This window comes from Hevea brasiliensis, chromosome 17, assembly GCF_030052815.1.
Source record: "Hevea brasiliensis isolate MT/VB/25A 57/8 chromosome 17, ASM3005281v1, whole genome shotgun sequence".
Taxonomy (NCBI): domain Eukaryota; kingdom Viridiplantae; phylum Streptophyta; class Magnoliopsida; order Malpighiales; family Euphorbiaceae; genus Hevea; species Hevea brasiliensis.
The window spans coordinates 15,157,569-15,226,688 of NC_079509.1; the positions used below are offsets into that span (position 1 = coordinate 15,157,569).

Genomic DNA, 69,120 nt, shown 5'->3' on the forward strand with positions numbered 1-69,120 from the left:
TTTCACATCTCCATGCTCAGGAAATACATTCCTGATCCTCCTCATGTACTACGGCAGGATGTAATAGAGCTAAAAGAGAACTTGACCTTTGAGGAGCAACCTGTAGCCATAGTGGACTACCAAGTGAGACAGCTAAGATCAAAACAGATCCCTATGGTTAAGGTTTTGTAGAGGAGTCAGTCAGTGGAAGAGTGCACCTGGGAGTCGGAACGGGACATGCGTAGCAAGTACCCTTATCTGTTCAATGTGTGATCATGTACTTTATTCTGCCTTGTGTAAAATTCGAGGATGAATTTTCTGTAAGGGGGGAAGAATGTAACACCCCTGATTTTTTATATATTATTATTGGGCTTCGTGTAGGTATCTTCAATTCGCGGAAATTCGACAGTTGTCCGGATCTGTGAATTTCCGTCCAGACAGACCAGCTACCGGAAAAGTCTCCGAATTTGAATCGAGGTTTTGACTACCCCACCATTGTCAGACGTCCTGAGCGCGTTCCCGAAGTCGGAATCGGCAAAGGTAAACCCGAACCTTGTTTTTTCGTAATTTTCTAGTGCTTAAATAGGATTAAAAATCCATAAAATATTCGTGGTAGCTTAGAAAATTACGATTCTTTTTGCAATAGCTTAGTAATATTGCTAAGGACCACGGGGCAAAGTTTTATAATTTTTAGAGCTTGTTTGGGCAGTTTTTGCAAAAATGATCAATAATAAGGACTAAATTGAAATTTTGCGTATTGTGATGGATGATTGATTTGATGGGCCCAGGAGGGGCTGTGTGATATGATTGAACTGTTGATGTATGGATTGTGAGTATAGAAGTGCGTTTTTAGCCCTTTTGCAGGTTAGGTAGGTCCTAGGTATAGGGGAGACTCTGCCGGATTTTCGGCACGACTTAGGACGTATTGGTCTTTTTCTTTGTTTGTATTGAGTCAAATTTATTAAATGATTGTAATAAAATTGTCAGGTGAGCCGGGACAGCCTTCTTCCTCCGCCCAGCCGCCACAGTGATTGTCGTCAAGTCTGTGAGTAGAATATTAATTTTAATTGTAATTTCGATATTATTATATGTTCAAGCATGCCCATGCATCACTTATATGCATATATTTATGTAATTAAACTCTAGGCACGATTTATGTTACATTCATAACTGTTGATGTGCCATGGATGTTGTTGTGGTAATTTGGAGCAGTGTGCGTGCGTTGGCGTGCGTGTGATGTGGTGTGGACTATGGATAGGACGGGGTAGTCACGGCTTGAGTAATTGGGACCCGATCCTTCGAGGGTAGTCACGGCTTGAGTAATTCACTGGGACCCTCGATTTGGTTATTAAGTGGAAGTCCGAGCTTGAGTAATTACCGCACCAAAGTTGGATTTAAGAGAGTCAGATAGGGATCAGCTCCCATATGTTATGATTGATACTACAGGGTGTGTGAGTGCTCCAAATTACCTTTTTAATGCTATGATGTGAATTTATTGCTGATGTTGCACTTCATTCCACAGGTTGCATTAGTTTTAGATAGTTATAGAGATTATGGTTAAAATTGATATTTTACTCTCTGAGTCGAACGCTCACTCCTGTTCAAAAATTTTTACAGGCCACAGGAGGATATTTTGTTCTGGGTTAACCTGCTTTTCTACCTCGCAGGTTGTTTATCAATATTGTGTAATTTTAATTACTCCTAGAATTTCCGCATGTGTTAGCAGTAATTATTTGAATTTGGTCTGTAATATTATTATCATGATGGACCTGTAAACTTAATATCCTATGTCTGTTTTGATGGATTGGATGAGGGAGCTGAGCTCCCGTTTATTATTATGTTGATGAGTATGTGGAGGGTGAGCTGAGCTCCCCAATTGACTATATATTGTGTTTACAGGTCGGGTGAGTCGATAACTCCCCGTTGGGAAGTCCATTTTATGGCCGGACTCTGTCCGTTTGTTTTCTTGATATTGGGCCCAAATGGGCCTTAGAGTTGGGTTAATGAGTAGTTAAGGCTTACTACGGGCCTCGGGGGCTTTAGGCTGGCCCAGGTCCTAGTGCCGGTCCGGCCCATAGGTTGGGTCGTGACATCACCGTACAGAGGGAGATCAAAAGTGACTGTCTTCAGTATATAGTCATTGATTGCATGGTGCCTGGCTAACCAATCCATGCCCAAGATGATATCATAATCTCTGAAGGGCATTTCAATCAAATCTGATAAAAAAGTGTGTCCTTGGATCACCAAAGGACAATCTCTATAGATTCTGTTGACCTAGACCTCTTATCCTAATGGACTAGTTACTAGCACCTCAAACCCCATTTTAACACACGGAACAGCAAGGGAGCTGACTATGTTAGCACTAACATATGAGTGGGTAGAACCCGGATCAAACAAGACAAATACTTCTTGATCAGAGATAGAAAAAGTACCAGCTATAACATCAGAAGTCTCAACCTCTTCCCATTGTCTCGTAGTGTAGACTCTGGCCAGAGCACTCCCTTGTTCTGACTGGTTAACAGTACCCTGACTGCTAGAAGCATTGCCTCTATCTCTGCTTCTTCTTCTGCTAACTGGTTGTGAACCTCTGGTAGCAGAACTCTGAATGGATCCTTCTGCAGTAGTAGGAGCTAGCCCAAATCTACGGGCGTTAGTGTAGTCCTTGGAAAGATGGCCCGTGCCCCCACAGTTAAAACAAGCTCTTGTAGCCCAACAGCAAACACCACCGTGGGTCTTACCTCATGTCTACCTGGGCCGGGGAGGATAAGAACCCCTGGTCGACTGCTGACCAGACCGAGGAGGTCTCTGTCCAAAAGATCTGCCCCTTCCAAACCTTCTTCCTCTGCTTGGTCCCCCAAAGTTTTTCTTTTTTCTAGTAGTACCACTGGGACCCTGATCCACTGTCTTGCCACTTTTATCTTTCTCTGATTTTTCGGTCTTCTCTTAGTTCTCTTTCACTGGTGTCGCTTCTGACTCAATTCTTTCTACTTTAAGTGCTTGTGAAATGAGTTTAGAGAAGTTATTAGATTTAAATTCGACCACTTGTACTCTTAGACTAGGCTTCAGGCCGGTTTCAAACCTCTTGCACCTTTCTCTGCTGATAGATAGGAGACTCCCTGCATAGTGGCTTAAGCGGGAGAACTCCCTTTCATACTCTGCCATAGACTAATTCCCTTGCTTCAGACTTAAGAACTCTTGCAGCTTCTGGTCCACATAGGTATCGGGGACATACTTTTGTCTGAACTCTCTAATGAAGTAATCCCATGTCAGTACTGGAGGTTTCACCAAGCTGTGGGGGATGGTCTTCCACCAATCATATGCATCCCCTTGAAGTAACGACACTGAATACTCAAATTTCAGTTCATCCGGGTGGTGCAATTCCTTGAATACTCTGTCCATTCTCTCTAGCCACTACTCTGCCTCTAGAGGGTCTGTTGTACCCTTGAATTTTACAGCCCCATATTTTAATAACTTATCATATTGTGTGGCTGGACCCTGAGGTTGCACCACCAGTGTCTGAAGTGGAGCTTGAGCAGGCATACTTCTAGCCATCTATTGGAACATTGCAGCCATCTGCTGGGCGAATTGTGCAGGAAACTGCGGCATTTGTAGGGCTAGTGCCACTGAACCACTTACATTTTGAAGAGCTGGGGCTTCCTCTTGTGCCTCAGCCTCTACAGATTGCTCAACTGAGCGGTCCCCTTCTTCCATTTCAAATCATGATTAGGATATCTCCTAAATAAATAACACAAAGAGATTTCCCTCCGTTAGTTCATATTTATAATATAATGCACTGTATGTAACAAATAAGGATATTGAGCAGTTGTACATATCAAAGACATAGACAATTCACAAGTAAAAACAGACGTTAAAAATTTGCTCTGATACCACTAAAACATGTCATACCTTACCCCTCTGTAAGGCATAACATGATCCCGTAGTATACCTAATGAAATACTGACTCCGTCTATCGATAACCCATTAAATACACTATAAGGGATTTTAAAACAATTTTCTTTCTTTTTGAAAGTGGAGAGCTTTTCTAGCAGGTATTAAAACCATTTACTTAAATTTTAAAGATTTGATAAAATTTTTGTCTATTTTTATTTTTCCATAAATTTTGAAAAAATTTCGACAGAGTGCCAGCTATATTTGAGAAAACCGAAAATTTTACCAGTGGAAAACACTTCTAATATAACACTTCATCAATTCACAACTACCATTATAACTCAAATCAGCAAAATTTTCTCCAAACTCCACAATTCAATCAATATTTCACAACTTAAAATTTCAATTAAATTATTTCCAAAAATAGTAATAATGAATTTCATACACATTGCATTAAAGAAAAATTAATTTATATTTATCAGTCTAAAATTTACATCAGAAAATCCAAAATAATATTATTACAAAATCTGTACAACTACTCATGACCACTTTACAAATCTACATATGGTCAATTACATCAAAATAAATATGTACAATCAGGGTATAAAATTATACCCGAGAAAAAGTCCAGAAGTAGCTCTGAAATCCTCAGTAGCTCACTCCGCTGCTCTACTAGTCTCTCTATCTGCGATAGCAATAAACAGCCATTGCTGAGTACTATGACTCAGTGGTACACAACATACTAAAATAAAATCTTATGCATAAATCAAATCACGTTTATTCCAATATGGTACTCAAAATGAAAACAAATACAAAACACAATTTATAATTTTAGTCAAAACAGTCTCATTTCAGAAGTCCCAAAACAAATTTCATAAAAACAAATAGTTATATCATGCCATCAGTACAATATTCATCTCAATAGCCGAAGGCTTATGAGGAATCTCAAGGCTAGCTAGCTCAAACTATGGGCACCCATTCAAATTGTTCCTCTACTGGCATACACCTCAATACTTTAGCCAGAGAGGGAATTCAAAATTCAAAACTAATTCCTTTCACTAGGCATGCTAGTGAGGCATTCAGATATATGGTCATGACACTGTGATTTCAAAACTATCTTAACAATTTCCTAAACATTTCTTTGCAATTCAAACACATAAAATTTATTTTTCTAACAGTGTAGGTCAAAAGCACATTGTTCCATTCAATAACATTTTCAATACAAATAAGTTACAATTTAGTATCACAATTCATTCAAAATAATTTGCAAAAAAAAATTTACAGAAATTCTATGTTGTGCACAAACCTTGTGCGAGTCTCCTCTAGGCCTTGACTCGATGTCTCAGGTTCTTTTCTGGTATTCTTTTCAACTGAAACACACAATTTTATAGTGTTTCAGTATCATAATTTATAATAAATTTAATAATAAATTCACAATTACTTATGTCTAGCTCTAATATGCTTAATTTAACACTCTTTAAATTTTACATTTTGGGTTTACTATTCATGACACTATTCAAGTTAAATTATTGACTTTCTTATGCTTAATAGGTATGGGAATTTCAATTTCACCCACATACCACATTTTGGTTACTTAATTTGTTGATTTTGATTGCCCCTTCAATTTTTAGGTCTCTTAGGCACAATTTCAAATTTTCAGTTTTGATGTCCTATTTTGCACTGTTCCATTGGTCATGTTTCTGTGGGAATTTGGCTAAGTGTTCTTCATAGAAGTTGTTCCTTATTGTCTTAGATTTATTCTCCTTTTTGAATCACTCCATTCGGAGTTTTGTAGCCCAAGATTTGGCCATTTGAACATGGCTGGCCGGATTGGTTTAACCCAGATTTTCTGGGCACCTAATTAGTTCTGGCAGTTTTGGATCTCTAACTTTGGGTGGCAAAATGACTTGGTTATGGGCAGAATTTGAGTTGGTGTTCTTCATGAAAGTTATAGTGCTATGTCATACCATTCTAATGCCATAAAAATTAGGTCATTTGTACCTGTATAGCCCAAGTTATGGCCAAATGAACAAATACTGTTCATTTAGTCATTTTGGTACAGTAGCAGTGCACTATACCCGGGTTTGACCTAATTGTTCACTATGTTAATGTCATTTTCTAGGCATAGTTCCTGAATGAGAAATATGCCATTATCTGTCTATTTTCATTCCCAATTGGTCTCACACCATTTGAGTTGGTAAATTTTCAGTTTTAGTCCCTAAAAGAGACCTAGGTCAAGCTGCCAGAATAGTGTCCCTAACCAATCCGAATTGTAATTTCATTCTATCAATTCATACACATAACAAATGGTCCCAATTGACCATTTCTAACCTCAATTAGGGTCAATTGCACCAATTGACCATTTTCCCAAATTTTTCAAGAGGCTTAAGAACCCTAATTACACAATTGTGCAATCTAATACAATTAAAGTTTATAATCAACTTCTATACACCCAACTCAACTTAGCTAATACTTCAATTCAATCAAAATCATGAAATTTCAATACCCCTTAAATGCTGGCCGGATTTCCTATCTAGTCCCCCATAATTGTTTTTGTTTATATTTTCTCTAATTGCTAAGTTAATGTAACCACAAACACATAAATTAAACTTTAAATTTTAATTTAAACACTAACATCAAACTTTGATGTTTCCTTCTTCAATTTCCTCTCTTTTCTTCCTTTCTTTCTTGCTCAATCTCCTTCTCAAGTGAGGATAGTAAGGTTTTATGAAGTAATTATGGGAGAAATTAGGGTTAAGTGAGGGAACAAAAACTTGAAGCAAGGTTTAATGGAGGTTTGGCAATGGAGGTGGCAAAGGGGAGGGGCAACCGAAACTCAAGGAAAAAGAAGAAGTGAAATTCTTTTAAATTTTTTATGTATTTTAGGTATAATTTTATGTAATTGACTTGGTCAAAAATTTTCATAAATAAAAAAAATGAATTATGATGTCATGGTGAGGTAAGGTGATGATATATCTAACAAAGGAAATTTTCTTACTTTTTCTTTTTCTTTAATTTTTTAATAGTTCTTTAATTTAATTTTCGATTCTAAAATTTTCATTTCTCCGATTTTATTAAACAGTTAGGTCAGGAGTCACTTCTAGGGGTGAATTGACTAAATTGCCCCATCGCCGGTTCTATCCAGTTTGCAAGTAATTCAATATTTCTTTCGAATCTCTGATCTAATTATTTGACCTGCTTAACAATTTTTTTCTGTGATTTCCTCTTTTCCACTACGTTCGTAGTAGTCCTAAGGACCACAGTGTCACATTTTTCGGTTCAAAATTCGGGTTAAGACTAACCTCGCAGTCACTTCTCGGGAAGGTCACCGGTCGCTGTGACTCTCGGGTCATTTAACCTTTTATGTTGTTTTTCTTATTTATACTTAACTATCTAGTAATCACTAATTATTTGCATTTAGGGATTATCTAGGTGTCTTAGATGTGGTTCTAATTCCCTTAATTGTCACCGCAATAGTAAAATATACCAGGCTATGCATATAGGGGGTGTTACAAAGTATGGGTTTATGTTTGGGTTGAAAGATAATTGGGCTTACTATGGGCTTCAGGTACCTCATGTTAACCCAAGTCCTAGTGCCGATCCGGCCTATGAGTTCGGGTCGTTACAATTATGGTATCAGAGTTTAGTCTTTAGATTCATGGAAAAGTGTACACCTAGAGTTGTCACATGCGGAGTATAGGATTTTGTTTTGTCTTCTTCTGTAATTTCTCGCTTCTAGATTCTGCGCTATTCCTTGGATAGTATAAGAGTGCTTCAATTTAGCGCCTCGATTTTGTGAAGTACATGGTGATATGAAATAGATTTAGCAGATGTGTTGAGGTCTATTATGGAAATACGTACTCTAAGAAATATTATGTTTCTATCAGTATGGGTCCAAGTGGTGTGCCTATCTAGTGCAAGGCACGAGGACCTAAAGGTGATTTTTGATAGTATAGCTGCACTAAATGGAAGTGAGGATATCATTGCGGGCAGTCATCAGTGAATAGCCAGTCAAAGTAAGTTCATGGTATCAGTGGAGTCAGAATAGATAAATCATGAAATATGTAAATATGTATGGAGAAAGTGCATAAGGGAAGGATAAAATAATTGGTTTAGATGTAACAGAGAAGTAAATTAATGCCAGTGAAAGTGCTAATCAGAGTGGTTAAAAGACCAATTCTGAGTAGTACAAAGATGAATATGACCTAGTAGAAACACTGAAAGGTACAGTTATCTGTGCAGCTGTCAGGTTAAAAAGAAGAATGGAGCTAAGGAATAAGGTAATCAAGGCTCTATTTGCAGTAACATAAAAGAGATAAACTAAAGAGCAAATCGAATAGCCAAGAATAGGACAAGATTAGGAAGATCAAAGTGAGATATAAAGTACATAAAGTGCTATCCTAAGCAAGGTAAATAGGATGAATTGAAAAGCAATATTATAAAGCCTAAAACGAGATTATATGAGTGAGGATAGTTACCAAGATATGAAATCTAGAAATGCAGGACTTAGAGCAGGTCATAATTTGGGCAATATCAGGAGCCAAAACATGGAGTTCGTAGTTGCAAGATAGGGATCAAACTCTGTCTATTCCTATTCCTAGAATGGAGTAGGTAGCAATGGGATAAAATCCATTTAAATTTCTAACAGTATGAGGAAAGTTAGTTGAGGAATGCAACCAGAGTAAGTAAAAGTTATAGGATGTGCAATGGTTTCTTGAATTGTCTTATCAGACGAAGGAGTAAATTAATAAGTAGTAAGTTAAATCAAAGTAAACCTAATGGTTCAAATAGGCATAACGAGTAAAAGGGATGGTGGAAAATGGCATATAGGCTTAGGTCACAAGTAGAGATGGTGAGATAGCAATTATAAGGTCTCTGATTAAGGGTTAGATGAACATTTTTAGTAGGACCAATAGGGTCCTTTCATAAGAAAACGTGAATGAAAATAAGTGACAGAATGACAATAAGAGATAGAGCGGGAAAAGTATGTATGAAACAGTCACAAGTCATTGAGAAGCACAAGGATGAGAGTTATGGCAATAAGCATGATTGGAATCCATTTTAAAAGAGTCTATTAGTAAGAGACATCTTCTTAATACAGTAAAATATAGGGATGCAAAAAAGTTAAGGTAGGCATAAAAAGGTAAAAATGGAGTACAAGTGGAGATAGAAAATCTTAAGATGATATGTTAGGCAAATCAGTGATACAACAGAAGGATTGTTATAATTGATATCTTATAGAAAGAGATGATAAAATTTCAGGGAGAAGACCATGAGATATGAATAGTGTGCTGATGTTAGTAGGAGAAGATTTCTCTTTCTCTTCAAGTTTATATTGTACTTTTGGCTCTGAAAGTCTACATAAGCAAGGGAAAAAATGTTAAGATGACCTAGTATTTAAGAACCTGATAGGCAACATTCTATACACATTCTTTTTAAAAGAAAATGACGGTAAGTGTGTACCTGATGTTATGTATTAAAGGATGATCAGAGTTAGTAACAGGAGTTAAAATGAGTTAGTTACTGCTTGCAACCCTTCTGAACTATAAGCTAGAGGAAGTGCTAGCTGTGGATAAGTTTTAGTGGATGAAATTGTTGCTGATGGATAAATTTAAGGCTGAAGTTTGGAAAGCTGTGAGCAGTACATGTGGTTATATTAGGGAGAATGAACTCGTGAAGTATCTTAATTGGAATTAAGGCATAGCACACATTTCCTACAGCTATGTTAGTTCAGATGGAACTTATAGTTTCTGGGGCTACTATCTAACCAGGATGAGAAATTTCCTACTAAGGGTAGTAGGGAATGGTAATGTTCTAATGGTCAAGCTGGGAAGGAGGTACAAGAAGAATTTTCTATGGTCAATTACAAGTATTACATAATATGAAAGAAGTGTTAGTAGGAGCCAATTGTATGGTTAGAATTCTAGAAGTAATGGAACTGGTAATCAAGATAGGAATAAGAAATAAAAGGAAGGTTAAAATTGATGATGGGATGGATATCCTTGAAGGAAAAAGTATAAGAATGAGAGAGGAAAAAGGTTAAAGAATAAGTATAGTAGGTTGGAATGATATCAACAATAGCAGAAACAGGAAAAAGGAAGTGGATAAGATCTAAATGATAGGAGAAAAGCTTAGTAGAGTTGGTTACAATGATGAGAATAAGAAGGAATAAGTATGCTGGGGACATACTAAGAGATGTTTAAAACAAGTTATGGTGAGATGAAAAAACTAAACGAATAATGGAGCCTCAATTTAAGTACCAATGTGTCCAAAAGCATGTCAGATGGTAAGAAGTTTCAAGTAGAAGTCAAGGAACTCTCTTTTCAGGGAATGAGTAGGCTATGATAAGTAGTGTTGACTGGGTGGAACTCTACACAACTAATTATCTAAGATAGGTAGGAATTGTTACAAGGAACTCTTTGTTGATACAAAGTAAGTTAGAAGCTTGCAATATCATCGAATTAGGAAGGTAAAAATGTTTTTAGTATGGGAGGATCTAGCTAAAGCTTCAATGGTCAACAGAATTAGCAATGATCTTGGGTAAGGTGCATGCAAAAGTAGTTGTTTCAAAAGGGTGTTTCATGGGACATTGTAAAATAGACAATATGAGTCACATCCTTACACCACAGAGATTGATAATAAAGGGGAACAAAGGCTAGTGCTGATACCATATCAGAGTGTAGAAGAAGCATAGCTGGTGTAGGTACACTTGGCATTTTAATAGAACTCTACATGACTAGTTGCATAAGATGGACAGGAGTTAATATAAGGACCTTAGTAATGACATAAAGGTGATTGGAAATTCAAAGTATCATAGGGGTGAGAAGATGCATAGGTATTGACCATTGAGGTCATAGAACAAGTAGAAATTTCAAATGAGATGCCTATGACAAGTGCTATAGGAAAACATCTCATTGAATACTATAGGATAAGGAATATAAGTTATGTCTTTGGGAAGTAGAGATTGTTGAAACAGAGAAATGGGGACTGAAGTCACTAAGAGATACGTTAGGACACAATGACGGAGAGGTAAGCACCAAAGCTGATTGAAGTTATGAGATATCAAGTCAAGTGCAGTGGAGGTATAGTGAGTACTGAAGATGTCAGAAAAAGATTGAGGAGTGGTTTGAGGTACGAGTTTCACTATGAAATGATGATGATAGCTAGGACACTACAACAGACAAAAGAGTTATGCAGATCCTAGGCGAAAGGATTTAGAGTTTGCAATGAGCAATTATGTATTCCTGAAGGTCTCTCCGATGAAGGGAGTTATGAGATTTGGGAAGAAGGGCAAGCTCGTATCCTGATTCATAGGGCATTTTGAGATTACTGATAGAGTTGGAGCAAAGGTCTATCGATTGGAGTTACCACCAAGCATTTCTCACGTCCACCCAGTGTTCCACATTTCCATGCTTAGAAAGTACATACCTGATCCTTCTCATGTGTTACAATAAGATACAGTTGAGTTGAAGGAAAACCTAACCTTTGAAGAGCAGCCAATAGCCATAGTGGACTTTCAGATGAGGCAGCTATGGTTAAACAGATCCCTATGGTTAAGGTTTTGTAGATGAGCCAATTAGTAGAAGAGTATACTTGGGAGTCAGAGCAGGACATGCACAATAAGTACTTGTACTTGTCCACTGTGTAATCTTGTAATTCTTTATTCGGCTTGTGTAAAATTAGAGGACGAATTTTCTATAAGGGGGAGAGAATGTAACACCCTTAATTTTTAAATAATTATTTTATATATAAATATAAATATTTTAGTCTAACCTTTAATATTGTGGGCTTTGTGTAAGCACTTTCATTTCGTGGCAATTCGACTGTCACCCGAATCTGTAATTTCGGGCCAAGCAGATAAGCTGTCGGAATCACTTTGGAACTGGGTCAAACTTACAGGCTACCCCACCATTTTCAAATGCCCCGAACGCGTTCCAAGCGTCAGAATTGGCATAGGTAAACCCGAACTCCAAATTTCTTCAATTTTATAGTGCTGGGTTTAGAAAAAAATTTAATAAAATATTCGTGAGTAGCTAGAAAATTATAATTCCTTTTGCGTTAGCTCTATAATATTGCTAAGGACCACGGAACAAAATTTTAGAATTTTTAGAGCTAGCTAGAATGACTTTTGCAAAATATCTATTTTAAGCCTTACAATTGAATTGTTAGATTATGTGAGATTTGCCTAAGTTGGAGTTGCCATATGTTATTGATAAGTTATGATTGCAGGAAATTTAGAAATTAGAAGTGTTATTTGAACCTTTTTGCAGGAGGGGTAGGTCCTAGGTATAGAGGGAACTCTGCTGAATTTTCGACAAAACCTTAGAGCTGTCTTTTGATTTTCTATAGCTTTGTTTCAAGTTGTTTATTAATAAATTTTGATATATTATTTAGATGAGCCGGGACATGCTTCTTCCTACGCCCAGCCATCGTAGTAGCTTGTAAAAGTATTGTGAGTAGATATTTATTTTATTTACAATTTCAATATTATTATATTTCTAGCATGCTCATGCATTACTTATACTTATATTTATGTAGTTAAATATTATACATGCCTTGTTTTGCATTTATACTTGATGATATTACTTTGGTTGTCGTGTTTTGATAGTCTGGAGCTGTGTGTGTGAGTTGGTATGTATATGGAGTATATGGATATGAGTAGGACGAGTAGACGCGACTGGAGCTTGACTCGCTGGGAGCTAATCCTTATTATGGATAAGTCGGGGTAAGCACGACTTTGAGTTGATCTTGCTGGCCCCAGCACATGGATTATTAAGTGAAAGTCTGGCTCAAGTTGATCTTGCTGGCAAGTTTTGGATTAAGAGAGTTGGGTAGGGGGGATCAGCTCTCTATATATGTATGCGTGAGTATGAATATGACTTGGGTGCGTAAGTGCTCCAGATTATCTTTGATGTGACCTGACTTATTTGCATGACTTGTATGAAGATGATGCATTTCATTTCTAAGAATGCATTAGAATTAGATAGTTATAGAAATTGTTGGTAAAATAAATATTTACTCTCTGAGTTGAACACTGGCTCCTGTTCACTGTTTTTCCAGGATACAGGAGAGCCTTGTTGTAAATGACCTGTTCCCTTCCTCACAGGTCCACTTATGTTCATTTTGTATATTTATGTAATCAAGGGAAGTTTTAGAACTCCGCATGTGTAGGGGTTATTTAATTTCATTTAGGCTGTAAAAGATTATGTCTCTTTTCTTTTAAAAAATTTGTAAACTTCTTATGATGCATGTGATGTTGAATGGACTAGGTATATGGCTTGGTTTTAGGGATCTGAACTCTCATTTGATCTTATTGTTATTTATGGATGATTGTGAGGGTGAGCTGAGCTCCCCAATGGATTAGATTTTTGTGTTTACAGGTCAGGTGAGACAAAAACTCTTAATTGGATAATCTATATTATGGCCGGACTCTGTCCGATTGTTTCCTTGAAATTGGGCCAAGTATGGATTTATGTTTGGGTTGAAAGATAATTAGGCTTACTACGGATTTTGGGGGCCTTATGCTGATCAAAGTCCTAGTGCTGGTCTAGCCTGCGAGTTTGGGTCATGACATTTATAGACATAAATGAAATATTCCTCTAAATTTAAGAACCATTGCTGTGAACTACCCCAAGCCATTACTATGGGAACTTCCCCTTAGTCATCCTAAACTATATCTTATTTAATATCCATCCTTATGAATATAACAAGGCTATGATACCATGGTTGGCTAGAATTCTCCTAATTTGATAAAACATAATAATATTCATGTAGTATTGAAATACTATAAGCTTTCATGACGATACTTATTTTAAGGCATTGTACTTTTGTATTGTTATATTAGACCAGATTAAAAATATCGTGACAATAAATCAATGAACTAACACCTTTTTATACACAGGTCCTCAAAATAGAGCAAGTATAAGGTATATTGATGCCTAAATAAGGGAACATATAAATAAATGAAGTTTTAGAGTTTTTGGAGAGAGAGAAATATTTAGAAAGCCATTAAGAAAACAAAGGAACTAGTTCTTAATTCAATCATTTCATAATAACACTGAACCTCCCTTATATAAATGAAGAGGGGAGATATATATAGTTGGAAAAGTAACTCTCAGATAAGATTTTGAGGAGCACTATTATACACTTTAAATAAAGTTGAAAATACAAGAAACTGATATTTTTTGGCTAAGATATAGTACGGACAAATTAAAGCACACAGACATATCAACAGATTTGAAGTATAATCGAATAAGCATCCGATGGTGAACTAGTTCAGCAACATTCGTTTCATCTTAGAAAGAATTATGATTAGGACTCATTAAAATTATTGTAGTATGAACCTCCTGAATCGATGTCCCCATATATGTGTTGATATTTTAGAGTCTGTTTTGTCTTTAACTGTCTTCTCTTTGACATCTCGTGTTGACTAATTTTTTAAATTATAATTGCCATATAAATATAAATAATTACTATTTAAAAAATAAAAAAAAAATAAAAAATAGTAATATATAATTTTCAAAGCATAATTACTATTAATTTTAAAATTAAAAAATATTTCACTTAATCAAAATCACCATAAAGAAAAATTAAAATATTAAACATTTCTTTAAAAAAATAATAAATTTTTAACTTTTACTTTGATTTATTTTTTTAATAGTTATACAGAGATTGAACATAAATCGAATCTAACTGCTAGATTATGCCTATTGCTTTTAACTTTGATTTATTTATATGTTCTTTTTACAAATTTAATATTTTTTAATTCTTGAAAATACAACAATTAGTTACATATAATATAAATAATTAAAATTTAAAAATCCGATAACCACAAAATAATAATAATAATAATAATAATAATAATAATAATAATAATAATAATAATAATAATAATAATAATAATAACGAATTTTTCAAAATTTATAATTAATGATATATAACACCAATTTTTAAATATTAAATAATATTTCAATACTTGTACAATTACAATTAAAAAAAAAATCTTAAAAAATGAAAGTTAGAATTGTAATAAAAATGGGATTCAAATTTTAAACTCTTGCTTTGCCTTACCATTTAGCATATTGATTAATGTTTGATAATGAAAACAAAAATCATTTAGAATTTCAATCTTTAAATTTGTAAAATTGTGTTTGATACCAATTGATTTTACCATAAATTACTGATAAATTATAGTTTTTAAATAACATTATTTTACTTATTGCTATTTTTAAAGTAAAATTTGAATAACATTATTTCATATTTTAAATTTATATTCAAAAAAAATGTTCATTATATTTGATTATTTGTGAGTCAAATCCTTGCGTCAAAGAAACAAGAACAACAACTACTAATTTATCCACTAATATATTGCTGAAAAGTAGAAAGCTATGTGATAAAAGTTTTGTGAAATCTTCTAAAATGTTAATGGGTAAAAGAATTGGAGTTGGTTGAATGTATTTACTAAAATAAGCTAATCCTATTTTGCTAAGGCCCGCATAAAAATAAGTTACTGACATAAGCAAAGCCGAAGCAATGGTAGTATTTATATCATTTGTCTGTGAGGCTAACTTTCCATGAGGTAATTGTATGATCTTCAAAGGAAAAAGTGTCTTCACCTAATTAAAAATAAAAATAACTAGAAACATAATTTCAATAAAAGGGACCCACAGGCTATATTTCTCTCTAATGTGTGTTTTGCTCACATCTTGAATGAATTCAAGGACGTATTCAAAGAAATTCTGACCTCTTGAGTTGTGGATTCCGAACAGCTACAATGGCTGAACCTAATAAGATAGCAATAACAGCTCAATAAGTAATAAGCACTTGTGCATGAACCTATTTTTCAATAGAAATGCTGGTCTATTTCCACACCTGATATATCATATAACCCCTTTAGTGTTAGTATATTGATGGAACATAATAAAACATTCACATTGCCCTTTGAAAGAAAGGGGTTATTAGGTAAAGCGCTCCTAGCGAAGATTTTCTCTATTCACAAGTATCGAAATCTCGACTTTGATTAAGTAATATAAAGTCTTTTACTACTCAAACTAACTCTGTTGGTGATATAAATTCATAACTTTAATCAACTAAAAAAATTATAATTTTATCAAATTTAAAACTCATATTTTAAATTTTTTACCAAATACAAGACAGAATTAAATATTATCAACTTTGATAAAATTTGCTAATGAATTAGATATCGACTTTTGAATTTCATCAAGATAATATCTTTTAATATTAAAAATTAAGATTAGAATTAAATTTAATTAAAATTAATCAATTTCGTAAATTAATTATACATTTAATAATTAAAAAAGTAAATAAATTTTATTTATAAATAAAATGTATTTTACATCTTGTGACTATTGGACTGCGATAATCTATATGAAGGCCTGTTTGCTGGGACCATATTTACGAAATTAGCCCCCCATTACTAGTGATTACATATGGTACACTACAAGTAATGGCCAATGTCACGGGATATAAAGTGATTATAGCATTTATTTATTTTTTTTCTCTGAGTTTGACATTGATTTATAAAGTGTAAAACTTTTATTTGGATAAATGTTTGTCATAATATAATATATTGTAGATTATGTGAAAACCTACTTGAAATTGGCCCCAGTTTCTAGCCTTATGTTTTCCACACTGCAAAGACAACATTGAAATAAAAAATAGTTGTCCTCAATTTTTGTTCAAATCTTAAATGTGAGATACTTAATAGAATAGTTATTACGAGACAGATATTCAAGTAAAATGTTTTCTTCACATTCAAAATTTAAATCTTGACTCGCATATTATGAGACAGACAATCATTAAACTCGATTACATCTAAATTTTCTCCTTGATCATTGTTAGATTACATATCCAACCATTCATTTGTATGCATTGCTGTTTACAGAGAAACATGGCATGATTCAGTCTGCTTCTAGACCATATTGAACCAGTAAACATTGGAACACCCAAGTGCCTTAAACCTTGGATTTAGGGGTGCAACTGCAAGCAATAGCCAGAGTGCCATTGACAACATGCAATTCAAATGAAATCTTACAAGTGTTTCTAGGCATACAATATCCATAAGACATACTACATATATAAGTGAGACTATTACATGGGGGGGACTTTGGTGCTCCTCCCTTCATATAGCATATGGGGCTTGCATAATCTGACAATTCATAAGATCAACAATGTAACAATTAGAAGATGAAAAGAGCAGCTACAATAGAACATTCACATTAAACTAACTAACTCTTCCATCTCCTGGTTGAGTCCGAGACTCCAAGAAGAGCCTTATGGTTGAGTAGATTAGAGAAGGTTCAGCCATTGCACCATTCCCATAATCACCACAAGCCAGCCTTTTTGTTATGGGTGGAATGAGGGAAATCCCCAGTTCATCAATTGACATGAGATGCTTCTCTGTGAAAGGATTGCTCCACATGAAAGTATTCATGGCTGGTGCAACAAAGAGGGGCTTGTTGTAATCCCATGCTCGCACAATGCAGGTCAGCAGATTGTCACACAATCCTCCAGCAATCTGCGTTGGGACATATGTTAAAGCAAGATATAGAATAGTAGAGAAATAGAGTAATTAGAAATAGTTGTTACTTAGAGCCAATCATATGTTAAAAAAAAAGAGTATATTAAGCAAATAGAGAAAACTTATGGTAACCAAGGAAATCATTCTCAAAGATTCAATTATTCTGATAATAAAGCATGTTTTTAAATAACAGTTATTACATTATGTATTGGCCGTTATTTAAAAGTTTTTTGGCCTACCGTTATCGTTATCACCATTATTTAACGGATTTTTAAATTTGTAACTGTAAAGCCCGTTACAGCTGTGTTAAGCAACGGCTATCACCAACCGTTAATTAACAGTCATAACGGCCGTTACTTTTCCTATTAAGACTTCTTAGCCTTTTTTTTTTTAACCTCTTTCATATGAAATGTAGTAGAGAGGACCTTTTTGGGCAAAAAACTATCTTGGCTCATTCATTTTAGCACCTTTTCATTCTCTCTAGGCAATTAAGCCATTGTCTCTCAATTTTCTCCCCAACCAACTCAAGTAAAATCATTTATTCCTCTACAAATTTTTGAGCTTAAGAGCATGAATCATCAAATAGACAAGGTAATTTTGAAGTAAAGGAGATTGACGGGTAAATTAATTTTTTTCCTAATTTTTAGCTATTTTTGAATTTTTTAGGCAAATACATAAATAATTAGAAATAATATCAAAGAAAGTTTAGGCTTTAATAATATTTGCTAAGTATAAATTTAGGCTTTAGCAAGATAAAAATTAAGAAAAATAAATAATCATGAAATTAACTCTTGAAATAGATTTTCTAAATTAAATAATAAGTTTACAACCTAATCACATAGTAAGTAAGTAATCTAATTACATGTAAGTTTACAACTTAAACTAATGATAAAAGCCCCCAATTCCACTCGTAGGATCAAAGTCAAGATAATCAAGAATCTTCTAGATAATCATTTTGGTGGTAATATGGTTAGTTGTTTACCATCTTAGTTATTTTGGTTTAAAATTGATTAATACTAATGATGTATAAGAATAGTGGATTTAATGTCTTTATTTAATATATTTGTGCTTGTTATTTAGTTGTATGTCTTAGTTTTAATTATATCTTTAAACATTTATGCATTTCATGAACTCTGTGAAAAAATTTGTGTAGCGACAAGCTGTTACGGTTGCATTATGACCATTACAGGCCCATTTCTGTTACTCGCGACCATGACCATGACCATGACCATGACCGCAAACACGTCCACGACAGCGATTTAAAATCATGGTATAGAAAGATGGATAAATAATATACAATTATCCAACATAAGCCCTGTATTTTACCATAACATCCATAACCCACAGGGACATAAAAAAGCTATTGTCATTATTTGTTCTTTGGTGAATAATTGCAACACATTCTAATCAGTTCATGAAACCAGCTTGAATTAATTCAAAGACACAGAAAAGGCATATGAATCATATATCAAACATAGCAATCTGTCAATTTAATCAATTATTAAGTAGAAAAGCAACAGTACCAAAACCTTTAGACTCAAAATATTGAATCCCAATCATTAATTAGAGTTAGTTCACAGAATAACCAGAATATGTGAACATTGACACAAACAATAAATGTGACGTGTAAAACAAGGCTAAACAACTCGATCAATATGATATTGCAAGTTAGACTCTATTGAGGAAATTCCTTGAAACAATGACTTCAAATCTTTATTATGTCGCAGATATAATGAACATATAAAACAGGATAACTCTGGAGAGAAAGTAAAAAAGGATTTCTCCTGGAGAGAATGGGTCATACACAGGGTATTCATCAGCATTATTTCAGTGAAATGCTCAAGAATGAGAGACAAACTTTCAAAGTTTTGTAGTACATATTACCTTACCAAGTGTGTTTGCTGATAATGGGGCTATGACCATGATATCAGCCCACCGCCGCAGCTCAATGTGGAGAACAGTATCTCCTATTTTATTCCAACTAGACCATTCATCCTCGTCAGTGTAAAGAACAACATCCTTTGGAAGTGAGGCCCTATCAATGAAATGTAAAGAAGCCCTTGTGCCAACAGCTTTTACTTCTGCCCATTCAGAAAAACAATGGCAGAGATTTCCAAATTTTATAGCAGCTACACTTCCACTGGCAGCAAGTAGGATCCTGGGTTTCCTATGAGCAGCATTTTCCTGGACTGACTCCCTTTCTGTTCCTGCTGGTTCTGAGTATGCCATAATCTGTTCAACCAATGAAAGGAGTAATTAAAAATTAATCAAAGCTTAGAAATTCAAGAACAAATCATCCCTCTTTATTAACTTAAAAATTCACACAAAAACTTGCTATCTGTAACAAAGCCAATCTAGTTGTGAATAAAACAAATCTTCAATGTATTAGAATATTATTCTAATTATGGCCTAACCTGACTTGATTTATGGCCGGATTAAGAACAAAAATCAGAATGCCCGAATCACTAATAAATTCAACAAGATTAAACGATAGGAACTGATCAGCTTATAACATCTGCACTATAATTTTTGCAAAGCAAGAGGGTTTTGACTACTAGAGGAACAAAAGAAGAAAATGTTCAATCCCATAGTGAACCAAAAACATTGCAGTTAATCAAGTCACCAACTTCTAGTGTATTATCTTCAAAAGATGACATCCAATTCATAAAATCCAGCAGGCAGCAGCTATAACAATGTCAACTGTCAACAGATCAACTATTTGATTCTATGCTGTGTCAAAAATAGCTTCTTGAAATTATATGAACACTAAGAAAAGAATTTAAAGATGAAAAGGGTTTACAATAACAATTAAGAAACGTCAATGTTACCACAAATATGAGACCGGGGCTTCAAAGTCCAGCCGTTTCCGGAGCTTGACGGTGCCTGATTCGATGAGATGGCGAATCAAGAGGTACCAAGCTAGTGAAAAGCAAAGGAAGGTTAACAAAATCGCGAATGTCAACAGATTGATTTAGGGCTCGTTTCATTTTCTTTTCCCCCTATCTCAAGCCGTATCCAAAGCGACCCAGTTTTGCATAAACCGGTTTTTACTGGTTTGGCAGGCTGGTTCTCTTGATTTGACCGGGTCATTAATAAGCTGAAATGTTTTAGAAATATTGCAATTTGATTCTGGTATTTAGAAAAATAATAATTATGTCTTTTTATTTTAATTTAAAATTATTTAATTTTTCATTTTATTTTTTTGAAAATATAATAATTTTATTAAAAATTAATAAATTTTCTAATAATTATAATAAGAAAATAATAAAAAAAGATAAATTATGGCTTGCACTGAAGTTTATCAAAAATTATAAATTAATTTCTCTATTTTTTAATTAAAATAATTATATTTTTAAATATTATTTTATTAATAAAATAATATTTTTATTTAAATTAAATTTTAAAATTATTTGATTATTTAATTTCTCATTAATGAAAATTTGTCTAATTTAAATGGAGAATTATTATGTTAATAAAATAAAGTTTAAAAATGAAATTAATTTACATTAAAAATATAAAAATTAATATATAATTTTTAAAAATTATTAAATATATTCAATACACATACACTTTTTTTAAAAAAATATAAATCTCATTTTTTTTATAATTAAATAAAAATTATTTTATTATATATAAAAAAAATATTATTTTTTAATATTTTTAATATTTTTAATAATTAACCATGAATTTTGATAAATTTGAGGTTAAGTTGTGATTTACTCGATTGCGTTAATTTGACGCTGTCCATACAGCGCTAATAGCCTCTTGGCTGCAGACCGTGGGGTACTTCCTTTTTTTTTTTTTTTTTTAAATTGATGTCTGTGGGGTTCTCTAAGGCCGCAATGCTGAAAAACGGCCATTTCTATAGTACACATGCAAATTTATCGCGAGAATTTTGAATGATGGGTCTCACTCAACAGCTCAGTGAGAACCTGAACTACGTTCGCACGTGGTGTACATTCACACGGTGCAATAGCGTCGCGCCAGTTAGGAAAGATCAGGGCCATTTTTCTATTGCGTTTTAGCAATTCTATGGTCAAATGTGAAGTGTGGGGTCTGATCAAGATTCCAGTGTCGGAATAAGTGAATTTATAAGAGGAAAGCATAAAATAATTAGGGCAGCCTGGTCTACCACTTTTGCAAATATTATATATAATTTTTATCAGTGATAACGAAGTAATCGAGATTATTGTAAAAGAGGGACGCGAATTAGAATTATATAAAATATATTAAATAATATTAAAAAAAATAATAGAGTTATTAATTTCACTTAAATATCATCTTTTTATATAAGATTTATTAAATATGTACTTTATATAATTTTAATAGAATTAAATTAATGATAAATATCATATTTCTATAATATTATCACGATATTATGGATTTATGCCACGAAAATATAGATAGACAGGAGTCATTATTCAAATAATAATCGAGACATATTTAGTATTTCTTTCAAATGTCATGGATAACAACTTACTTCTTGCAGAGTTTTCATAACTGTCATTACTATTGCTAAATGTTTAGGTTCGGGATAGTGGGTACGTAAGGGGAAAGTGTTAGTCACCCCTTACGCCTGGTCTAACCTCATTAATTCGAGTGTCAGTCTTCTACTAATATTTTTATAAGTCTAATTTATTATTCCTTTATTAAACTTTATCATAAAAATGTAATTATAATCCTACACACGCAAGTAATTCACAAAAGAGTCGTTGTTTACAAATAATTTTCATGCACAAGTTGCTAATTATTTAAATAGTATTTACCAGATGACTAAAATTAATTTATTATTGAGAATTTAATTTACAAACAAATTCAATATCAAATAATCCTAAGTTTCTATTTAACCTAATTAATTAATTTTTCACTAAGTTACCCTAAAAATAATTAAATTAAATTAAATATGTACATATGTAATTTATTCTAATGTCACATAAGGCTCAAACAATCACAACCTAATAAAGATTTCTAACATGTAAATTTATTTTACAATTATCAAGTATTAAATTAAATTTATTTTACATGTCAATGTTAGTTTAATTTATAAACAAGAATAATTTTAATTTACAAAGTATTTATTTAAATTAACTACATGCAAAAGTCGGTTAAATTAAAAACAAAATTAGTTTTAATTTACCAAATAAAAATTATATTATTACTATAATTTCATGCCAATGGTTATTTTATGAATTTAGGATTACTTGTTAGTAATTGTAGTTGTCATTGAGGCAAGCTACTATTAAAAAAGGGTCTTCTCTTCTAGTATGGCAATGATATCCGTGGCTTACTCTCGTTTAGCTCTATGTAAGCTTCACGCAAATTTCCTCTTTGGTACTTACCTTAGAGCTACTTACCAATTTTGTTTGTAATAAAAAAATAAAGAAAGTAAATAAAATAAGAAAATACTAATAACAATTCACATCGGATTCTAACTCTAATCTCCTAAAGAGGTTAAAATTCCTAATCAACTACAACTAACTAATGGTCTAAGTCTTCTAACATGATCCAAACACTTCATCACGCCTCTTAAATTAAAAGAACACATAAAAATAGATCAAATATCAATTAGAACCCAAAAACACACAAGAACATGCATAAATATACAATTTTCAGATTTTGGCAGATTTAAAGTAGTAAGAATTTTGATTTTTGAAAAATAATTAGACATACCTAAAAATCATGAAAAAATTACTGAAGACGGATAAAACATCAAGACCATAAAATTTATAGATTAAGTAAAACTCTAGCCGAATGGTCTAAACAAATCGTAAATTTTTCCAGTCACAGAATCACACTACTTTTTTATAAAATTCGTAACTCATCAACCACAACAGATATGAATGTAAAACCAATTGGAAAATATTCATAAGATTCTGAACTTAATTTTATATACCTTATTTGCACAAAATCATTAAGAAACAAAGGAAATATGGGCTTTATAATTCGGGTATGCTGCAAATCGGATTTTACAAAAATTCTAACTTCAAACAGCCATAACTTATAAAATACAAAAACTTTTTCATTGATTCTTGAGCCTAAAATTAATAAAATTTCGTATAAAATATGAATATAATTTTTCTAAAATTTGTACAGATTCAAAAAATAACAAAAAAATAATAAATATATGAGAGACAGAAAACTGAATATGTGTAAAGTTGTGTATCCCCTCAAATTAAACATAATTACATGATCCACATGAACATGTAAGATAAATTAAAAGAAAAATAGCACAAAATTAAATATAACGTGGCATGGATCTTGAAAATAAAATAATAAAAACTAAACTTCAAGAAATATTGCATGAAATCTTCTTCGAAGAAAATAAAAGAAAAAATAAAGAACTAAAAAAGTTTCTGAATATCTTTAAATTTTCTATAGCTCTAAGGTATCTCTAAATAGCCTTAAATTTTCTCAATCTTTTCTTTTTTTTTTCAATAGGATATTTATAGGGTTTTGGGAGAGGGGTGTAATAGGGTTTGGAGTCTTAGGCTGATAAGGTTTAGATAACTTAAACAACTGGGGTTACAGAATTTGGGTAAGACTGGGGTATAGATGTAGTGTTCCAACCAATAAGAAGAGGGGTAAAGGGGGGTCGCACCAATAGGGAGTGAGGAAAATGTGTGGTGGAGTTTGGAATCCTAGTGTGATAAGGTCTAGATGACTTAAACAACTAGAGTTGAGGAATTTGAGTGAGACTGGGATATGGATAAGGTGTTTCAACCAATAAGAAGAGAGGGAAAGGCGGCTGCACTAGTAGGGAGTGAGGAAGAGAGTGGGACCAAATGGGAGAGAGAATTTGTATGGGAGAGAGAATTTGTATGGGAGAGGGAGCGAGAAAAAAAATATTTTCTTATTTTAATTTTCAGAAAATAAATTAAATGAGTTCTATTTAAAATTCATAACTAGAATTTTTTAGGCCTATGAGGCCTAACTAAACTTAATTAGGTCTATTTAAAAACCACTCATATTAAATTTAAACAAAATAAAATTTTATTTAAATTTAATTAATTTTCAAAAAATATATTATTATTCTTTTTTCAATATCATGCCACGAAATTAATAATTCAGCTCTATACCTCCAATTACATCTTATAGTCATACAATTTTTTCATCATCGGGTTCCCCAGGGTCTCAATGCACATACTCATAATAAATCACAAAATAAGGATCTACAATTATCACCCACGATAATTTATAATTAAGGGCTAATATTAAAAAATTAAAATAATTTTTTTTTTCTAAATCTTTCAATTAATTTTATTAGAGATGAGTACTATTCAGCTTGAATCGAATAAATCAAATTGAATTATTTTAATTCAGAATTCGATTCAATTTTTAAGATGATTCAGTTCGATTCGATTTTACATTTTAAGAATTTCGATTATTTCGGTTCGGTTCGATTTTAGAGAAAAAAAATCAGTTAAATTGAACTGAACCGAATTAGTTTATTGATTTTTGAATTGATTTATTTTTATAGGAAAATTATGAATTATATGTAATTATATATATTTAAATTGTTTAATTTTATTAATTAATAGTTATTAGGTTCAAATTAATGTCAAAATCATATCAAATAACTTAAAAATCAAGTCTAAATTAAAAAAAAAATCCAAACTTACAAACTAATCAGTTCAAATTGAATGAACTGAAATAGAGCGGCTCAATTCGATTTGATTTTTCATTTATTTTAGTTCGATTCGATTTTTAAAATACAAAAATTTGATTAATTTAATTTTAATAATTTAATTCAATTTAGTTCAATTCAATTCAGTTTGAACCGAATACCCTGCTCTAAATTTTATATAGAAGCTTAAAATTTAATATGGCAAAATTTGGTAGGTAAGTTATGATGATGCAACTCTCATATGAATTCAAATACATGCCTTTTACCTTTAAAGAGGATGGGTATCTAAAATTCTACTGGACATGACTATTTCACCAACAAGCTCTAAACCAATCACAAATTGACCTTATGCTTTATCATGGAATTTAATCAACCATGTCTTCATTATTAAATCCAATAGCTAATGCCAACCTCATTGTCACTCCCATCAGCTGTCTCTATTTTTCATTTGTTTTTCATAAAATTCTCTATTCAATTTATGCTTTTCAATCTAGCTTTGGTATTGTTGCCCTTAGATTTTTTATTTATCAAAAATCAATTTGTGGTTTCTAATTGTTTTTATTCCAAGTGATTGTGAAAAAAAATAAAAGAAGCGAATTAGTTTAGAGAGAGAAAAAAAAATATCACTATGATGAAAATTGATTTGTTGGCTAATAAGAGAATTCAAGGAATTCTCCACTTGAGACAATCAAATATTAAAGGTCTAAAATATTCAAGATTCTATGAAATATTAATCATGCTTATGATTGTGTAGGGTGAGCATTCGGTTCGAATCAAATCAAATTGAACCGAATCGAATTAAATTATAAAAATTGAATTATGTATTTTAGAAATCAAATTAAACTGAAATAGAAAAAAATCGAATTGAATCAAACCGCTCTATTTTAGTTCGGTTCTGTTTAAATTGATCGGTTTTGATTTTTATTTGATTTTTAATTTAGACTTGATTTTTAAATTATTTGATCTAATTTTGACTTTAGTTTGAATTTAATAACCATTAATCAATGAAATTAAAAAATTAATATATATAATTAAATATAATTCATAAATTTTCCATAAAAATAAATCAATCCAAAAATCGATTCGGTTCGATTTGAACATATAAATTACTATTCAATTCATTTTGGTTTAATCGATTTTTTTATCTTCAAAACCTAATCAAACCGAACCAAAATAACCGAAATTTATATAATGTAAAACCGAATCGAACTGATTAAATTTTAAAATCGAATCAATTAAATCGAATTGACTGGTTCAGTTCAATTTTTCAATTTGAATCAAAATCTACTCACCCCTATGATTGTGTATTATCTAAAGGTAGTATCAAATAAATGATTATTAAACTCTTTTGACATCCGTTTGATATTACTATTAAAATTATTATTAAAAATATATTATAAATATATTAATTAAAGTATTAAAAAATAATTTAAAATTAAATTAAATGAATTTTAATTATAAAAATATTAAAATAATAAATAAAAATTTTAAATTATTTTTTAACAACATTTATAATATTAATTTTTTTTAAATAATTTTGACCGCAACATTTAGTAGAATAACAAAATCTCATAATGAAGGTTTTAAAGATTCAATAGGCAAAAAAGGAACAAGATTCAATGAGTTAAAATGAGAGGATAATTCAATAAATCAAAAGTCAATTTCAATCACACTGTCTAATTTCCTAAATTTGTTGAAATGTTAAGATGGAAAAAATAAATAGAAAAAAAAAACCTTAACTAATGGAAATCTTAGTTAAAAAGATGATGGAAATTTGAAATTGATGAGGAAATAAAATTAAATAAAGAAAAGGGAATAACTAAAATTAGGTTTTTTTTTTAAAAAAAATTCTTTTATTATCTTTTTTTAATAACATCCATTATTTCCTATATGAAATATTTTAATATAAAAAATATTGCGTCAGTTGAACGTAGTCAATAGTCATTGTTAATTATGAGAACATGTACTTTGCCCATTGTATAATATGGTGGGGACTGTGCGTCGCGGTTACTGTAATCATCGCATTGTTCCCCTTAACGGTCCATGGCCAATGTGGAGCTATCATGACTGCCTAATTCATGGCCAATGTTTTTCTTTGTTTTTCCAATTATTATTATTATTTTATTTAGTGAGTTAAAAATCATTGTTGTGGAACCAGATGAATCAATGATCGGTTCAATCGATTTAATTAAAAATCAGATCAATAACAGTCTGATTTTAATTATAAAAAAAACCCTTTTCATTCTGTGAGTAGGGATTTAATAAATTAATTATGGCTTAAAATTTAATTATAATAGTATACTTATTAAGTAAATTTAATTTAATTTATTTTTAATTAAATTCAAAACTTTAAAATACAACTATTAGACACAGCTAAAATCTAATTTATGATCAATTTGCTCAGGTTGCTATACTATCAAAATTATTTTTTAAATTAACTTAAATTATATTATATTAATATAAAATAATTAACAGCTATAAACATTAACAATCGTTACCTTGAATATTTAATATCAATAATCTATTTTTTTAGTATATTAATTTAAATTAATTTATCATTTTAATATTATAATCTTTTATATCTTAAAATGTATATAAAAGCTTTCCTATTTATATCTTAATAATATCTTAAAAGTATGTCAAAATTTATTTTCTAGTGACATAAATAAATTTATTAGTAAGAAAATTATATTTGTTTTTAGTTTTATATTAATATAAAATTTTAATTGAAATATTATAAAATAATTTTTAAAATTTAAAATATTATTATAATGACAGCATGAATAATACATATATAAAATCTTAATTTAAATAATAACAAATAATAATTATATTATCATCATTTAAAAATATTTTCATGACTTTTATTATTGACCACATAATGATGTATTCATTTCAACATAATTAATTTCTTTCCCCATTGTGAAAGTAATATCATAATTGATACATTTGGGTGGTTTCTATCAAATACTAAAATCTTTTGTTATTATTAATGTGATTTAGTTAAGGTACACGTTTGGAACAGTTTCCTCACACTCAGCCGCCTCTTTATATTTTCTCTATTTTTCTCTCTTTTTTTAGAGGTTTTTAGGTAATCAAGGGTGGGTATTTTTAATGGTTATTTCTCTTTTTTAAATTTTATGTCTTTTTTATTTATTTTATATTTTTTTAATAATTTTTATATTTATATTCATTGAATATATATATATATATATATATATATATATATATATATATATGATTTTTTTTTTTTTTTTTTTTATTTTTTTTTTTTTTTTTTATTTTTTTTTTTTTTTTTTTTATATTTATTTATTTTTTTATTTTATATTTTTTTTGGGAATTTATTATTATGTTTTTATTTTTTATTTTTTTTTTTAAAAAATAAAAAAATTTAAAAAATAATTTATTTTTTTAAAATAATTAAAATTTATTAAATATAAAAATTAGATAATAATATAAATTAATATATATATTATATTATAATTAAGATAATTATATTATATTTTATGTAAATGATTTATTTAAAATTTTTTTATATAAATTTATAGTAATATAAAATTTTATATTTAAAATTTTTATTTTATCTTTATTTATTAAAAAGTTTATATGTTATTTTCTTAACATTAAAATTGTCTTTAAAATTAAAAAAATTAAACTTTAATTTAAATAAATAAAAAATTATTCTTTCATTTTAAAAATCTCATAAAACGAAAGGCATTCATAAACCATGAGGACCTAAGCGTAATCTACCATTTTCTGAATTTCACGATAAATTGACTAGACTGAAAATTGAAGACGATTACTGACCGCTGCTACATGGTGGTATGGTTTTTCTAACCAAACGCATCCTTTTACCATTTTGTTTTCATTTCAATCCAATTATCTATCTTCCCAAGGCCTAGTGTTGGAGGACGTTGCAGCTTTCTTCAACAACCTCTTTCCTTTCACACTTCACTATCTCTCTCTCTCTCTCTCCTCTGCAGGTTCCCTTGTCTTCCTCGAGCTTTTCTTCAGTCTTCTTTGGTTATCTGGTACTGCAAGGTAAGAATTGTGAACTTTCAGTTTTGCAACATTGTACTCTGGTCTCCAACGGTCACTTCTGTTCTTTCTTTTTTTGTTTGGTGGAGATGTTTTTCTTGATTTTGCTGGTTTTTGTTCTTTGCAACTCTCATGGACTAGTGAGTTCTTTGAATAATGAAGGGTTTGCACTTTTGTCGTTCAAGCAATCTATATATCAAGACCCAGAAGGGTCTTTGAGCAACTGGAACTCCTCTGATGAGACCCCTTGTTCATGGAATGGGGTTACGTGCAAGGATTATAAAGTTGTTTCTGTTAGCATTCCAAAAAAGAAACTTTATGGGTTTCTTCCTTCATCTCTTGGTTCTCTCTCTGATCTCAGACATGTAAATTTGAGGAATAATAGGTTCTTTGGTAGCTTACCTGCTGAGCTCTTTCATGCTCTGGGGTTACAGAGTCTGGTCCTTTATGGGAATGCTTTGTCTGGGTCTGTGCCAAATGAGTTTGGCAAGCTTAAGTACCTTCAAAGCTTAGATTTATCACAGAATTTCTTCAATGGGTCAATTCCCACATCAATTGTTCAATGCAAGAGGCTTAGAAACCTTGATCTAAGCCAAAACAATTTCACTGGTTCTTTGCCAGATGGGTTTGGTACAGGTTTGGTTTCTCTTGAAAAACTTGATCTTTCATTCAATAAACTCAATGGTTCAATTCCTAGTGATATAGGAAATTTGTCTAGTTTGCAAGGAACTGTTGATTTTTCGCACAATCATTTCACTGGTTCAATCCCAGCTAGTCTTGGAAACCTTCCTGAGAAGGTTTACATTGATCTAACTTACAACAATTTGATTGGTCCGATACCACAAAATGGTGCGCTAATGAACAGAGGACCAACTGCATTTATAGGAAATCCTGGGCTCTGCGGTCCTCCATTGAAAAACCCTTGTTCTTCCAATACTCCAGGTGCAAGTTCACCTTCATCAATTCCATTTTTGCCTAATAACTATCCTTCTCAAGATTTGAATAATAATGGTGGAAAAAGTGAGAAAGGAAGAGGACTGAGTAAGAGTGCTGTTATTGCAATCATTGTGAGTGATGTAATTGGAATTTGCCTTGTCGGGTTGTTGTTTTCATATTGTTATTCAAGGGTTTGTGCTTGTAGTAAGGATAAGGATGAAAGCGGCTATGTTTTTGACAAGGAAGGGAAGGGTAGGCAGGAATGTTTGTGCTTCAGGAAGGATGAATCTGAGACTCTATCTGAGAATGTGGAGCAGTATGATCTTGTGCCGCTCGATACGCAGGTAGCTTTTGATTTAGATGAGCTGCTTAAGGCTTCGGCTTTTGTTTTGGGAAAGAGTGGAATTGGAATTGTATACAAGGTTGTGCTTGAAGATGGGCTCACATTAGCTGTGAGAAGATTGGGAGAAGGGGGCTCTCAAAGGTTTAAGGAATTCCAGACAGAAGTAGAAGCAATTGGAAAGCTAAGGCACCCTAATATTGTAACACTCAGAGCCTATTACTGGTCTGTTGATGAGAAGTTGCTAATATATGATTATATACCAAATGGAAGCCTTGCAACTGCACTTCATGGTAAGTTTAAGAAATCTCTTCGCAGCAAATAAAACACATTTCTATTTTCTCTCATTTCAATTAATGATAATAATTTTGGATTCTCAATGATTACTGGTTTGACGCTTCTTTTATTTTTTTTACTGTTTCTGTTCTTTCTTAATGTCTTTAGGGAAGCCTGGAATGGTTTCATTTACACCATTGTCTTGGTCTATTCGATTGAAAATCATCAAGGGGGTTGCAAAAGGCTTGGTTTATCTGCATGAATTCAGCCCTAAAAAGTATGTTCATGGAGATATAAAGCCAAGTAATATACTTCTTGGACATAACATGGAACCACACATTTCTGATTTTGGTCTTGGGCGCCTTGCTAATATTGCTGGAGCGTCCCCAACCATGCAATCTGATAGAGTTGCTGCAGAGAAACCACAAGAAAGGCAACAAAAGAATGCACCTAGCTCAGAAGTTGCTACAGTTTCATCGACAAATTTGGGATCATATTACCAGGCCCCTGAAGCACTTAAAGTGATAAAACCAACACAAAAATGGGATGTGTACTCTTTCGGGGTGATCTTACTAGAAATGATCACAGGAAGATACGCAGTGGTCCATGTGGGTACCTCAGAAATGGATCTTGTTCACTGGATTCAGTATTGCATTGAAGAGCAAAAACCACTTGCAGATGTTTTAGATCCATATTTAGCTCCAGATGTGGACAAGGAAGAGGAAATTATCGCAGTTTTAAAGATAGCAATGGCTTGTGTTCACAGCAGCCCTGAAAGGAGACCTACAATGAGGCATGTCTCTGAAGCTTTAAGCTGATTGGTTGTATCCTCTGACTGAGAAATCCAATGGAACTGAGAATTTGGAGCTTATTGATTCTTGGAAGGCTTCTTTTAGTTTAATTGAGCAGGGGCTTCAAGATTAATTGTTCATTGCACGTACAGTGGAAACACGTACCCTCCCTATCATTTGAGAAGTGTAAAAGTATATGATGAGATTTGTGTAATTCATGGTTTTTTTTTTTTTTTTGGTAGGATTTTTCTCCTTTGTCATGAGGGTGGGTCTGCTTTAGGAGCATGCTGTGAGAGGCAGCAACTGCTTTTGTACTCTGGCATGTTAGTGTGTATGTGACAGCAAAGGACGTTTGTCTTCTTCTTGCTCTTATTGGAGCCCTTTGTCTCTTTGTTTGTACTGCTAATGAAAAGTTAAGTTATTGTTTATTGCATCTCCCTTCCTGTAATAAGAAACATAATTATTGAGAAATGGAGCATGGATAAAATATCCCATCTGTCACATGGAAAAAAGGAAAGATCCTGATTATGGTTGACTATGGAGGTCATAAAATAAAAGACTCTTTGAAATTAAAATTTACTGCAAGGTGATATTTTTTTACTTTTGGTATGTTGGAAAGATATTGCAAATAGTCAATTACTACAAATTCTGAAATTCGTAATTTACAAGAAAAGGGTAAAATTTGTTGTTCTTATTATTATTTTTTTAAACATTTCTCAGTGCTGCTTCAGACAGCAAATATGAAGTAACAAATCAAGCTGTTTCCCAATTGTCTCGTGCTTAAACAGACTTCAAATAGAAATGATATTATGGACACCCAACCATGTGGCGCAAACGTAGGGACTGGACTCCTCCAATCAAGGGCAAAGTTCTTAGCTCTTCCTGGGATTTGATTGCCCTTAAATAATCAACTTTTTCTTCTTTAAAAAATTTTGTTTGCATTAACTCATATTCTTGTTGGATTGTCTTTAACTTGAGTCAATTCCATCCTTGACGATGGGTCTCATCTCATGGTGATTTATCAGATTTCATCTGCTACCCATTAAAGAAAATTTGCCAGAATTATTGTCCTTAGTATTATTTAGGCATTTTGCAAGTTCAAGATTTGAATCAGATATGCACTCGATTATATTATAATAAGATGGTAACTGAGAAATACAGACTAAATAGATTTAGCACAATGTATTACTAGATTGTTTCAAACATAAAATTAGCATTGGCTGATTCTGCCTTCTTTCTTTTCAAGATCAAAGTTGAAAATTAGTTTCACCTCATAATCATAGCAATCCTAAGGAATGCTCCCTGACCATGAGAGAGAGAGATAAGAATACGACTTGAACATGGTAGACCAGGCTCACTTTCTTTGTGCAATCCTTAGACGTTTCACACTTTCCACAAACTCCCTGTCAAGATTCAGAAAATGACTCACTATAATGCTATGTCCGATCTAATACAAAGAAGAAACATAGTTATATTATAGCAGTAAAGAACCTACTTCCAAGGGACATCACCAACAGTCCTCCAGTTCTCCTCCCTGTCCTTGTAAAACAAGCAGAATTCAGAGCCTGGCTGGAACAGCCTTAGCCCAGTTGCAGAATGTCTTCCTGAAACAATTAATGAATCTTGAATTAAGACATTTAATTTTATAGATGAAAAATTTTCATGCTCCAGGGCCAAGTATTTTTGCTACCTACCAAACATGTCTTCTAGTTGAATTGCAAGGCTGGAGTAACCACCATGATCTAGTATGCGAATTTTCCTGCCAACAACTACCCCATCCATGTTTACCTTTACATAAGCCCAATTTTCTTTGCTTTGCACCCCCTCTGCATCCTCATCACATTCTTCTTGTGTAATTCCTTGATATCCTGAATTCGAATGTTTCAACGACGGATTTGCTTGAGGCCAGGACATCAGTTCACCATACCCCTCCTGACTCATGACTGATACATACACAAGAAACTCTAGTTAGTAGTTAGACCTGTCTGAAGATTTTATCAAACTGAATATATAATATAATCCACTTCTTAAGTTTCAAATGAAAAATGTAATTAACCAATATCAACCCATTTGATTGGGATAATTCCTCTGATGCTGATATTATAATTATGTTGATAGTAAATTTGCAGGAAAAACATGAAGTTTATCAAATATCTTAAATCTTATTGATATTTGTGGAGACTGGGGAGTGAATGTCCAAAAAAGAGCTATCTCTTCCTATAATCTTCTCTCCTTCGGTCATTTTTCTACCGAAAGTAGGTCCAAATTTTGGTTCTATTGTATCTCCTGTTGTTCCAGATCAGTTTAGTATTTCTATTAATTTTCCATTACCCTCAATCATTGCTTAGTTTGTTATAAGCTCTCCTGTGTAGTTTTCTGTAACCAGCTTAGTCCAGAGAACTCTAATTATGAACTTTAGTCTGATATAGCTCAGCCAGAGTCAGCCTCAGCAGATTTTTGTACCCATCTATTTCAAGTTCTTTTTAAAAAATGCTTCATCTATTTAAGAAAATATTTCAAGTTTTCTGCAAGTGGGCCTAGGGAATCGAACCGAGCCGAGCCGAGCCAAGTTTTGGTTTGTTGAGGCTCGGCTCACAAGAACATGTTTCAAGTTCGAGCTTGGCTCGAGCTCAATTCGAGTTTTAATAGTAAGGCTTGAACTCGGCTCATTTAAATTTTATTAAATTAAGCTCGATTTGATCTCAGTTCACTCTCAATTAGTTTAAATAATGAACGATCCAAACTCGAGCTCGGCTCGTTTAAATAATAAATAAGTCAAGCTCGAGCTCAACTTGTTTATAATTATAAATAAACTCAATTTTAAATAAAAAAAATTGTAAAAATTACAAAAGTCATTATAAAGACTTCAATAAAATTTTAATTTAATTAAAATCTCATTAACACTAATTTCAAATTTTAAATCACATTAAAACTCAAAGAGGAGTTCTCCTTTTATAATGAAGCAAATCCCTTCTACTTCACCAAAACTTCCGATTTGGAACAAGAGATTTGCACTTCAGCATTTGAAATGATTATATATAATTTAAGCGTAATTATTTTCTATTGAAAATTAGCTGCAATCCAGCGGCAGAGGATGAAGGAACCTGTTTACTTCCTAGGGATTGAATCCCATCTTTGTTGATTTGTTTTTTTTCCTTTTTTTTTTTAATTTTATTTTGTATTTTTTTTTCATTTCCATCATTTTTATTTATTGTTCTTTATCTCTTTTATATTTTCTTAGTTTCTTTCCTTTTTACGTTCTTTTAGTTTCTTTGTTGAAATACATGTCAACAAATTCCTGAGTTCTATTCTTATTCTTTTCTAATTAAATTTAATTTAAAATTTTACGATATTATATAAATATGTAAAATTATTTAAAATACTTTTAAGGTTTCATTATTATTATTATTATTATTATTATTATTATTATTATTATTATTATTATTATTAACTCTTATTGACTCAAATGCTAATTAAAACCTTTAATTATATGTATAACACTCCAAGGACTTATAATGTATCACTCTATGATTAAATCCTTTTATTTGATTTAAACTTTATTATTAAATTACAATAATATAAAAGAAGTATATGTGTGTATGTATGTGTATGTGTGTGCATACTACGTGTTTAATTTTTCAATATTACTTGCAGTATTTATAGTTAATACACATTTAACACCTTGTATAATTTATTCCAATATAGTTTAATTAGTTTTTAAGGATTATATAATTAAAAATGAGAATGTATATTATATAATACACTAATACACTTAATTATATATGTATATATATATATAAAGAGAGAGAGTATTGGTTAATGTTTTCGTGCTAAATTGATTGGATGAAACTGAGAGAAAGTATTTATAAAGACAGATATTGGGTGAGGAATAGTATAAAATAATAATAATAGATGAATAGATTAATTAATGTTAATAGAAATAAGGGGAGATTGTAGAGAAAGAGAGAGTGAATAATAATAATGGTTAGATAATTAGTGTCAAACTTGAAGGTTAATATTTTAAAATTTCAAAATCTAGAAAGAAAAAATAAAAGACGGAGAGATAGATGGGTTCATATTTTTAAATCATGTAACTACCACTAAGCTATACAGCCTAATTTTCTAAATTTATTTCTCATAAAAAATTATCTTGATTTTTCATAAAAAATTAAAGTTATATTAAAAAACATATTTTATAAATACACCTTTTAGTTTAATTATATTATAATTTTATATAATAATATAATATTTAATAATATATTATTTTATATTGAGAGCACATATTTAACATTTTAATATTATTTTTATATATAAATTAACTTAATCTTTATTAAAAAATTAAAATATAAATAACTATATTTTATATATTGATTATATTATAATTTTAAATAATATATTATTTTTAGAATAATTATAAATAAAATAAATATATTTACAACATTATGAAATGTAATTATTAATACAAATGTTTTTGTAAATGAGCCGGCTCATAAGTTTATTTACGAGCCTATTCAACGAGTCTGTTCATGAATCTGACTCGCAATCTTATAAACGAGCCGAAGTCAAACTCGAACTTAAACCAAATACTGCTAAATTCAAGCTCGGCTCGTTTATTAAACGAGATTCAAACTCAAATTCGAGCTAGACTCGTTTAAAAAATGAACCAAACCAAGCCGAGCCTTGAGTAACTCGCGAACAGTTTGGTTTGTTTACACCCCTAAGCAAGCGACTGCTTTATGGGAACATAGTTGGTCAGTAACATTGGAAGTAGTCAGTACATATCCATGTCTGATCCTTATTTCTGCTGCGCAGAGAACTTTGCAATGTATCAAGCATTTATGCAATTCTAATTAGCTGCCTCAAAAAAATAAGCAAAGCACGAGCATCACTAATCACACTTTGTCATGGCAAAGAGCAAGCATAACTAACTAAATCATATACAGCCTAGTTATAGTACGACGACTTTTCAGTCTGATAAACATCTCTTTCTCCCATGTTAACTTGGTCATTTTCTGTTTTGCTTTGCTAGGAAATTTTATGAAGTTCTTGCTACTGTACTAATAGGGTCGTCTTATCTATTTTAATGTTTTCCTAATCATTTCCTGAACCGCATGACTTTCTTCGAATGATGGTTCTGCAAAAACTTCATGTGAGTTTTTAGCTGATGACTATAATAAAAGAGAAACAAATAATAAATAAAGGAAGGATGAAGAGGCATACAATGTCCTGATGGATGATAAGCTTCAGGTTGCAAGGTTCTGAGACTAAGACCCAGATCGATAATACCATCGTCTTCCTTTGCCTGATAGTTAACTGAGTGAAGAGTTGAAGAATTCAGAAAGAAGCCTGATGTGTTGGACTCCATTATAATATAGCAGAAAGGACTAAATATGAGTGTTGGATATTAAGGTGCATTGATTTGCACCAGGTAGGGGAATCCTTTTTATATATCATTTTGGTAGCCTATATCTGAATCTGCAAAACAGAATTGGAAGTACAGGTGGGGTCCAAATGGGCAAACATGGAAGACAAGCAACCTTATGACCCATTCTCTATCATTGAGTGGTGCTTATCATCTTCTGTTACTTCTGGTGCTACCAACATGTGAGTAAACAAGAAAGTTACTAAAAAACAGAAAAACAAGGGATGGCCAAAGTGATCATAACAAAAGTTGGTTTAGATTCTGCAACCCAACATTGCTACATTGGTTCTGCTTTTCAGGTTGAAAATCCAAAACATGATCAGGATGGAACTGCTTGGCACCAACAATAACAATAAACAGAACGTGCATCCGTTTAATTTTAATTCAGTAGTTGCTATATGAGAAAAATCAGCACTACATTATATGATCCTGTGACTGCTTAACAAGGGTCTCTCCTGGGGCTTAAATAAACCTTCTAGGGCAAAATGATCCTAAAGCATGCAGTTTTAGTAGTTTTTTGTTTCTAAGCTTCTAGTTGGCAACTCTCTCAGAGCTGTCAGTAGTGTAACTCTTTCAAGGGGGACAATGCTCTGCTCACAACCCACGATCCCATTCAGCCTTGCCTTGAGAGGATAATGCTCCATGGATGAAACCTGCTTTCTAACATAGGATTCTCTTAAAATGCACGAGGGTCATTGGATTACAAGGAGCTATTGATCCCCATGGATGGAGACGGGGAGGATCCGGATTCTCAGTTTCCCGTCCTATCATCAAAGTTTAAACCCTGAATTTGATACCTTATCACCATTCAACACCATGAGAAAAAGAAATCAAGCTAAGCCAAGAGTTTGTTCAACTTATCAACAAAAGCTTGAGGTGACTTTGAACAACTTTCCCAGAGCTTAGTAGCCAAAAACACAGCCAATAAAATGATCCTCATTCAACTGGTATAACTTAGGGTGTACATCTTTATCTCCTATGGAAACTTGTTTGCTGAGAAATCTACTAATATAATACCATAATAGGTAATCTGTTGAGTCTATTAAAGCCCAATAAGCTCAGCTCAAAAATATGGTGAAACTAGTTTCTACTAGATTTTAGCCCATTTAACCTTCTAGTGAGTGTAAATGAACCTCACTAAATGTACCAAAAACAAGCATATGGCCAGACAGCTAAGAATGGTTTCCATCCCACCTATTAGTAACTAATAATACTCCTATTTGAACTTCATACTAGAATATGCCACGAATTAGACTCTATCCTCCTTTCTTTAAAATGATAATAAAAAAAAAAAAAAAAAATAGCTGCAGCAGCTCACGCTAAAACAACAATTTTGCTCTAGGGAAATTACCACTACTGAGACATAAACATGGTTCAACAACTACTCGTTCAAGGATGTATTGCAATACTAAGATACAGTGAGCACAGCTCTGGAAGGGCATCCAGATTTGGATATGAGACATAATCTATTCAAGAACAAAACGTTATGTCACCGCATTTGACTTTGATTTACAAGAAAGTTAGCCACATTGGATTGTGATCCAGATGAAATGAATGTAGAAACATGAGCATAACCTTTTGTTGAACTTTCAATCACCTTGGAAAATACCATTAAAGCTCACGCAAATTTCATTCCTTTTGTGCATAGCTTCAGATCTAGACAACAATAAATTTTCCCCATGAATCACTTCATCAACAGGGCAAATGTCTACTTCAGCAATTATTTGAGCAGCCGAACATGGTTACCATCCAAGACATGCATTTCATGTACTGGTCAAATCATGCTTGCTGCTGCAATGAGGTGGGTAATGAAGTTCAACATGCCTAGATAATCATCTCAGTCATGATGACTAAGAAATTGGATTATGCAAGGATAAACTTGCTCTGCTGCCAGGGGGAAAATAAAAAATAGGGAAAAAAAAATTACTATACAAAGTAATGAAGATAAATTAAACAATCAAACAAGATGTTACTGTATTCTCCTGGATGACAATCTTAAATTGGAAGTGCATACTAGTTGTCCTCCCACCAAATCATAGCGTGCATAATGCAGACCTCCAGGTTCTCCAAACACTTTATAGGTAACCAAATGCTTGGGAATGAGCCCAACTGTTTCTGGAGCCTTCAAATCATTATGAGAGGCATCGAAGATTCATAATTTCATATCCATCACAGACAGACAAGTCATCTCTGTTTAACATACTTTCCACAGCTTCAGGTGGGCAAATTAGATCTTGGTCTCCAGCTAAGGCTAACACAGGTACATTGCTCTTGTGTAGATGGTCCATACCACTCCTGTCACTCAATCCACCATCCCGAAAAGCTGTTTAAGCTTCAAGATAAGTTTGGCGGGTATTGTAGCCGCCAGTAATAATCAGACCTTATATTTTTGGTCCAAAAAAAGAAGTGGAACAAAGATGAAGAAGGGGGAGAAGGGGAACTAATTTTAAGAATAATGTAGCAACTAAGATGCAAAATGACTAATTTGGTTAACTAAGGACTGTATACCCATGCTTAATGAGATTGACCGAAAAATTTATTAACCTTTTGCTTTACTTTCCACAATTATTTTCTATTCAACAAAATAATTAGTTCATTCTTGTTTAGCAAAGCCCTATTCTAGCGTTGTCATAAACAAATCCACAAGCTTAGAAGTAGCCAATGAAAGGCAAGAAGCTACCTTTTCAATGATACACAATCAAGAAGATAGAGAAAAAAAAAATCAAGGAAAGGAAAAATAACGTAACGTGAAAAAGGACTAATGTTTAATAATTATGCACCATCAAAAAATTTTTCAAAGAAAATCTCATCAGTGCATATACGTAAGTTTGACAGCAATTTGCTGTATTGATAATTCAATATCTTTTAACAAAAGTCCACTCTACCAATGACCATATTTTATTAGACAAAGGCCATGAAGTTTCCCTCACAAGCACAACATTCTTAACCTTACCCTTTTACTAACAGTACCCCAAATCTAAACCTACACCCTTTATTCCATTTCTGTAATGGATACAGCCATAGCTGACCAAATCCACTCAGCTAATTTTCTTGTTTTGATAGCTAATAAACTTAAAACAGTTGCATGTAGCTATGGTTTCACACGGACCATCAGTATGGCAACCAATCCCCTCTATCAGGGATTGAGATCTACTATGAAAGGAAAGGACACTCAAACAGTTTTAGAATTACCATCTATGCACATATATAGAGAATTAGAATGTAGCTTTCCTCTCAGTCCCTGATCTATCTATGCATTTTTCACCTTTTCAGTTTTCACTGTACTATATTAGTGGAAACAATTCTTGAATTGCCAAGAATTCAATACTGAAAACTTAATTGATCTTCTATATTTCCCTAGTCCATTTGTATTTTTAGGCTTTTCAATTCACCTACATAGAAAAGCAGGCCAAAATCCTATTCATGAACCAACCTAGAGTTAAATTAAAGTTATATATATATATATATATACACACACACACACACACAGACACACAGAGAGAGAGAGAGAGAGAGAGAGAGAGAGAGAGAGAGAGAGGGAGAGACAGACTACAAAAGCTACAACAATGCAACATTGTAGGTCAGCCGGAACAAGTGTGCCTTTACTTACAAAAATTGTTCAAGACGAGTTTTTCTAACAACTCTGGATGCATCATGTCCCCTGCTGATATGAGATAATTAAGCCAAGACAACACAAAAGGAGGGCGAGATGAAAGAGGATATGCTGCTGACAATGATGCCCACAAAGGAACGACAGGTACACTAGCCAGAGCAGGATTTTCAGGGTGTGAATTTTCAGGGTCAATACTCACGCCGTGGAGACTAAGGGTCTGTTTGGATGAGCGTGAAGGAGGGCCAGATAAAGCTAAGGAGGGGTAAGTGACTTATGAGTTGTGAGTTCCACAAATGGAAACGCAGGGCCTTTGGTTCCCCAGCAGACACAAATTCCACGTGATCAGTGCCATTTTATTCTTAGCATGACTAGAAACCTTATTTCCTCCAAACGAAAAAAGTCATATTTAGAACAAATATAACATCAGACAAAGCACAATTTATTACAGTTTGCGAAGCCCAGAGCGTAATTGTCACCAAACAATTCCAAAAACTGCAATTATAACAGAAACAAAATTAATAACTTAAAAAAGAAAAAGGAGGTCATTACCCCAGGTGAGAGATCGTAACCAATGGCATTATTGCCAACTCCAGACAATAGCAACAGTATATGATTCCTTGCAGGCGCCGATAAAAGATGAAGTTTTTCTTCAATTTTTTTTTTCAAAAAAAAAAGAGAACCAGAAATGGGAAATTGACAGCATGTGCGCGACCTGAAAAGAAGGAAAATAACGCCAGGGAGCAAGGTGCCAGTGGGAATTGGCGACGGAGACATAGCGAACCTCATCTGCCATACAAACAGGGGGCTTCTGGGGAAGCGTGACTGGCTTACCAATAATTTTCTAATTTTCTTTGGTTCATGTCTCTGGTTTTGGTTTCTGATTTTGTAGTAGTATATGGGTCAGTTGTGTCATTTTTCTTTGAATGTTGGCGCTTGCTCTGGTTTACTCCCCGCCTTGGAATAACGTGGCCCACGCTCTCTTCATCAAAGCAAAATCGGTCTTCTTCGGTTAAGCAATTAGTGTCTTTTTATTTTTTTAGATTTTCAACTATTGAATATTGATTTAAGGTATTTAGCAAAACAAATCTTAAATTAATTCTTTTTATAATAATAATAATAATAATAATAGGTTTCAAAATTATAAAATTAAAATTTGTCACTGTTTATTTTTAGTTATTTAATTATTGACCATTGATTTAAATTTTGTATAAATAAATTGATTAAAGTATTAAAATTTTCTAAATTCGCTAATTTAATGAATTAAAAAAATAAAAATTTTGAAGATTTAAGAACTTCTAAAACTTCACCTTTTGGTGTTAAGAATGGGCTAAGGAAAGTTCAGGCCCAGTTTTATTTAACAGTGGTTTTTGGACTAGGCCCAATCATCACAGCTTAGTTTCACTTTCCCTTCCTCGCGGTCCCGTGCTCCCTTTCCGTTGCCTCGACGATAAACAAAAGTAAACAACAGTTTGGCCGCCCCGCCCCCTTGGGCTCGATTTCTGCTGGAAGCAACCGCCACTTGAACTCTTTCTCCTCTCTCTCTGTTTGCCAAAATTCTCGTACAATCATGTATACGAATAATAGTGGTAATAGTAGTGAAGGTGAAGTTGAAGTGAAGAGACTGTTTATAGGAGCAGGTTGCAACAGAATAGTGAACAACGTCTCGTGGGGAGCCTGTGATTTGGTTTCTTTCGGTGCTCAAAATGCCGTTGCTATTTTCTGCCCCAAGGTCTCCATCCCTTTCGATTTCATCTTTGAAATTTTTACTGTGATCTTGTGCTCTAACTTCTTTCATTTCTTTCAACAATTTTTGGAGCAGACTGCTCAGATTTTGATTACTCTTCCCGGTCATAAGGCCTCCGTCAATTGCACCCACTGGATTCCAAGCAATAAGTTTGCTTTTAGAGGTACCCATTTCTTTGTTTTAGTTCTTTAGGCATGAAGGTCTTAGAGGAAGTCTTAATTTCTAATAATCAGTATAGTAATGGTTACTGTTCTAGTTTGGTTGCCGAGGAATGTTGAGAAATGGAAAAAAAAAAAATCTAGGCTGAAATTTTAAAGTTCAGTTCCTTCTTAACTATTTAGTTTAGCTAATTCGCAAAATTATATTTTCCCCTTTCCCAAAGCCTCAGAAATTAAAAAAAAAAAAAAATTTCACAGCATTGCATTCGTTTTTCAATTGGGCAGTTCTTACTTAATGAGCTTTCTCGTTCGTCAACAGCAAAATACTTGGAGCAGCATTTTCTGCTCTCTGGAGATGCTGATGGTGCCATTATTCTATGGGAATTATCTCTTGCGGACAAAAAGGTGTGTTTTTACTTTAATTTTAATTTTCTTTAAAGAATCATACGTTCTGATAATTTATCAAAATGATGCTCTATTGTTTCTTTATTTTCAGGAATATGTTGCCAATTTTCTATTTATTGGGTTTCTTGGATGTATAGCTTGCACATAACTAACACCTTGGACTCATAACAACCATAGCAATTATGTTTATGTTGTTCTTAGGGGTGTAAAGGAACTAAGCTGAATGCAAACGGCTAGAGGTTTGGCTTGATAAAAGCTCGCTTTTTTTGGCTCGGCTAGTTTTAAATTCAACTCGGTTTGGCTCATTTTATTACAAGTTGAGCTTGAACCTAATTTTTTTAGGCTTTTTTAATAAATGAGCCGAGTTTGAACTTAATAGCATTCGGCTTATGAGTTTGCTTGTTTATAAAAGCATTTATATTAGTTGTTGTATTTCATTATATATATATATATATATATATATATATATATATATATATATATATATATATATATATATATATATATTGTTTATGGATGTTCTAAAATTAATATGTTGTTTAAAAATATAATATAATCAATATATAAAATATATTTTTAAAATATAGTTATTTGTAATTTGAATTTAATTTTTTATGAAAATTAAGTTAATTTTTACATGAGAGCTAATCAAAACCACATAGTTTGAACTTTATAACTTTAAACTTGAACTTACTAGGGTTGTAAATGAATTGAGCTATTCGCGAGCTTCTCAAGGACAGTTCGATAAAATCTTGGCTAGGCTTACTCATTTTCTAAATGAGCCAAACTTCAACTTATTGATGTTCAACTCTAGTTCGAAAAAATTTTGACGAACCTTGTGCTCTCTAAAACTCGGCTTGGCTCGGTTGGTTTACATCCCTAGTTATGCTATTGAAGATTCTATCTACTATCTGTTTGCTTTTGTTTACAGTGGAGACAAGTGTTACAATTGCCAAAATCACACAAGAAGGGTGTTACGTGCATCACTGGAATCATGGTTTCTCAAACTGAAGCAATCTTTGCATCTACTTCTTCTGATGGTGCAGTTTATATATGGGAACTAATCCTCCCTTCTTCTACTGGAGGTGAGTGGAAATTTTCCTGTGATGCTTTCATCACTAGCTACAACTTAAATATGAGGATGTTTAGCCTGCTTGTTCTTGTTATTGTTGTAAAATGTGATCAAAAGTTTGTTACACAAATGAGTTTTCATATTTCTTTTTTGAGACCTTTTTTTAACCCAAAAAACAGTTTTTTAATTGCTTAGAATTTTGGTAGTTGAGTGTTCTGAATTTCCCTTTTTAATTTTGCTTGCATTTTAAAAAATGGTGAGTTGTGCTAAAGGGATTTCTACACGTGAGATATGCATATCCTTTTTATCAAATTTAGATGCGATGACAATCCATATGCTTCTTCTCAGCCCCAGCAGAGAAGAAAATATAAGAAAAAGATATTTTGTGATGATCTGAGACATACCAACAATCCAAACTTCATATGTCCTGACACATGCATACATATATTGGGTTTGGTTAACTAGGATTTTGTTAGCGAATTATTTAAGTTGCCCTTATTCTTCTTGTTTTGAGGTGACAAATATGTTTGTTATGAATGTGAAATACAATTTTTATCTTCCCTTAAATTTCAGTTAAGCCGTATTTGAACCTAGGAATCATGATTGCTCAGAATGCAACCAAGCTACAAGCTTTGGATGTGGCTTTGACATCTTAGTGGTGCTTGGATTCAATAACACATATCTAGCATGAGTAATATTTGTTACTATTCTGCATTTATATTTTATATGTTAATTTGGGTTCCATAAAGTGTTTATGCGGACATGTTTGCTATTATCTGCAAAAGAGTTGAACAAATTATTTTTGATGATGACCTCTGTTTGTTTTAGGTGAATGCAAATTGTCATGTCTAGAGACCCTCTTTGTTGGTTCAAAGCCTATGGTGTCTCTGTCATTGGCAGAATTACCTGGAAATTCTGGGTATATAGTCCTTGCAATGGGGGGACTAGATAGCAAGGTTCATCTTTACTGTGGAGAGAGGACTGGAAAGGTACTAACCTTGAATTCCCATGGCTATCTTCATTTTCCATTTTTTTGTGCAGGCTCCTAAAATATAATGGTACTGTTTATGCTTATATGTCCAGTTTATTCATGCTTGTGAGTTAAAAGCACATACTGATTGGATCCGGAGTTTGGACTTCTCATTACCTATATTTATGGATGGTGAGGCAAATAGCATTCTGCTAGTAAGTTCGTCTCAAGACAAAGGCATACGCATATGGAAGATGGCTTTAAGGGGTTCCATAGCCAGTGATGAGGGTACATGCAAGAAAGAGGAAATAAGTCTGGCATCTTACATTGAAGGTCCTGTACTCGTAACTGGCTCATCCTCTTATCAGATATCATTAGAATCTCTTCTAATTGGACATGAGGATTGGGTGTACTCAGTAGAGTGGCAACCCCCTTCAACTGAATCTGCCGAAGGGACTACCTATCATCAACCTCAAAGCATTTTATCTGCTTCAATGGACAAGACCATGATGATATGGCAACCTGAAAGGAAAACTGGTATCTGGATGAATGTGGTCACTGTTGGGGAGTTGAGTCATTCTGCTCTAGGGTTTTACGGGGGTCACTGGAGCTCAGATGGAAAAGCAATTTTAGCACATGGATATGGTGGAGCTTTCCATATGTGGAAAAATGTTGGTGTCAACATGGATAATTGGCAACCAGAAAAGGTTCCATCTGGGCACTTTGCTGGAGTGACAGACATTGCTTGGGCCATGTCTAGTGAATACATATTATCAGTTAGTCATGACCAGGTAATGTTTTTCTCATGATACTAAGTAATGTGCTTGTCATTTCTGAAATATCTACTTACAGGTTTATGGTTCTGATTGTAGTTAAAGGATGAAGTTTTGTGTAGCAGAAGAGTCTATTCTCTGTCTGTATTTTTTTTTTTAATTTTTTAATATGTGGAACCATTATAACAACAACAATAACAACTAAACCTTAATCCCAAATTAATTAGGGTTAGCTATATGCATCCTTTTCGCCATTTATCTCTGTTTGATGCTCTTAATATGACAAAAATGCAGGAGATATACAAATTTGTTCAATGTCATATGTCTAGGGGTTAATGAAAGAGAAAGGAGAAGAATTCAGATGTTATCTTGTTTGCATCTTTATTTTTTAAGAAGGGGAAGGGGAATGGAAGGTACTCATTCCCATTCGTTCCCCTTCTAGGAGTTGAAATTTGATAGTAACACTCTGATTTGGGGTGTAACAGATCTCACCTTGTGAGGGAGAAAAGCATTTTTTATGTATTACCCCTTTTACCCTTATTATTTTATTAAAAATTCAAAACCAATCAATAAAAAATGAATTTATTTGTCCTTTCATAATTATAATTCTTTTCCCTTTCATCTATCCAAACAAAATAAATATTTCCCCTCCCTTCGCTTTCTTTTAGCTTTCTAAACACAATAGGGCGAACATTTTTTCCTCCCCTTCCATCCCTTTCCTTCCCTTCCCCTCATCTCCCTGTAGCCATGCATAGCGTTAAGGTTTGTTCTATAAAAGTATACAGTATGTCTATGATATGAATAATGCCATTTAACATGGTAAAGTTAGGCCATATCTGTTGGTATATTTTTGGGGCTTTTCCTCTGTGGTTATAGTGTTATACTCAAATGACTAAACAAACTTCTCAATTTGACACCAATTCTTATCATTGCATTTTTCTGCATTCTATTAAGCAAGTGAATTCCTTGGTTTTCTAAGGTGCTTCTTCATGGAAGAGAAAGTCAACAAAGTAACTGTGGAAAGAAAACTACAAAAGCCTTCTAGACAGTCATGATAGAAAATAAAAGTAGTCTAATGGAATTTTTTGAAGTTCTGTTTATATGGATGCTTGATATAGCTTTCTTTACCACTGAAGTAAAATAAAGAGATGTGATTTGAGCGGCTTACATCTGAACTTAACATGTTGTGTAAGATAGTCATTATTGATGTCTCAATCTTTCATCCAGACAACTCGTATTTTTGCCCCATGGAAAAATGAAGCTTCGTCTCCAAATAGGGAGTCCTGGCATGAAATTGCTCGCCCTCAAATTCATGGTCATGACATTAACTGTGTCTCCATCATCCAAGGAAAGGGGAACCATCGATTTGTTAGTGGGGCAGATGAGAAAGTTTCTAGAGTTTTTGAAGCTCCTTTATCTTTTTTGAAGACATTGAATCATGCCACTTCTCATAGGTCTACTTCTCCTGAAGACCTCCAAGTAGATGTTCAGATTTTGGGTGCGAATATGTCTGCTCTTGGTCTGTCACAAAAACCTATTTACGTGCGGTGTGAGTCTCTCTCTCTCTCTCTCTCTCTCTCTCTCTGTGTAGCATAATCGTTATTTTTTATTTTCTATACTTAAAATCCGTGTAGATACCTATACTTGAAGTTACAAGGCACACAATTTCATTATCAGTTCTCTAACTGATATCTTAACGCACAATGTTCATCTGCCTGCTTCTCCTTTTTTCCCCTAATAATTATATTATTGATTTCATATTGCCTTATTTGTCTTTTATTGGACCACACCTATGCCTATTATCATCATATTTTCTTTCCCTGTATTGTTTTGTTTTTTTCTATTTATTTGATTCACCTTTTTTAATAAATAAAATTATTGGTGTTTTGTTTTATCAATAGATAATTTTGCATAATGATATTAACATTCTTAAATATAGCAAAATAATGGTAAATAACTAAAAAGTTCAACTAAAAAAAGGTGGGGTTCTATCATGGATTTGATCCTGATTTATGTATGGATAATGGGTCAGGTAAGTCATATATTAAATTTAACAATAACTGCGTAATGGATAGGGTTAGAGTAGACTTAGGTAGATATGAGTATCCATGTAACTTTCAATTGGGCCATGAATGGGTAGATGGATCATTTCCATCCCACAAATGTACACAATCCTTTCCCACCCATTTGCCACATCTGGCTTCAGGTGTGATTTGCTTCTCCTAGTTGAGGTGATTTTGTCAAAAATCTGATGCATTATTGGTTTAGGTTGGCCTATCATCTATTATCAATTATCAGGGATCTATTGTTCTTTATTGATCTAGTTTCGCATGTCTGATCCAATCTATTAGAGATGCTCATTTATCCCATTTGGCCTGCTTTATATTTAATGAGTGATTTTCTTTTGCAGCTCTGCATGAGACTCTAGACAGAAATATGAGCGGTGGTCTTGACACCCTTGAAAGCATTCCTGATGCAGTTCCAGTTGTATTGACGGAACCTCCCATTGAAGATCAACTGGCATACAATACTCTATGGCCAGAGTCTCACAAACTTTATGGTCATGGAAATGAGTTGTTCTCTTTATGCTGTGATCATGAGGGGAAGCTTGTGGCTTCATCATGCAAGGTATTTTGTCTTCCAATACCGTATGGCTAATTTATTTAAATGTTTGGATAAATTAAACTACAATGCCTTAGCTTGGAAATAGCCTAAATTTGCCAGCAGTTGGTTGCTATCTTTGAATTCAACCTCTGTACTATACAATTCTTTTCTTATTTTGTTGCCCCCAATGCTACTATTTTCCAATATTTCATCATCTTTTGGTTTGATTCAGTGGCAAAGAAATCCAGTATTTGAACAGATTAAAATTGCACTGGGTTTTTTTTGACTCAGCTCTGGATGTTATATATATATATATATAATGTTAATATATTGTTGTTGTTGGACTATTATGCTTTCTGGTGCAAAGCTTGTAAGGGAAGTGAATGGTAAATCATTTATTAGATACTAAGAATTCATTTTAGAGGTGTCTAAATGGTTGCAATCGACAACCATATTAGGATTGTATTCTCATTGGTTTTGCAAAATAACATTTCTTGCATCTATGGTTCATATCATGGTCAGCCAGGAAACAGTAATGGTTAAACAATCAAAACTGGGATGTGTTTCGGAGTTGTATTTCTATATTTTCCCAGGCAGCAGAAATGTTTTGTTTCTAAAAATTTTTTATTTCTCAGGCACCCAATGTTTGCTGCGGTTGGGATATATGTGGGAGTTGTAAATTGTTGTTGATGACTGTTGTCTTGCAGGCCCAATCAGCATCAGTAGCAGAAATATGGCTATGGCAAGTGGGTTCATGGAAAGCAGTTGGTCGCCTGCAGTCTCATAGCTTAACAGTGACACAGATGGAATTCTCTCATGATAACAGTATGCTTTTGGCTGTCTCAAGAGATCGTCAATTCTCCATTTTCACAATCCAAAGAACAGGTATCCCTTAATGTGCATTTATGCACTGCTTCATAATTCTGTGCCTTTTTAATCAGAAAATTTATCATGTGTAGCATATTGAATCTTCTTGATGAAAAAATTAAAATGAAGATACATAAATAAGAAAGAGGATTTCTGGGGAATTAAGTTCTGTTAGTCTCCTCTCTTAGAAAATGAATTGATGAATTGATATATTCTTTTTATTGGATTGGAATTGAAATTGGATCTGTCAGACTGATGGGTTTGAGACAAGATAAGATTCTCCAGTTCCTATTTAGGATTATAAATGTGGGAATTTGCATTTGTGTGGTTAGAAATAAAACCCTTGCCAGTTCACTCTTGCATGGAAGTGAATGGCAGGAGTGAACTATTTGTTACAGTTTCATTTGTAAGTCTGAAGAACAAGCTGAAATCATAGAATTTAGTAGCTGCAGAACTTTGGACACCAAAAGTAACACACTTCTTTGTCTGCTTGGATGATATCTTTTCTCTTATTCATGGATTATATTTCTATGGTTGTATCATTGTATATGCTGGCCCTCCACATAATTGAGGGTTATTTTTCAATGTTTTCATCCTAAGTAGGGTATTATTAGTTTATCTATTTCAATCTGTTTTCCCCATTTAGCAATATATAAAACTAATTATCCTTGGTGAGTGAATGGACAAGGTTATCTTAAATGATGGAATTATTATTATTATTATTATTATTATTATTATTATTATTATTTCTTTTTTTTTTTTGTCACTATCAGTGAGCCTAATGTGTCATGAACAATGAAACTTCACAACTGAAACTGATCATTGAGCACTCATTTTCTTTTTACTTTTTTAATATTTTTATAGGAGTGGATGAGGTTGGTTATCAGCTTCTAGCAAGGCAGGAGGCGCACAAAAGGATTATATGGTCATGTTCTTGGAATCCATTTGGTCATGAATTTGCAACTGGTTCCAGGGACAAGACAGTGAAGATCTGGGCCGTAGAGAGAGAATCTTCAATAAAACAATTGATGACTTTGCCACAATTCAAAAGCAGTGTCACTGCCTTGTCTTGGGTTGGTATTGATCGTCAAAGAAACCTCGGGTTACTAGCAGTTGGAATGGAAGATGGACTCATTGAACTTTGGAGTCTTACTACCAGAAGATCTGAGGATGCAGGGCCAGGGGTAGCTGCTACACTTTCCATACGGCTTGATCCATACATGTGCCATGTATCTTCTGTGAACCGTATGTCTTGGAGAAACCACGAAATGAGTGAAGATTCCACGAGTTTGCAACTAGCTTCTTGTGGAGCTGATCATTGTGTGAGAGTGTTCGAGGTGATTGTCAATTAATCACATAAACGAATCTGTATAATCTATAGACAATTTTGTAATGCATTGATTAATTTGTAGCTTGTTCCAATCTTATGACTCATGACAACCTCTTTTTTAGAATCAACATGACAAATATCTACTTGAGATATTACTTCCGTGAGATCATCTTTAATTGACAAGTGTAGCTAATTCTAATTTTTTAGTCACACTTTCTTATTTAATTGTATCAATCGAGACTTACAGATCAATAACCTTAATCAACAATCAAGAATTTGGATTTGGAAAGAGCCAGCGGCTGCTTGAGACTATAGTTGTCTCTATGTGGTCCCGCTGGTAGGCAGGCAGGGCGGGCTGAGAAGGCAACCAGCCCTTATGATTTTGAGTGAGAGCGACAAGAAGATGGCAGCCGTGGTGTGCTTATCATGAAGCTTTCGATGATTCTCGCATTCACGCATGACAATTACAATTGTAGGCGCAGAAGCACGCCTAGATATGACCTTCTCTGGTTTTGAACGTTGAATGTTGAGATTGTCAAATCTAAACTATCCCTCTCCCTTTTTTAAAGAAAAAAAAAAGATCTGGGTCAGGAATGCATCGATGGTCGTGTGTCTATTTCATATCATGTGCCTATCCAGATCCTCCAAGTGGAAGATAATATGGTATTACATGTTTCTTTCTTGTGAACATGAATCCTTTTTCAATGAAAATTGGGCAAAAAATGTAGACGGTAACGTCGAGTGGGGTCAGCATCAGCATCAAGTCCCAGTCCTTTGCTTAGTCTAAGAAATTAAGGCACCAAGAAGGCAATAGCAGCTTTAGAGGGTGGCGACCAATAAAAGTTCGCTAGACACGTGTCTGGGTTTGGCCCAATATAACCTGCAATCTTTCCCATGTCGAAAACATAAACACGAAACCTTGGACGTTTTAGGCCATGGTTTAACAACGAACCTGTACCATAATAAGCAAACAGAGAGAATCTAATGCGTTGTGGCCCCTGCCAGTTGCAGACTCGCACGAGATTGTCACTTAACGCGCCTTCTTCTTTATCAATTATGTTATTAGCAGGTTCCAATTTGATTTCATGAGCTTAGGAAAAAATTTTGTATTTGTGTTTGTTCTCTTCTTAGGCATAAAACACTAATTTTTTTTTTTGTTTAAGCACAAGGGATTCAATATTGTCCAACGGTGGATATAATTCAAATAATGTAGAGTTCTAATCAAGTTTGTCATTTTCAAAGAATGAAATCAAGGGTTTGATTTCATACCATGAATTGAGTCCCCTCCTTTGGGACATGCATCTCATTTCGTCTTGGAACAATCCCTACTTGCATGTAACTTCACGCATAAATCTCTCCGCCTCAAAGCTTGGCAAGAGGATTCCTGCCTAAGCATAGAAAAAGATGATTGGGAGAAGATACACATTTTTTATTAGAAAAATTAGCAGGTGAAAGCTAAGCAAAGATGAAGCAGGTCGAGTACAAAAGTATATTGTATAATCCAGATCAAAAAATAATACTCTTATACCAACTCTGTTGATCGAATTTGAGAACTCGAGTGTCAATATGAAAACGGAAAAGTGAAAAAAGTACCCTAATGACAAAAAAGAAACAGACGGTGGAACATCTTGCATCTATCCAAACAAAGGGTTGCTTCAGGTTGAATCAGTCATATAAATCAGACAATGCTCTATTGATAATTTTATTGAAGTGAACTTTCCTAATTGCAGGATCACATAGGAGACCTAGAGCAAGAATTTAGCAAAATATAGGCAATAAGAATCCAATTACTCATGAATCAACTGAGACAGATTTGATTGAAAGATCTTACCACTTACAAAAACATTTATTAACTGATATATGAACTGCACAGCACACAATATATGAAGTTTAAGCTTTTACAGTATAATCCCAGACTCTTTTCATTTCCTATGACAGTAACAATATGACATACAAGAAGGGGTAAAGATGAGCAGAGTTTCTTATTATCTACCATAAATGCAAAACCACAAAAACCAATACCAATAGAAAGACAGATGCTAAACAGAAAATTAAAGATGCAAAGCACGCCATTCTTTCAAAATTGTTTCTTCGACTTCTTTGTTGATGGGCCTAAATTGGCTGTGAAGTTCTAATCTGCTGCTTGGTGTTATCAGTGGGAAGCTGAGCAGAAGTTTCTGGCAATACTACAGCAGCAGCTGTAGTCATAGTTTGGTAATGAGCAGCCATTGTTGGTGCAAGAGGCTGAGTATAGTATATCTGGGCATGAGCAGGGTCTGCAAACTCATAAGCATAATTAGCAGGGCTGGCGGAGGTAGGAGCAAGAGACTGAGAGGGGTGATGAACTTGAGAATAGCCAACATACTGCTGTTGATGCTGGCTAGGAGGGACTTGAACTAATTGTGGTGTACCAGTAGCTGCTGTCCTATACATGCCTGCATTGGCCATTTCAGGTTTAGTAACAGGGGCATTTCTCATGGGATTATAAGTTGCTGGAGGAGGCCCCAAGGTGGGATTGGAAGCTGTTTGGGGCCGGGTAGAAGGGACAGTAGGTGTGGGTTCACTGATACTAGATTGCTGCACAGGCATATTATAAGCTGGGGTTTGCCTTGCTGGTACATAATACACTGGGTATTGCTGATCAAGCTGGTGATGATACTGGCGATGGTGTTGCTGCTGGGGAGGATACACAGGGTAAAATGCTGAGATAGGCACAGCCCCTGTGGGGTGATGTTGAATGTAATGAGCACCAGTTTGTATGAATTGTTGTGGTTGCGGCTGCTGCTGTTCAAATTGGGGTTGGAATACATACCCAGAATCCGGAACCTGTTGTTGAATCTGAACCCGAGGATTGGGATCAGATACATTGAGCTTTGGATCCACAGGATTAGCAGGAACCCTGCTGACTCCAGATGGGATTTGCACGACCTGATCTTGATAAATCATGGGTTTTTGTCGATTTATAGCATTGCTAAGGCTACTATCACTGAAACATTAAACAAACACCAAGAACCCAATTCAAATTTTGATCATTTCTATACAACCATACCAACAATGTGATCATATCATTCAAATATTTCATATTTAAACGCATAAAATGTGAAAATGTGAAGGAGTTATGTATATGCACCTTGAAACTGAATCTGGAGAAGCTAAATCAAAAGCTCCGCCACTACCACCACCACTTGACTTCTGTTGTGTCTGAGGAGCCAGTGTCTGTGGCTGTGTTTGAGGTGGCGGCGGCTTTCTATAACCAACTGGAACCCCATGGTCCGATCTCTCATCGTCAGAAAAAACTCGATTCTGATACTCACCAACCACCACCGGAGAGCCTACGGGCACACCCGATAGGGCAATAGAAACTGGCATCGGCGGCGGCGATGACAGAACCGCAAAACCCTCATCTGGCTTCTGCCCAACAACTCCACTACCACCACTAACACTAATCTGAGCAAACTGCTCCTCAATACCCACCACCTTCTGATCCTGCACAACCCCTCTAACCCCTCCACCTCCACCACTACCACCACCATCCTCTACATGTACTCTTATCGGAGGCAAATTCGCAAGTGAAGGCGAAGAAGAAGTAGACCCAAATGATGACGTAGTCTCCAACATCGGAGAATCCGGCACAGAATGGACATCCTGACCTTGCTTCGCATTCTTCTGCAACCCCTCCACATCTCGAACCCCACCACCAACTAAATCAAGATTATTATTCCCATTTAGGCCATCATCATCAAGTCCCAGCAAGCAATTGACCGAAGCTGAATCAGAAAACCCTCTATTCAACAACGCAGTAGCCCCATTCAATGCATTGAAGAACCAGTCTTCGGACTTGGCACTATTTTCCAAAATCGGCGCAATAGACTGCGAGGATTCCGGCTTCAACGGGAACAGAAACAAACGCAGCCTCAATGGTTTGGAAGAATTGGTAGCGTTATTATTAGTCCGGTCATACTCATCGATCATGTTGTCCAAATCCTCATCGGTAGTGACGGAAATAAGGGAATCCAAGTCCTCGCTGGGGAGCTGATACTTGAGAGTGAAAGGACGGCCGTTGAGCAGAGTATTCGAAAGACGAGACGATAGAGAAGGGAGAGTAGTGTTGCGGTCGACAACAACGATGCGTGTGTCGCCGCAAACGTAGCACAACGACTTGTCGTGGGGGCGAGGAACGATGTGGCCACCGTAGGAGCACATGAGGCGGAGCTTTGAGGAGAGGGGAGGCGGGTCATCGAAGTAAGAATCTGTGGTGCGGGAGCGCGGGGAGGAGTCGATGGACTCAGGGTAGGTTGGGGCGGAGGTATTGGTAGCAAGGTGAGGGGGCAGGGTGGTGGTAGTGGTGTTGGTGGCGGTGGCGGAGGCAGTGGTAGTGGAGAGGGGTGGAGCAGGCGGCGGTTGAGGGGGTGGTGGAGGGTCCATTGGCGAATTAGAGAGTGAGAGAGAGAAACGAAAGGGGGAGAAAAGGGCGGATGGCATAGTGGGACTTGACGTTCTTATAGGTACTCCACACCTGGCCTATGGTCTCACCTCCAGCTCCAGATGTGAATTTTTTCATTTTTAATTATTTATATGAATATTGAGATTTTGTGTAATTTAAGGCAAAAGGACCTTAAAGTCATGATGACACGAGTTCTTGAAATATTTCGAGTTATTAAATTTTTTAATTTTTTTTAAAGATTAAATATTTTTTTAAAATTTTTAAAAATAAATTAAATAAATTATTTTATTTTTTTATAAATAAATCGATTTTTTAATTTTTAAAAATAAATAAATCATATTAAATTATAAATTATTTTAATATAAATTCAACTGAAATCATACATAAATATTTTATAATACATAGATCCTCGTCAATAATTTTAAATATTTAATTTGTAACATTCAAATTATAATTTATTGTATCATAAAACATATATATTGATAAATTGCTATTTAAAAAATGGTTCAAAAAAATTTATTTACAAAAATTTCATGAAATCATAGAGAAAATTTTGAAATAATAGAAAAAAATTTTAAATCATTTAATAAATAATAATTTATTAATCTATTATATTATAGGACAAATACTTACTAAAATATTATAAATTGAATATGGAGGATCCTATTTATTAAAAAGGTCTCCGTGTATGATCTTGACTAGCTTTATATTAAAAAAAATATTTTTTAATTTTTTTATTTATTTTTAAAAGTTACTGATTTATTTAACTTACATTATATTTGGATAGATAAAAGAGAGAGAGTAAAAAAAATAAGTATGGAAAAATAATTTTAAAAGGATATTTTATTTGTTTGGATAAGAGAAGAAAAATAAAAGAGAGGAATAAAATAAGTCTTATTTTTTTTCTAATTATTTTCTCTCTAAATTAAAGAGAAAATAAGAAATAAAAAAAAAATTAGACTTTAGTGTTAACTTTTACTCTTTTTTTTAACTAATCCAAACACAACAAGAAAAAATAAAAAATATTTTTTCTTTAATTTTTTTCTCTCTTAAAATTTATTCAAATATAGTATTAAAGTAATAAGGATTTATTTAATTTATTTTTAAAATTTAAAAAATTCATTTATTTTTCATAAAATTTGAAAAGCATTTTTAAATTCAAAATAATTATTGCTTCATATTTATAAAGATTTATTTAATTTATTTTTAAAATTTAAAAAATTTATTTTTTTTTATAAAATTTGAAAAGCATTTTTTAAATTCAAAATAATTATTACTTCACATTTTAAAGATTAAAATAGACTTTTTATCTTAAATTAATTTTATAGAAGGGAGGGAGGAGGGAAATGAGGGAAAGGATGAATCACAGGACTAGAGGGAAAGAAAAAGGAAAAAGAGTGTACGATCCATGGTGTTGACAGCTCGTTTACTGATTGGTTCCAGTTGGGGGGAGACACGGGTCTCAACCTTCGCTATTTTTTTTCACTTCTAATCCTATGCTTTTAGATTTCGATTAATGCCTTTTGAAGCTTTGCCAATTTAATTTTTTTTAATACTTTTTTATTTTGTTGCAAAATATTAATAATGATTTAATATAAAAAATAAAAAAAAATAAGGAGAATATGTCAATATTTAAGATTAATTTGTTATTAAAGTTAATAATTGGTACCCTCCAAAATATGTCCTGAGCCTATGCATGATAATGAAAATTATAATTTCGGATGCCAATGAAATTTCTCTTATTCGAAGGTACGTACACGAAACCATGAAGCGCTGATTAGCCAATATTTTTAGATATTTAAAAGGATAACTGGAAGGGTCTGCAATAATTTGCTTGGTTGGTTGGTTGGTTGGTCTCTAAGCAAACTATTATGGGTCTCAATATTTTAACAATGATGAAAACTTAATTTGTTTATCTCTAATTAATTCTATCAATACAGTGAGTCTAACGATGGTCTCAGATTGTCCATGGAATGACTAGTTTGATTGGAATCTCCTCGAGGAGTCTTAAATCTAAGACCTCCAGCATTCGATTCATGTAAACTAGGAAGCAACTGTTTTTACCATTGGTCAGAGTCTCTTACAGAAGAAGAGAAACATTTTTGGGACCAATAGCAAGTCATGTTGTGGCCGAATGAGAGAGAAATGGTGGGAGGAAATTTTAGAGCATCATGAGTAACCACTCGATTTCTTCGTGTTTTCTCAATTTGTCGTCAAAGGTGGCAATCTTAGAAGTCGAGGAGAGGTTACTGAGGCCAGGTGAAGAGATTTAAGGTATGGGTAGCTGTGGAGAAAAGATGACGGAGAGAAAAAAGGTGGAGGGAGAGGGTGCCCATCGGAAGGAAGAGAAGGGAGGGATTGTTTCATACTTTTACAATTTAGTTACTTAAAATTACATTTTGATCCCTTCATCCAAAATTTTATTTTAAAGAGTTCAAAATATTTTCAATTAGGTCAATTTTTCTCATTTTCTCTCTATTTTCGTCCTATTTTTTTTGTTTCCGTTATGTTCTTCCTCTTAAGGAGGATTAAAATGCACATAAAACCAAAATTTAACAATTAAAAAAATTTAAAATATTAAAACAACCAAAATGGTGTCGATCGAATGTAAATAAAAGTTTCAATCACTCTAATCAATAAAATATTAAAAACCACAAATATTTTTGCATAAATTTAAATCACATTTCCATAATTCAAAATACAATATATATATATATATATATATATATATATATATATATATATATATATATATATATATATAAATTTTGAGACATTATATTAAATTTCTTACTTATAATAGCATCAAACTAACTAAAGAGATTAAATAATTTTTTATACACTTTCATCCAATCATATTAGTGTTTGTTAATTAAGTTATTGGCAATGAGGAATTGGTTTGAGCTCTTAATTATTAATTTGGAATATTAGGAAAATATAACATTTAAAATTAATTTTCAAAATTCATATGCTAGCAAAATTTTAAAATATAATTTTTTTATTATTAAATAATTTTTAAATATAATTAATGATATAATCTATATTATATACAAATATATGAATAGAAGGGGGAACATTAACTTTATTCAAATTGCCCTTCATTCTTAAAATTAATTGTAATTATATTTTATTATTTAAATTGATTTTAAAGTTTATGTAAATTTAAAATTTTTAATTTTAGAGTTTATATAAATTTAAAATTTTTAATCATTCTTTTACTTAATTTTAATAAAGTATAAAATTTTTTAAGAAGTAATTAATTAAAATTAAAAATAAAAAAATATATTATTAATCTATCTATTATTTACAAAAATATAAAAAAAATATTTATAGCTACAGATAAATAATTTGTCATCAATAATGCCTATTAAAGACAGTTACATATTAATTCATATAAATTTATTGCTAATACTATTTAGTAATAAAAATATTCGTCACTAATAATTTTAGTGCATTCCAAAATCTATCGTCGTTAATCTTTTAGTGATAGAAAATTTGTCACTAAATTTTTTATTATGCCAATTCTATAATATTTTATATTAAAATTAATAACATTTAACGATGAAATATTTTTCACTAAATAGCTAATCATCTAATTTTTCAATATTACAATAATTAATATAAATTAAAATTTTAATATTACTTTAACACTAATTCTACTTGCAATAAAAAAACATATTATAATAAGCATTAATATAATAATTCAATAATTATAATTCTATAACCATTATTGATTCATTAAAAATTATTTAATTCATTTTAATAAAATTAATATATATGTATATATTTAATTAAATAAAAATTTATCATTAATTACATATTGAAATTAAGAATTTTAATTTTTAATCAAATTTAAGTAAATGAACCATATTATTGGTCATAAATTTATAGCTTTTTTTAATTTTTTATATTAATAAAAATATAATTTTAATCAAATTTAAAATTTTCTTTTATATATAAAAAAATTTTATTTTTTTATTAAAAATAAAAGTAAATAATTTTATATTCTCAAAATATTGTTCTATATAATAAATTAAAAAAATTATTTAAAAACTTTAATGAAATTATTATAATTGCTTTTCAATTCTGACTAATAATATTCTTAAAGATAACACAAATTTTACAATTTTAATAAAATCAGCTAATATTTTAAGTAAAATTGAAAAAGTATGTAGAATTTTTTTTATTAACCTATTTTCAAAGTAATTTTATTCTTTACATCAATAAAATATTATAATTTATAAATATATTAAAAAATTTAAAAAAATACTATTCTTAAAAATTATTTAGACTTATTTAAATAATTAATTGTTTAAAATAAAAATAAATTTTAATTTTGTATTAAAATATAATAACAAATCATAATATCAAATTTAAATGTTTATTCATTTTAAATTTTTATTTATATATATAAATTTTATATTATTATTTAATGACTAAATAACTAAAAAAATCAAAATCTCTAAAAGTTTCTTAAATTTTTGTCAAACTCCTTAATTTTATTAATTTAATCTTAAACTTTAACATTAGTTTAAATTTTAGTAATTAGTCTAATTGAATTACTTAATTGATAAAAACAATTCAAATATTTACATACATTATTAATATTAACCAATTCTTTTATTTTTTATATGAATTCTAGCAGTTATTCTGATATTGATAAAAAAAATTATTATTTTAATTAATTATCTATCATTATGAAAATTATAATTACATTTATTTTGGTTTTATTATTTATTCATATTTTATATTTAAATATTTTTTCCTTTTTTTTTTGCCTTAAATTTAAAATAAAATGATATAAAAATATGTGAATTAAAAGTATAAGTAGAAAGAAAGAAAAAAAAATAAAAATTCAGATAATAATATTAGCTATATAATTCATTTATTATTTTTTATCAACATCAATTTTGTTAAAGTTAATAAAAATACTAAAATTAGTGAATATATTAATAAAACTAAAAGGAGTAGCTAAAATTAAAAATTTTTGAATTATTTTCACAAATTGATGAGTTAATTGTTTTTAATTAATTTTATTATTAAAATAAAAAATATTTGGAGAAGTTTATAATTAAATTGATATAATTAAAAGTTTTTATTGAAATTGATAATTGATATAAATTTTGTTTATTACTTTTTAACCTTATTTAATTATGTAAATATATGAGTATTTAGAGTTATGTTAAAAAATAAAACTAATATATGATATATAATTATAACGATATATTTTTAAATTATATAATATAACTTTTTATTATATATTTATCATATATAGTTTTTTATTTTAAATACTTTAATTTTTTTAATTTTTAATTTACATTACATATAATTATATATGTTTAAATGAATAACTAATAAAAATTCATTCAATCATTGATCTAACTTTTTAGTTATAGTATTATATTTTTTTAATAATTAATTAATAAATATAAAAATATGAATAAAAAAATTTACGAAATGATTAAATTTTTTATAATTTTTAATTTATAATAAATAATAATTAAAATATTAAAACTTTATTTTAATCTTATTATAAATCTTATTTCAAAAATTATTTATATTAATAAAAGTTTAAACTCATAAATAGTTTTATTAATAGCAAATGATAATATGTAATTTAAAAGTTTAATATTAAAAAAAAATATTCTTTTCAAATTTTTATAAATATAGCTATTTTTTTAACAATAATTTTGTTTTATGTATTTTATGTATTTTATTTATAATATTTCAATTGAATAAAGTAATATAATTTATTAATTTTATTTTTTTTATAACTTTTTAAATTAATTTTAATTAAAAAAAAGTACAGTCATATTCATAAATAATTAAATTTAATTAATTATTAAAAATAACATATAATGATAATATTATGTTATATAAAAAATTTTAAAAAAATTATATATAAAAAAATTAAATTACTAATTTATATAACCAGTAATGACCGTTAAGATAAAAATTAATAAATTGAAATATGAGCTAGAGCCTAGAGGTGGATATAGGGAAAGAAACAAACTTTCTCATAGGAGATTTTCTTTTTAATTTAAATCTCAAACCAATCTCATTTCATGAAGATAAGGATTGGGGCTTTTTGAAGACGCGTTTTCTGAAAGCGAAAAAATGAAGGAAAGTCAAAATATTATTGATTTATGATTTTTTCTAATATTAATAATTGATGTTAAAAGATATTTATAAATATATTAATTTACAATTAAATAATTTATTTTGAAAATAATAAAATAATTTTAAAATTATGTTATTTGAAAAATATATTTTTTTCTGCCAAATGCCGTCTTAGCCGCAACTTGGGCCAGCACGCACACACCTGCAGGTGACGCAATCATTCTTCGAACTTTTATGTATTTTTTCTTTATTTAAAAAAAAAAAATCTCACAGCAACAACGACAAGCAAACCCACGCACTAAAACACATGATGCCTATAATTGGCACGTGTAAAGAGAGAGAGAACGCGTGGAGCGCGATGTGAAATGCAATTGGCAGGCGGCGTCCATGTATCGCAGATGACAGTTGCAGTGCGCTGTAAAGTAACAGTAACAGTAACGTCTCTATAGTCTAGCCAATTGGGTTTGGTGAGAAAACTACAAAAGAAATGAAAATGTAACTGATCAAGAATCAGGTGCTTCTGTTCTGCTCTCCGAATCTAACCCCACCCATGTTTAATTTAATGAAAAATTATTTTTTAATTTTTATATTATAATAAAATTAAAAAAATTTATTATAATATATATATATATTAATTATTGATGTTATTGAATAGCATACAAGGAAAGAAACCATTTTTCATTATTTTTTTTGCATAAAAATGAAAGAGATTATTATTTTTATTATTTTTGTGATTTTTAATATTTATTTAATTTGTGTCCATTTAAAATAAATTTATATGCATATTCATGTTTATTCCTATTGTTAAATTTAGAGATTTTATTTGTTTTATTTTTAATGGGAATTTATTTTATCTTCATCTTACAAAATTGTTAGATATTATTTTGTAATTTGGATATGAGTGTATTATGATATGCAGATCTTCTTTTCAATAAAATATTAAATTTAATGACTAGCAAATTGGATGTATTATCAAAGTTTGATTGCCAACTGAACAAATAAAAAGACTTTGGAGTTAAGTAATGGTAAATTATGGTTGAATAAAGCACAATTTTTATTGAATAATCTTAGTCAAATGACAATGAGATATTTCTAATTAAAATAATTATTAAATTTTTTAAATGATTTATTTTAAATTTTTATTTATAAAATTATAATAACATGAAGTTTTATATTTCAAATTTATATTATTTTTATTTAATAAAAGCTCTATTATTTTATAAAAAATAAAAAGTTGAGAATATGAAATACTTATTTAATATGATAATTTTTCGTATTTCATTAATTAAATAAAAATTAATTAATTTTTTGTCATTTTCAAGTTTTTGTGATTAATTAAATTGAAATAATTTTACCTATTTTTCAATCTTGTGAATTATTGATAGTTTAGCTTTTCTTTTTTTTTAAAAAAAAAGGGCAATTATGATATGCACATGCAATTTTTTTTTTTTTTATTAAGATACAAAATTATTGAGGACCAAAAGGCTAAAGCGAGCGAGAATTTAAATTTGGAAGGCCATAAGTAGGCCCTACTGTCCTAGGGTAAAAGCAATGATGGGTTTTGGAATATCGCTCCCCTATTTATAGGCACTAATTCTTTTAAAAGAGTAACTAAAGGACGGAGCAATTAAATTTTCAATTTGAAGGGCATTATTTAATAAAAAAATGGTCAAGTTTTTAATAAATTATTTTTTTAATATAAAATTTTAAAAAATCAATGAGACTTTTTAAAATGAGATCTTAATAAGAAATATTCTATACATCAACACTTGATTAAATTTTTTATTTTTTTTTAAATAAAAAATATATAAATTAAGAATAAAAATAAATTATTATTAAAATCACAATAATTTTAATATTTTAATATCTATTAATTTTAAATGATTATTAATTTACTTTATTAATTTAAAAAAAATATGATAATTGCTAAAAATGAGAATGTATTTAAACATTAACAAGAATATCAAACATATATTTCATCTTTTTCAAATTCAAAACAATCTCTTAAGTTGAAAGAAAAAAAAATATTTATTTCAAAATACATATGAATTTAATAAAAAAAATGAAAAAATATAAAAAAATAAGGTATTTTTTTTTTCATATATTTTTCTTCCATTTATATCCTGTCTAGATGTTCAACTTTTTTTTTTCATCTCTAATTTGGAAATCTCTTTTCTAATCTTATCAATTTCTCTTAACAAAATCTATTATTTTTCCTTCCTAAATATAATATAAGATTCAAATTAATTAATAAGTTGCCATTGGACAAATAATAATTAATTTCATACGTTGAGGTCAGTTAGATTAGACAGTAATCAGTCCCATTTCACCATCCCTAATTAATTGAAAAGGGTATTAATTAAATTATGTCCCTTTTGGCTTTAGGCCAAGAATGAAAAAAAAAAAAATTTCAAAAAATAAATCTAATCAACCTAATTGCTTAAGGAAAAGCCAAAATTAGAAATTTTTTTAATATTTGGATTTGTGAAGATGTTAGTAAATAATTTTATCCTTTGAAATAATGTTGTGAGAAGCCAACCAATGCATAGTGCAACGAATGAACAATACAAAAGGCCATGTAGTCATCAAGATTAGGTAACTTTGTATTTCTTCTTAATTTTTTTAAAAAATACAATTTTTTTTTAAAATTTGTGATCAAATAGATAATTTATAATAACACGAGTACTTTTAATCTCTATAGAATACTTGAACATTAATTTAAAAACCTTAGCATTTTGATAAAGAAAAAATAAATAAAAATAGTAGGTGGCCTCTGACATCTGCAACAAAGAAAATAGAACCACAACTCTTCCTTTAATATGAGATGAGATTCGTTATACAGATTGAAATGGAGAATGGCAAAGGCAAATCAACGGGGATGGAGCAAGCCATTAAGGAAACAGCTAATTGAGAAATAAGGAAGGATTGGGACCACTTGAGGAAACAGCTAATCAAAATTCCTGAAGACAGAACACAGAAGCAGGCAATTTCTTATTCCCATTTGCTTCTTTAGGTTTTTCCCCAGATGTCGTCAAAGTTACAAAAGTAACCTCGATTTTAACAAATAAATTTGTTTCTTCTTCTTTCTCCTTCAGCTTTCCACTTCCAGCACCAGCCAGCCTAATCCCCTGCCCTAACGCTTCCCTTTTTTTCACTTTTTTTTTTAAGTATATTAAATATCCCTATATTTATTTTATAGTTTATTGAAAATTAATGCTTTTAAATTCGTGGCTATTCTCGCTAAAAATTTAACTCGAGTTTTCTACTTAGAGTGGAATTTGTTAATTTATCTATTTATTTTATTAATATTTCATACTTAGCATTTAATTCCTTAAAATATTTAATATTTTTGGTATCGGCAAGAACTATCGGAGATGGGATTAAACCAGATACTTCGATACTTCTCAGGAGATACGTTTAGATAAATGGGAATAACTTCGAATACAGTATCGTATGAAACCTTTATATATACGAGTTATGGTTCAGAAAAATATTTTCTGGGATTTTCTTTAACAATGATGCATGCCAACAAGAGGAAAAGGAAAAAAAAAAAAAAAGAAAAAGAAAGAGCTGCTCTCAAGAAATAGTAAGAGATGGAGACAGATTGGAGTTTTGTAATTTGCTGTGAGAGAAGCAGTTGCAGAAAGCATCCAGAGATAGTGGAGACCACCACCTCCACCTCAATTAATTTCTAAATTTCGTATAAATATAAATATAAATAGGAAAGCACCCATTCCAGGACAAAGAAAATATTCCCAGGATGCTTCATTTTCTCTTTATAATTTCTAATATGAGATGATGACGATGATGATGTGAATTTGATACAAACGGCTTATATTTGGATGGATTAAACTTTTACCTCTTTCATGTCCATATTTTGCAAATGAGAGAGAAACACAGTTACCACTTGAAATGCAAATGATTAAAGAATAAAAGGCCGCCCATTATATAAAATCAGAGCATTATAAACATGAGAAGGAAAGGTATATGATGAATATTACGTGTAGATTAATGTCAACCCAGGAATTTTAAAAAAGCAAATGGCTTTCTACATATTCCTTCAATTCATCATCGTTGTCGAGAATCTTATTCCATTATCAAGCATATGTCCCTGGAAATTTAGCATTCAATACAAATTCAGGATTCAGTATAGGCCACAACCTTTCTGGGATCATGGGCTCATGGTTAACTGGGAAATTCCGCTGCTATCTTTCTTTGGTTTCTTTCTTTTTCATTCCCTTTGTTCTAAATTTGTATTTTTAGATCACAATCATGGACACAGTGCTCTTCAATTATCATCTCTATAACTCTATTTCCATGGAATCTTAATTACGGAAATAAATATAATTACGTCTCTCTGATCTAAGAATAAACTTAATAAATCAAGCCAATAAAGAGATAGCCTGATCGGTTTTCTCCAATCTTCCAGTGGCAATGATGGAGGAGTTGAATTCCATTGTTGCTTTTGAAATCTTCATCTTGAAGTCGAAGTTTGCACAACTTCTCTAAATATTGGGCTGGAGTGGGCACCTGCTTCTTAACAAAATTCAATGGTGGGCTTTAACCTAATACCTGGAATAGGTACTGGCCTTAACTCGGTCTTTTGGGCTTTATCTACATGTTCTATAAATGAAAATCAATTGCTTTAAAAAGTTACACCTGATTGGCTAGTAATTTAGAATTTTTTTTTTTAGTATTTAGCTAATAATTTAGTAATTAAGTGTGTGGCATGAAATATAGAAAGTGGATACAATAACTAGATAGATTTTTTTAATTAAAGTGTAAAAATACTACATAAGTATATATTATTAATTTAATATCATAATAAAATAATAAAAAAATATTTTTTATACATAAATTAATTTTTCAAAATAAAGTTTCTGTTCCATTCAAATATCTATCTTAAGAATCTTGCATATATGTGGATGTAGTTGCCCTTGGGATTCTCCAATAAGATCTCTTCTAGTTGTTTTGTTTTTTTTTTTTTTTTTTTTAATTGCAATAAGTAGAAGACAAAGATGGTGGGCATAATAAACTAGAAAATGATAGGAATGAAGAAACGAAAAAAAAGTGGATAATGATGATATGAAGAATTCACATCATACCTATTAACTTGCACTAATATTTCAAAATTTTGTCATTAGTGATAGAAACCATTATTCCAAGTTTTTTTTTTTTTTTAATATTTAAGGATCATTCCAAGTTAATGGTTAGGTTGGATATCTTAATGTTGTCTCGTATTAATTTAAGATGAGGCATTTAAGTTATATGTGAAATTTAAACAAACTTTCTCTCTTTGAGCTAACTTTTAAGTGGTGTTTGATCTAATTCATTTTTCTACGTAATATCAAAGCCTACCTGCTTCAATGTTAGATCACCCACAGATGTGTTTGTCTGTAAATTTTATGCTTCAGATGTTTATGCCTGTAACACCCATAATTTTTAAATAATTATTTTATACGTAAATTATAATATTTTACTTTATTAAATATTATGAAAATTAAATTTAAATTTTTTAGATTTTTAAAATTGGATTTGATTTTCTTAAGACAATAAATTTTAACTGTTTTTAAAAATTAATTTAAAAATCACGTGATAAATTTAAAAAATATATTTGGACTCCACACAATTTTTTAAATTTTTTGTAATTTTTTTAAAAATTTTCGAATCTCATTTTGGGTTCCAAAGTAGAGTAAAAATTTAAATTTTAATATCCTGAATTGAACTGACCGATTCAAACTGAGCTGAATTGGAATAGTCCTCTTTTGCTTCCCCTCCTTCTCCCCTGCTCCCAACCTTCTCTCCCTTTCTCTTCATCTTCTCTCCTCTCTCCTCCCCACTGTTGGCCACCACCTCCCCTCCTTCCCTAGCTCGCTGGAGCACCACCAAACCTCCTCCCCGTCGTCGGATGCCACCCTAAATACAGGAAAATCCGGCTTGAAACTCTCTCACGAATAGCACGCGACTCTTTGACTTCTTAGCCAAAATCCTGCTAATCCAGCCACCAATCGGATAGGGTATAGTCTCAATCACCTTCTACACTTTGAGAGCTTTTTAAAGACACTAAAAACACGAATTTTTGTTAAACGGTTTGTCTGATTTAAGCCCAAGAAGTTTTAGCCCATTTTAATTTTTAGGCTAAATTTTTCCCAAACTAGGAATCCCACGGAGATTCCAAGAGTACTGGCGTGCTCCACTCGATGAGAGTTTCGCGGTGATATAAATTTTAAAATTTTCTTACACTAAAAATTCGGTAGATCCCACGGGCTTCACAATATTTTTTCGAGCCTTAAATAAACTTATTTAATTTCATAAAAATTATATTCTAACTCCTAGCATTGTGGGCTTCGCGTAGGTACCTTTGCTTCGTGAAAATTTCATCAGCGCTCGGATTTGCATTTTCAGGCCGGACAGAAGAGCTGCTAAAGCCGCTTCAGAAACAGGTCTAAATTACTATCCTTGCCACTATTTTCAGATGCCCTGGACGTGTTCCATGTATCAGAATTGGTGTAGGTAAATCCAAACTATAAATTTCCTTATTTACTTAGTATCAGGTTTAGAATAAAAATCTATAAAATATTTGTGGGTGGTTAAAAAATTATGATTCCTTTTATAATAGTCTTATAGTATTGTTAAGGACCGTTGGGCAAAATTTTAGAATTTTAGAGCTAGTTTGAATGACTTTTGCAAAATATCAGTTTTAAGCCTTATAATTGAATTGTCGGACTGTGTGAGATTTTTCTGGATTGAATGACCCAGGAGGGGCCAAGTGATGTTGTTGAGTTGATATGTGACTTTAGAAGTATAATTTGAGCTACTTTGTAGGTTGGGTATGTCATAGATGCAGGGAAAACTATATCGAATTTTCAACATAAATTAGGGTGTCTTTTGACTCTTTAAAGTCTTACTTTGAGTTAGTGTTGATAACTTTATAATGTAATTTTTTAAGTGATCACGGTCAGCATCCTCCTCTACTCAGTCGCCACAGTGATTCTCGGTGTATTGTAAGTAGATATTGATTTTATTTATAATTTCAATATTATTATACATACAAGGCATACTCATATATTCAATTATAATTATATGTATATAGCTATTATAGACAGGCTTTGTGTTGCATTATTGTTTAATGAAATTGATGTGGGTGTTGCCCGAGGGTAATTTGGAACTGTATGCGTGTGTTAGCATGCGTGAGGTGTGGTACTGGATATGGGTAGGATGGGCAAATCGGCTTAAGTTAGTCTTGCTTGGGGCCCGGTCCTTTTTGTGATAAGTCAGGGTGAGTACAGCTTTGAGTTGATCTAGTTGACCCCCGCATTTAGATTATTAAAAGAACATCTAGCTCGAGTTGATCTCGCTGGCAGAGGTTGGAATTAAGAGAGCTGTGTAGGGGATCGGCTCCTATATATATATTTGATTGATGTGACACACAGGTGGGTGAGTGCTTCAAATTATTCCTTGTGCGAATATTATTTGAACTTTGTTGAATATGTTGATATATGTCACATTTCATCCTTAAGGATGCATTAGCACTAGATAGTTGTAGGAATTGCATTTAAAATCAATGTTTTACCTATGAGTCGAACGCTTACTCCTGTTTACTCTTTTTTTTTTTCTAGGATACAGGAGAATTCGTTTTGTGATTAACCTACTTTCTTTCTCACAGGTCTATTAGCAGCAAATATCAGTATTATATAGTATTGATTACAAATCTAGAACTCCGCATGTGTTAGAAGTATTTTAATTAGTTTGAGATTGTAAAAGATTATTTGTTTTGAAATTGTAAACATATATTTACGCATGTATGGTTAAATGGGATGAATATATACATTGGATGAAGGAATTGAGCTCCCATATGATATAATTGTTATGTTGAGAATTATGAGAGTGAGCTGAGTTCCCTAAATGGATATATTTTGTGATTACAGGTTGAGGAGTCAAGAACTTCCCATTGGATAGTCCAAGTTATGGTCGGACTCTTTGTGGTTAGTTTCTTGAATTGGGACATAGAGTATGGACTTTATGGTTGGGCTAGAAGAGTTAGACTTACTATGGAATTTGGGAGCCTTATGTTGATTTAGATCCTAGTACTAGTCCGACCCATAGTTTAGGTCTTGAAAATGCCTGAGGGTGAGAGGATGTATTGTTCTATATTAGTTTGATATAAGATATTTAAACTATATATG

At 31.8% G+C, this 69,120-nt stretch overlaps 5 protein-coding genes and 1 long non-coding RNA gene across 7 annotated transcripts; 2 read left to right on the plus strand and 4 right to left on the minus strand.

Moving 5' to 3' along the window:
• Positions 1-16,808: 16,808 nt before the first annotated feature.
• Positions 16,809-20,480, minus strand: LOC110647612 (probable phosphopantothenoylcysteine decarboxylase). The gene is made up of 3 exons (XM_058139697.1): positions 19,822-20,480; positions 19,292-19,639; positions 16,809-17,404 (listed from the first exon to the last, which is right to left on the minus strand). The coding sequence occupies exons 2-3, from the start codon at positions 19,634-19,636 to the stop codon at positions 17,111-17,113; spliced, it is 639 nt and encodes a 212-aa protein (XP_057995680.1). The 5' UTR covers positions 19,637-19,639; positions 19,822-20,480; the 3' UTR covers positions 16,809-17,110.
• Positions 20,481-28,842: 8,362 nt separating this feature from the next.
• LOC110647613 (receptor protein kinase-like protein ZAR1) lies at positions 28,843-31,845 on the plus strand. The gene is made up of 2 exons (XM_021801535.2): positions 28,843-30,638; positions 30,790-31,845. Exons 1-2 carry the CDS (start codon positions 29,159-29,161, stop codon positions 31,437-31,439), a joined length of 2,130 nt encoding a protein of 709 aa, XP_021657227.2. The 5' UTR covers positions 28,843-29,158; the 3' UTR covers positions 31,440-31,845.
• Positions 31,846-32,503: 658 nt separating this feature from the next.
• On the minus strand, positions 32,504-37,801 carry LOC110647602 (auxin-responsive protein IAA32). Its single transcript, XM_021801520.2, has 4 exons — positions 36,633-37,801; positions 33,107-33,355; positions 32,908-33,016; positions 32,504-32,815 (listed from the first exon to the last, which is right to left on the minus strand). Exons 1-4 carry the CDS (start codon positions 36,775-36,777, stop codon positions 32,767-32,769), a joined length of 552 nt encoding a protein of 183 aa, XP_021657212.2. The 5' UTR covers positions 36,778-37,801; the 3' UTR covers positions 32,504-32,766.
• Positions 37,802-38,154: 353 nt separating this feature from the next.
• On the minus strand, positions 38,155-41,515 carry LOC110647603 (uncharacterized). 2 transcript variants are annotated; one of them, XR_002493420.2, is made up of 2 exons: positions 40,997-41,515; positions 38,155-39,129 (listed from the first exon to the last, which is right to left on the minus strand). It is a non-coding gene; the product is annotated as an uncharacterized LOC110647603 (long non-coding RNA). The 2 variants fall into 2 exon arrangements; XR_002493421.2 differs by having other exon boundaries at positions 38,155-39,166.
• Positions 41,516-41,854: 339 nt separating this feature from the next.
• On the plus strand, positions 41,855-50,534 carry LOC110647608 (elongator complex protein 2). Its single transcript, XM_021801524.2, has 10 exons — positions 41,855-42,176; positions 42,267-42,354; positions 42,669-42,754; positions 43,686-43,839; positions 44,655-44,815; positions 44,910-45,587; positions 46,797-47,118; positions 47,980-48,197; positions 48,881-49,058; positions 49,905-50,534. The coding sequence occupies exons 1-10, from the start codon at positions 42,015-42,017 to the stop codon at positions 50,390-50,392; spliced, it is 2,535 nt and encodes an 844-aa protein (XP_021657216.2). The 5' UTR covers positions 41,855-42,014; the 3' UTR covers positions 50,393-50,534.
• Positions 50,535-52,157: 1,623 nt separating this feature from the next.
• LOC110647609 (uncharacterized) lies at positions 52,158-54,927 on the minus strand. Its single transcript, XM_021801525.2, has 2 exons — positions 53,501-54,927; positions 52,158-53,356 (listed from the first exon to the last, which is right to left on the minus strand). The coding sequence occupies exons 1-2, from the start codon at positions 54,850-54,852 to the stop codon at positions 52,483-52,485; spliced, it is 2,226 nt and encodes a 741-aa protein (XP_021657217.2). The 5' UTR covers positions 54,853-54,927; the 3' UTR covers positions 52,158-52,482.
• Between the last annotated feature and the right edge of the window lie 14,193 nt (positions 54,928-69,120).

Coding starts and splice junctions, on each gene's coding strand:
- LOC110647612 (XM_058139697.1), bottom strand. CDS start 19,636: ATGGCATACTCAGAACCAGCAGGAACAGAAAGGGAGTCAGTCCAGGAA. Junction 17,405..19,291: donor CAGCAAACACACTTGGTAAG/GTAATATGTACT, acceptor GTCCCAACGCAG/ATTGCTGGAGGATTGTGTGA.
- LOC110647613 (XM_021801535.2), top strand. CDS start 29,159: ATGTTTTTCTTGATTTTGCTGGTTTTTGTTCTTTGCAACTCTCATGGA. Junction 30,639..30,789: donor CCTTGCAACTGCACTTCATG/GTAAGTTTAAGA, acceptor TAATGTCTTTAG/GGAAGCCTGGAATGGTTTCA.
- LOC110647602 (XM_021801520.2), bottom strand. CDS start 36,777: ATGGAGTCCAACACATCAGGCTTCTTTCTGAATTCTTCAACTCTTCAC. Junction 33,356..36,632: donor TTATCATCCATCAGGACATT/GTATGCCTCTTC, acceptor TGTATGTATCAG/TCATGAGTCAGGAGGGGTAT. Junction 33,017..33,106: donor TCAACTAGAAGACATGTTTG/GTAGGTAGCAAA, acceptor TAATTGTTTCAG/GAAGACATTCTGCAACTGGG.
- LOC110647608 (XM_021801524.2), top strand. CDS start 42,015: ATGTATACGAATAATAGTGGTAATAGTAGTGAAGGTGAAGTTGAAGTG. Junction 44,816..44,909: donor GTGGAGAGAGGACTGGAAAG/GTACTAACCTTG, acceptor TTATATGTCCAG/TTTATTCATGCTTGTGAGTT. Junction 45,588..46,796: donor TATCAGTTAGTCATGACCAG/GTAATGTTTTTC, acceptor TCTTTCATCCAG/ACAACTCGTATTTTTGCCCC.
- LOC110647609 (XM_021801525.2), bottom strand. CDS start 54,852: ATGCCATCCGCCCTTTTCTCCCCCTTTCGTTTCTCTCTCTCACTCTCT. Junction 53,357..53,500: donor TCTCCAGATTCAGTTTCAAG/GTGCATATACAT, acceptor TTAATGTTTCAG/TGATAGTAGCCTTAGCAATG.